Consider the following 65,585-nt stretch of genomic DNA (forward strand, 5'->3'; position numbering starts at 1 on the left):
GGAGAGGCTGGTCGGGGTATGGGCTGCTCTGCCCATTTGCTTGTGGAGTGTGCTGTAAAGCCTCCAATAACTCCCCAAACCTGTTCAATTGGGAACTTACCAGTTCACACCACTGGTTTTGTAGTTGGGAGTTTCCTCGGTCCTGGCTTTCCCATTTGAGGGCCTGGTTTCTAACTGCAATGAATGTTATTGCTGGTTCCTCCTCCACCAGTCTCAGCAGTTCCCTACGTAGTGCAGAGTCGTTCAGCCCGTGGACGAATTGATCCCTCAACCTTGCCTCGCTGAAGCACTCAACTCTCTCCCGCCTTTGTTGGCTTACCGCCACCGAGTGTTCGCAGAAGAGCCGGTGTGAGAAGTCTCGAAGGGACTCTGCTATCTGTTGACGTGATCTCAGGAAGACCACCTCAGCTTCTCGCACTGGCATAGTATGGGCAAACGCCTCAAGGAGGGTTTCCAACAAGGCTTCTGGGTCACTCTTTGTCTTTGAGGTCTGCAAATTGAGCTCCTTCCTGGCGGGGCCGCTGACATTGCTCATAATGACTGCCACCTTTTCCTGTGCAGAATAAGGCCTGAGCTCCCATGCCTCTCTTATTTCCCTTGCAAAGTCCTCAGCCGTTGGCTCATCGGCAGTGCCCCTACCACTGAACTGCCGCACCCGCTTTGTCTGTTCCGAGATTATGAGAGGCCGTTGGCAGGCCAGTTTCAGGGCCTCTAACTGAGCCCGGAGGGCAGCGACTTCAGTTTGGTCCACTCCTGCTCCTCCTTCTGGCTCTCCTTCGCTGCCCAAAGGACCGACCTCACCCCAATCCACTGCATTGTGTTTTGTCCTGTTCTCCATTGGCTGCAGGTTTTTGTTTAATACAATTATACTCTAACTTAATACAATTATATACTTTAAATAATAACTACCTAAACTACCCTGAAAGAAAAAAACAACAACCGGAATATCTCAAATGGTACAATATAATAAAAAAAGTACTTGTTCAGCTTCTGACTTGATTGCAAGGTTCCGAAGGCTCCACTTATCGTCTGAAAGGGAGGTCTGGTAGACTCTTTCTTCGGATCCCACTTCTGACACCAAAAGATTCTGTGGTGGGTTCGACACAGAATTATAACAACCAAAATGACGAAGCAAGTCAGGAGGCTTATTATAAGTTTAATGTACACAAAAAACCTGCAGCCTTGGTCAAAACAATGAACTTAGGACAAACACAGCAGGATCAGACAAGGTGGTATTGGAGTAGGTGCGTAGCAGCAAGTTTCAATCGAGGATGCCAGCAGGAAAAGGAATTCAAATCTCAGCTACCGGGGCAGAGGTCAACTTGACCCTTTGCTGACCGGTGCTTGGTCAAGTTGAGCCGACCCGTATATTATGTCCTCCCCACTACATATCTATCTATCTATCTACCCTTACTAGCCTATCTATCTTCTACCATTCATAAACTTTAAAAAAATCTCTTGGAGCTCAACCAATAAGTTTACTTAGTGCACACACATTATTAACAAACTGGGATAAGAGGACCAAGTTAATTAGCACATAACTTTATCGTATATTTGTTTTAAAATATATGTAATTTTTTTTTAGACTAGGACCTCAGGCATTCTGTAGTGCAGATTATGTAACGAGATTCTGTTAATGCTTTTAACTACCTACTACTAAAATACTTCACCTGGTATTATTAATCTTTATGTTGCTGTTGTTTTTTTATTCATATTGGCGGGCTGGATTTGGCACGCGGAACGTAATTTGTCCAACACTAGCTGTATTGAGAATTAAATTAGGTTACGGTTCCAAACTATTTGTTACAACTACCCTACGAATAGATTGTGTTTATGATTGCTTCAATACTGATCTACTTCAGAACCGTCTTGCGAGCTGCCGTCGGAACTGAACGGCTTATGGTACGGAAACCGACATTCAAGTGTTTCTATCAAGAATGACGTATTCATTGCAAATAGAATAGTCGAAGAGGACTGCAATTCCACGGAGCCGTGTTCAAATCTAGATAAAAGTCGAGCGATGAGATGCATCTACCAGTCAGATTATAATTTCCTTCTGAGGTAACACAATTGTATATACTTTAAATTCATCTTTATGCATCAATATTGTCACCTTTCACGTCTTTAGGATTCAACTCCCCCCCCCCCTAAAGGAAATCCCCTCGTAGGGGAGGGGGTGGAGTTTTGAGACAGATTTTTTCCTTTGATTTTGTTTATTTTAGGTGACATTTTAATATTAAACCGTCACTTGCCGCAGAGCAGTTAAAGGGAGTTAAAAAAAACCATTAAGGGGGGCTTTGTGGTTAAAACCCCCTTCTTCTATAAAACAAAAAATAATGCTAATGACAATCCCCATATTCCAAGAGCATAGCCAAGGGAAATTTTGAGTTTCAAACCCCATTCGAATTTTTTTATTACAAGACTTAGGACACTTATGCATAAAACACTCACCACATTCTATGAGAGTAGTTTATGTTTAAAATTCCCTCTAGAGGGCTACCAGTATGAGTCCTACCCGAAGGGTCATGAGTTTAAAACCCAACATCCAGAGGGGTTTAAAGATAAAAAACACCACTTCAATATAAAAAGAGCAAACTACAGTCACCAAATGTCATGAGCGTAGCCAAAAGGGGTTTTAAGTTTAAGCCCACCTCCTCCAGAGGGCTTAAGTTTAAAACCCTTCCACATGGTTTTGAATTTAAAATCTCCCTAAAACAGATGGTTTTGATGATAAAACTTCTCTTTTCGATGTAAAATCAAATTCAAAGTCACCCAATTCCAAGAGCGTAGCCAAAAGAGGTTACAAATCTCTACCAATTTTCTAAGTGGCTAAGAATAGCAGATTAGGTTTTTGAACTAAAAGTTTTGAATAGCAGGATAATGGAGTGTAAATACCTCAAACTATGCAATTTTCTGTTTGAAATACCGAAAATAGTGCTTGGCGGCGGGGGGTTCGCACCGAACCGCGCTAGTTGGGGGGGGGGGGGTTCCTCACAGCGCTCCCCAGACCCCCCTGCTGGCAAGAGTGGGGTGTCTACAGTTATTTTACTAACTCAAGGAAGAACATATTCTAGGGTACATTAAAGGAAAGAATAAAATGGTCAGAATATAATAAAGATTCGGTTCTAGTCTTGATTAAAAGAAGTCGTCCACTTCGCGTACTTATGATACAGCACTCAAACAATTTTAGAACGACAGGAAATATGTACTTTAAAACCAACCTTTCACGCAAACATTACATATAAAGTTGGCTATTTACAAATCTTATACCAACTCCGTTCATTATTTTTTTTTGGGGGGAGGGGGGGAATCTTGTACACGTTATTTCATTATTGGATCAAGTTTTCATAGGACTTAGGCTATTTTAATTAATCAAAACACAAGAAAAACAGTGAGATGAAGTGACTATATATGAAGTTTATGACTTTTTGCCAAACCAATTGCTTTCGACTTAATATATAATGAATAATAAAAAACCATTTTTTAAAGCTTGTCCTTAATTCCCTAACTCCACCCAAAAAATAATAAATAAATTTAAAAAAAAAATGTGTGATATAGATCTAAACTTTTTTTTAAAGACAGTTGCATTGAGAATTAGTACTAAAAGCATGCAGAAACATCCACTGACTGATTAGCGTTAAATTATGAAGACGCAAACCAAATTCAATTTTAAGATATTCATTATTATATTTCTAAAAAATTATAATTCCCAGACCCGTGTCTTCTCTATATCGCCAATTTTTTTTCCCCAAAAATATTAATAAACTTTTTAGTAGGAATATCTTTAGAGCAGTTTTTGAGATCCATCTATTTTTTTTTATATATATAACCCAAGAATAATTTGCAAGCTGATTGCAGTGCATTTAAGTACAAATGTTCTTGATACTTACTTGTTTTTTTATATGCATGCTCACCTCAGAATAGACAGGTTGTTGTTTTTTTTGTTCTATTCCCACCAGAACAGAGCATACAGTTGTTGACCTAGTTCCCTATGCCATCTACTCGTGTTTTTACTTCTCGCACATATCGCCTAATAAACTCGTGTTCATCTTTAACCAAAGAGGTAGGGGCATATTAACTCTTTCTCTCCGTAATTATTTACCACATTCTGGTGGAATCAACGTTGGTATTGTTAGTTAGGAGAAAAAGAGTTAAATAAAATCTAAATAATGTACTAAATTTTTTAAAGAAGGCAACAGCCCAGACCAATGGTTGTAGAAGGCCTCAACACTGACCTGCGACGTTATGTCAGTACTGTGACGTGGCTAGGAGCTATTGGTCTAACCTGACCACATGTATCGATGTCTCAGGTCAGTGTTCAGGCCTTCTATAACTATTGGCCTGGCAACAACGCATGAGCTTGACGAGCGTGATGTTCACTCTTTCCTAATTGACGATACCAACGTCGATTTCACGCCATTAAATTATGTAAATTTTTGTTTTTTATAAACTTAAATTCGCATTGTGTAATAAGATCATGCAATCTTCGTTAATTCTAAAACATTTTTTGATTCAAAAGAAAAAAAAAAGTCTTGAAGTTTAATCACAACAAGTAGTGAAATAAAAATGAGCCAAGTGAATAATTCCATTGGAAAGTGGAAAATAATTACTGAGAGAAAGAGTTAAACATTGACAGTATGTAAATGATTGATAAACATTAACAGTCTGCAAGTATTGGCAGCCTAGCACTAAAAGTCAATCCGTTCCTATGGCGACCAAACAACGTACAGTTAATAAAACATTGCTTCTTTCTGTTACACATTTTGAATGTTCCAATGTTCCGTTGTTCTAATGTTCCGATGTTCAAATGTTCCGAAGTTCCAATGTTTCAATGTTGCGATGTTTCAATGTTCCAATGTTCCTTAAGATTTGATCCTAAACCTCAGACAGAATGGCATGGGATGGCGCGGGCGAGGTTCGAACCAGGTACCAACAACGACAGTCCAGTGCTCTTAACACAGGCCTAACTTCTCAGCGTTGTTTCATGTCCAGGATGAAAGCATTTTGAAGTTAACACTTAACTCTTCTCTTTATCCTTCTATACATCCATACGCGTGCTACTCAGATTCATACCCTACTTGACAGACTATCAGCTGAGCTGCTTGCCAGAAGTCAGGGGCGTAGCTATAAATTTCCCATCATTTGGGGACCCCGGGGAGGTCTTGACCACTTTGGGGGCCCTGCATTTTACTTAATATTTAATGTAAAAAACACTCTTTTGGGGGCCCCACTCAAGTGGGGTCCGGGGAGATTTTCAAATTCTCCCCCCACCCTAGCTACGCCACTGCCAGAAGTTTAGCTTTAAAATGTGTCCAAAGCAAGACCAGAATACTGGTTTCAAACAAAAGCACTGCACTTCTTGAGACCATTAAAGGGCAACCACTGGAAATTGTTGACTCTGTTACCTTGGCCACATCATCTCCAACGATTTGCCCCTAGATAAAAACATCCACAACAGAATAGCGAAGGCAATGGGCACCATTCCACGGCTGCAGAAATTAGGTGGGAACATCTTGCTAACAATACCAAAGCCCTAATCTTCCGGACCCGCGTGATGAGGTATCTTCTATACCAGCAGTCCTCAACCTTTTAGTAACGCGACCCCGTAATATAATTTCATAGGCCTACTAGGCGTTGACCGCCAATTGTAATTTTTTTTTCATTTAAAGATAAATTAAAGTGTGCTCATAATTTAAGTAAGACTGGACAGTACTATTTCTATAGCATATTCCCATGTTGCATACTTAAGTGACAATTTGAAAAATATGGCAAAGGATGAAATACACAACAAGAAACTACATTGTTACAGAAATAGTGTATCGACAGAATTTACAAGCACGCCTATGATAGCGCGAAGTGTTGAGCTTGTTTAGTTGCCTCCAGATCAGGATTTCAGTAGCACAATGAATGTCCTAGTCTGCATCAAGTCTGCTTCTGAATTTGACTTAATAACTAACATGCTTGAAACCTTGTTTCTCAAAGATTTGTTCTTGGAAACGGTAGATGGCACAACGCAATCTCAAACAGAACGGTATAGGAAATATTTAGAATACCAAGTACCGTTCAAATAGGCTTGTTACAGGATGTTACAGCACATTAGCATAGACACACAAAAAAAAAAGAACAACAAAAGTAACTTTCAATAATGAATAGACAAAATCCAAATTCCCTGTAGTCTTAGGCGACATCTGGTGGTTTGTCATTCGACCCCAGAAGGGTTCGCGACCAACAGGTTGAGAATCCCTGTACTATACTGTAGTAAAGCATGGTTACTGTTGAGATCACTGTTTAGGTTTATGATAGGTATTAAGGTATTTTAACTAGAAACATGTATTTGGTTATTTTATAGACAATAAACTAAATTGTTTTTTTTATTATTATTAGACATCGATCCAATACTGAAAGTCTACGCAAAACTTATGTTCGCCAAACCAATAATAAAATCAGCGGAAGCTTTGTGCATGGTGAATGGCGCCTACCTGCCTGTCCACGTCAATGTATTAATACGCCAAGGTATTTACATGTTAACCAGTAGGTGTTATAATATCTGTTCATGCTTTGCAATACTATTTGTGCTTTAACGCCCAATACCTCCGTTACATAGATGTAATAAAACGTGACCTCACATCAGTGAACATCAATACTGACAATTGGGAAGACATAGCTCTGGACCGCAACAGGTGGAGAGAGTCATTGACCAAGAAAGCTATGGACAGTGAAAGTACATGGGTCTCAGCCCAGGAAGAAAAACGCACAATCCGAAAAATGGCCAGCTCCTCTACCACCGAAGCAAAAGCCACCTTAACCTGCGCAATCTGTGGACGGGAGTGTCTCTCCAAAATAGGGCTCCACAACCACATGAGGAAGTGTGCTCTGAGATGAACCATAGTCGTTCTACGACTGAAGGAGGCCAATGATGTGCTTTAAAAATATGAGTAGTGTTACATTAAAGGTTGCATGTGGAGAAGATACGTGAGAGAGAGATGACAACTATGTCTTGAAGTTACGATGAGATTGTGTTGATCAAACAATGCTCTTCTGATGTTGTAATCATGTGTGAAATCCTCCTCTAGACCATGTTAGACTTTTCAAACAATATCCTGATGCCAGGGATACAACAATATCCTGATGCCAGGGATACTACTTTAAAGTATAAACTCAAAACTGAAATCTTTCTTTAATTAAAGAAACACAAAATAATCACTCTAATGATATACACACTACACATAGACTTATATATTGTATCTAGACTGGAAACCGGAAATAAATTCTTATCCGCGACTGATCGATAGTGAACATTGTGTAGAAAGTTGGATCAAGGCGTTGTTTTGTCAAGTAGTTCAAAGAAGTCTAGTGGTTTTTTTTTTTTTCAACCCTAACCTATAAAACATATAATTTTATTTTTTTAGATCTAGATCTAGTAATTGATTATCAAAAATACACAAAGAATTACAATTTAGTGTTGCATTCATTCTTTTGATAAAGAGGACTATGTATCTAAAAATTGCAAAATAATAATTATGAGACGAGAGTAGTCTTATTTTATGATGTTCATTAACTAGGTCTAGATCTAAAAATTAAATTATATGTTACATAGGTTAGGGTTGAAAAAAATATCCTCTACTTCTTTTAACTACTTTAAAAAACAATGATCCAACTTTCTAAAACATTTTTCACGACATTTTTTGTAGTGTTATAAAGTCTCCATGTCCAGTCTAGAGTATTATATATAAGTCTATGACACTACATAAATGTTCAATATAATTCAATTTAAATTTCTATCACTCTAGTCGTCGCTCTCCGTCAATCTGAATATATATTTTCTTTAATAAAACCTCTTGCCACCTTTTTAGTAACATTAAAACTATTTTTAAATCATATGGAAAAATGCGTTATCGTTTACATAATAATAAGAAAAAGATGCTGTTATCTTGAAAGGATTTTTTTTACTGAAGGAATAAATCCTAAGAGCGTTGGGGCAGCTTTGTTGCGAAGACCCAGTACCCAAACGAATCCCTACATTTACTTCCTTGTACCACATTGGCCGTGCCATATACCTTCCGTGTCTCTGCCACCTTTGCCAACACAACAAACTGATTACCACCACAATATAAAAGTACTAAACAAGTCTCATGGAGGCGCGGTGGCTTCCAAACCAAGGGATCGCGGGTTGGAATACTGGTGAAGACTGGGATTTTTAATGTCAAGATCTTTAGTGCCTAAATTTTCAAGTTCGTAAATTACCGGGTGCCTGGATTGCGGTGACCAATTTACCGGTGCCTAAAATTCCAGTGCCTTAATTTCCAGATACTGACTATAACACAAGCCCACCCAGCTTTAATGGCTGCCTGACATTAGTTCGGGAAAATAAAAGGCAAGCCATATGACACCCAGGTTAAGCGTTGGCCACATAAAAAGATGGCCTTTAAATCATCTGCCCCATAGATCGCAAGACGGCGAGGTTTGAAAGGGAATTTTTTTACTTAAACGAGTGTCTACATTACCAGTGCTGATGTTTTCTTCAATGTAGGTAGTCAGCACAAAATCTCAGAGGCGTGTCCAAAAGTGATCTTAAAAGGCTACAAATATCAAATGGGTTCCTGCAAATTTGTTTTAAAGTTTAGAGCGGACGACAATTTGTTTGAGGTTGTTACAGATTGCACCGGGGGAAAAGACGATTTGCCATTTTTTTCAGGTAAATATCAAAGATGGCGGAATTAGTTAAAAAATATCGAATAATGGAAGTCACTTGACCAATTGGACATAAAGAGAGAGAGAGAGAGAGAGAGAGAGAGAAAATTAATATGTTAATTATATAATATAATAATTAAATTAACTAATTGGTTAATTCTTTTAAATTGATTCTTGTGTTGTCAGGTAAAAGAAATAATTGTCCAAAATTTCATCTTCATCCGAGATTTGAAGTGGGAGAACTAACGTGTACAAACGTTTGACCAGACAGACAGACAGACAGAGTTGATATAAGCTTTGTAATAATTTACATTTTCAGCTCAGACAAAATCTACTACACATAATGCTATATTTACACGTAGTTCAGTCTCAATTGTCTCCCTTCGTCTTCCGTTCCTTTAATTTCTATGAAGTTTTTATCAACTTGATCTGTCAATCTGTCTGTCTGGTCAAAATCTTCTAGTCTTTATTTCTCATGGTCTAGTAGAAAGTTTGCACAATTATTCATTGCCGGTAACAACACATGAATTCAAAAACACATGAATTCAAAATTTAACCAGTTAGTAATTCAATTAGTCGTAATTGATTGATTTTATACGGAAAATGCCCTAAACTAACAGGTTATAAGCCTTGCACTAATTAGCGACTTAGCACCGATTGAACAGTACTCTCCCCAAAACGTGCAAGACAGCAGACGTGTAATTGTCGCAAGACCTGGGTAGTCATTTACAACATTGTTTAGCAGCGGTTCTCAACCTTTTATTCTCGGCGACCCCTTTTTACAACCCCCCACTCTGCCGCGACCCCCTCCCCCCGACATTCACATACAGCAATAAAAGAGTAAACAAATACAATCCATATTTTCGATGGTCTTAGGCGACCTTTGGCAAATCGTCAATCGACCCCCAAGGGGGTCGCGACCCACAGGTTGAGAACCCCTGGTTTAAGGTCATAATTGATTCTAACTAACTGGTGTAGCTTCAATCAATATAAACGAAGTTATATTAGTTTATATCTAGCTTATGTATAAACTCATAATCCATCAACCCTGATAAATGTTATATTAGACGCCAGGTACACATTTACACATTTCATAACAAATTATTTCTATCTTTATTATAAATTTCAGTGACCAAAAAGGTTATATGCGTTCATAGCTCAGGTGAGAGTAAGGACAATGGTACCAACTTCGTGTTCCTGTATAATGACAATGTGCCAAGAGGGCCGTACACCTATCGCTTTGTCTGCATAGTAAGTGAAGCAATTTTTTAGACGTCATTGTCACATTACGTCACAGATGCATCGCGTGCTCGTGCTGTGTGATGAACCTTGCCGCCACGAGATTCTGGTTCCGGCTGTATAACAGGATGTTTACTCCTTTCCCGCGTTCGAAGCATCTATGACGTAGTGCGTCTCTTATCCCAAAGTTTATAAACGTGTTCACAATGTTTGTGTTTTTGTTTGCTGTCCGTCAGCTAGTCAAATTTTGTTTTGCCGGAGCCAAATGTGAATCCTAAAAATGAGTTACACCAATGATGGTGAGGTGGTCATTATAAGAAAGGTAACAAAAAGCTTTATTTATTTATTTCCGTCATGTGACGGTCCCAAGCTCTGCTGAGAAAGGAGGAGGGCTGGCCGTAGGGCTAGCTACTCTAGCCTGTAGAAAAACCACTAGCTACAGAAACACCAAACAGCAAATCAACAGAAGTCACGGACCTGGGAGAGGATGGACCTCCAGGTGGAAGGAAGGGGACAGTTGGAGAGACTCACCCAGAACCGAGATGCCTGGAGAAAGCGGGTTGGTGGCCTATGCCCCAGAAGGGACCAAAGGCAGAGATGAGATACTACAAAAAATGTTGGCGCTTTGACAACTTGTAAAACAAAAGGAAAATAAATCTAAAGATGCTTCGAAAATGTACGTTTTCAAGTTTTGAAATTCTAAACTTTTAAAGTTTTAAATTGTTAAATTCCTCTTTCACATAAAAACGCATTTTTTTTTACAAAGCTTACATGAACTCAATCTGTCTGTCTGTCTTTCTGTGTGTCTGTCTGGCCAAAGGTTTGCACACGTTATTTCCCAGACACCCAATCTCGGAGCAAGCTGAAATTTTACACAAGAATCAAGTTAGAAAATAATCAATTAGTTAATTAACTATTGGAAATAAATTACATTGTTTGGTATCTCAAAATAGGAAAAGAAATAGTACTTGACTTAATTTGTGGTATAAGATGAATTAGTCCCCCTTTATATTAGGCTGCTGTCTCAGGCTTAGTGAACACAAACATGAAATAGAAACAAGAGAGATAACTCTACAATCTTCCATGTTCATAGACTCTAGCAGAATGGTTACAGCGTTGGCTTGGGAACCCAGAGAAGGCTTTAGCCTACATGTTCGAAGTCGTTCCTGTTTTTTTTATACATTTAAAAAGCGATCACCCAGATACACCGATATTTCTCCCCCTTTCCAACTGGTCTAGACAAGTGATATGATCATAGCTCTAAAATCATGCTCCGAACATCTAGTACAACTAAACCATGTAGGCTTAATAACATTTTGTTTTTAATTGGAAGAAATTTAAAGTGTCAAAACAAAACAGAATATAAATTTTATTTTTAAATGTACACAGGTTCAACTTGAAAGTAGAAATAGAGAAATGATCATTAAAATAATATATGACTCGCCTATATGAAAACACATTTTCTGTATTATGTCTTTCGTCTCTCCAACGTTCATACAAGCCTTGATTTACTTAAATTACGACAGACCACCTCGTGATTTCATCAGAAACTCTCAGACTACACAACCAAAAACATCCGCTCTACTTCCGACTTCTACTCAGTAACAATGAGACGTCAGATTGACACGTCAATATGAGTCTCAAATTATTTTTTTCTGTTTACATTTCTAGCTGTACTCCATCCAAGAGGACACCATTAACATGACAGCCATCCCATTTCTTTGCAGTGACACAGAGACGGAATTTAAAATGCAGACTATATTCGGAAAAGCCATAGGTCAGTGCGTTTGTTTTTTAGTGACGTTAAGAGACCATTTTATTAAATTTAATCATTCGCATTATTATTATTGCAATTATTAAATGTAATCATTCGCATTATTATTATTGCAATTATTAAATGTAATCATTCGCATTACTATTATTATAGCAATTATTAAATGTAATCATTCGCATTATTATTATTGCAATTATTAAATGTGATCATTCGCATTACTATTATTATAGCAATTATTAAATGTAATCATTCGCATTATTATTATTGCAATTATTAAATGTAATCATTCGCATTATTATTATTGCAATTATTAAATGTAATCATTCGCATTATTATTATTGCAATTATTAAATGTAATCATTCGCATTATTATTATTGCAATTATTAAATGTAATCATTCGCATTATTATTATTGCAATCTACTATAGAAAAATATGTTTTAGGACTGGTTATATAAAGTAGAACTTATTGGTGAATAAGTAAAATTGTTTCGTGCCTTAAATAAGGAACGACATAGCTGAAGTTAAGTTGTTCCTTTAATATTACGTCTTTATTGAATTTTAATTCTCTCTCTCTCTCTCTCTCTCTCTCTCTCTCTCTCTCTCTCTCTGTGTGTGTGTATATATATATATATATATATATATATATATATATATATATATATATATATATGTAATCTATTTATTTACAGGGGATACAGAACTAGAAGATGTTCTCAAGGGTAAGTAGAGTATACATTTTAGGTTGCGAATGTCTATATTTATTTTGCTAAGTTAAGCGTTTGACAAAACAATATTTTAAATTCTTATTTATCAGAAAAAAACAAAACAAGTAACCCCCGAAAAAAAAAAGAAATATTTTATCTTGACGCCACCTTTGACACCATTCAAAAAAAATAATACTTTCATGTAGAAACATACTCTCACGTTATGTAAATGTCTAGTTTGGTGATATAGTTCTAGACTTAGAGGTCAATGAAAGTCTATACTTAAAGGTCAATGAAAGTCTAGACTTAGAGGTCAATGAAAGTCTAGACTTAGAGGTCAATGAAAGTCTAGACTTAGAGGTCAATGAAAGTCTAGACTTAGAGGTCAATGAAAGTCTAGACTTAGAGGTCAATGAAAGTCTAGACTTAGAGGTCAATGAAAGTCTAGACTTAGAGGTCAATGAAAGTCTAGACTTAGAGGTCAATGAAAGTCTAGACTAGAATTGTTAAATTTAAGATAAGGTATAGAAGATTTTATGTTGATAGTATAGATCTAGACCAGGGATGGGCAACCTTTTTGCATCGAGGGCCGCATTAATAAAATTTTGGGAATGGGGGACCGCATATATATATGTGTGTACTTATATATATATATATATATATATATATATATATATATATATATGTGTGTACTTACAACTTAGAAAAATACACTAGCTAACTGTATAATGTCTTCTAATTCATATTTATACTGTATTATACATTCACTTTTCATTTTTTTCACACTCCAAATTGAGGTGTTACAAGAGTTAGCAATTTCTGAAACCTATTTAACGATTTATTTTAAAAAAAAATACTTGTTCACAGATGTATGTGTACCCAAATAATGTTAACTCTTTATCTGCCTGGTCGTGCGGTTTGCTCGCAGGACTGTCGTTCGAATTTATCGACGGTCGAGGATTCAAACCCTGCCCGCTCCCATCCCACGTCGTCCTGCGGGAGGTTTGGACTAGGAAGTAAACTATCTTCAACTCTGAACATGAACACCTACTAAAGGCCAGCAATCGATAAATGGAGTCGACTCGGTGTTGAACAATAGTAAACACTTTTAATAGTCAAAGAGGGAACCGTCGGATGTCCTCTAGTACTAGCCGTCTTTAGAATTCTTCGTATTCCTACTGGAAATGAGAAAGTGTCTTGAATCTAGCGTCTCCTAGAGCGTTCTTACTTTTTAAAGATCTATCACGTCATTTGTCACTAAGTAACACTTTCCCCTTATTCCCGAAACAAATACCTAATTCCTAATCATGTCATAACAATATATTTATATATATATGTCTACAGCGCCGGTCCTACAGATTGCGGGGCCTATGCGAAACAGATTGCGCGGGGCCCATTCTGGGTTGCTATAAGGATAATAAGTGAAAATTAAGATTTTTGAATTAGAAAATACATTCGTTACATTTTAGTCATAATTAACTAATTACTAAATCACTGTCAAATTAACTTTACGAGCCATCTACAGTAGATAGTAGTTTTCCAACAAAAAGCCGATAAACATTCAGATCTGCCTTTTAGATTTACCATCGACTGGCAAAATATCGCTTTTTTTAAGAGGTCGAGATAGATTTAGATCTATACTTGTATGCCAGTGACTAATAATAATAATAAAGCTTGTCTTCGAGACCAAAGATTAGTTGGGAATGCAATATTTCCCGTGGCTGCGCAGCCCAGCTGTGACCTACATATTTTGACACATGCAGGGCAAGCATAACCATTGTCCGCAGGTGGTCCATTTAGATTTTCGTTGTCGGACCATGAGAAGTCTCTATACTGTCCATACCAGCAAGACCGCACTATAAACAGCCAGTGACTATTAAAGAAAATTAAGCATTTGAACTTCTTCTTGTTTTGGTTAAAATTCGCCTTATTTTTAGATTTTTATTAAATTGATAGCTGACAATGTCTTTTTTTTTTTGTGTTTAATCGCGAGTAGGAATAACAATCCGTTGTGACAATTTTGTCTATTTGTTAAAGAGATTTGCATCTGTTTTCAGAAGATTTTCACGTCTTTTTCGTATATTTTTCATTTTCAGGAGAATTCCAGGAACCCTTTAATAATAAGTTTAAAATGGTTTAATTTCATAATTTTACACCTAGAACTCGCGCAGGGCCTATGAAAGTGCGGGCTCCACTGCGACCGCGTAGGTTGCAGTGGCCTAAGACCGGACCTGCCTGTCCATTCCTTAGTGTTGCCTTCCATCTCTTCATCTGCGTGGCTTTCCTTCTTTTCCCTGGTATTGTGCCCTGCAGAAACAATCTCTTCGATTCCAAGGAATGTTATAGCTTGGCTGTACATCTGTATAGCATAACTTATGTACAGTATTAGTGGCGTAAATAGGGTGGGGGAAGTAGGGGGAGAATTTGAAAATCCCCCCCGGGCACCCACTTGAGGGGGGCCCCCAAATGATGGAAAATTCCTAGCTACGGCGCTGTATAGTATAAACAGAAATTTGAAAAATTCTTAACAAATTGTTTTCTCAAGCAAAATAAACTTGCTTTTATAGAACAAATTTCAATTTGAATGCAAATTTTGAAAACTCAGATTAATGTACATAATATCAAATTATTTAAACAACATATTATCGATTCATATTCCAAGCACAGATGGCATGTCGGTGGCTCCCCTTTTTTTTTCTTCTCCTTCCTCTAATGTTCTCTCATCTGCATCAATCCTACCCAAAAGTGACATCATACACTAGACTTGACTAGACTTATACACACACACACTCAAACTATCGATAACGTCTATCACAAGGTCACAGTTGTTTATTTAACTTTTTTTTTTGTTGACATTTTTTACTCGTCCAAATTAAAAAAAACAAACAAAAAGAACTAGGGAGTGCTGAAGAGCTCACAACGACGGTGTCTATCACGTATTTAGTAATCACCGCCCTGGTGCTGAACTCCTTCCTCGCCATGTATATGTACAGAAAGGGCCGGAAAGCGGAGCCAGACGAAGACACCTCTGATGATGAAGACGGCGAGGATGATGATTATAATATGAGAGACTCGGTGATGATTTCCAGCACGGATTTGAACGGCTGAGGGAATTATCGATAACAGGTACATGTTTTTAAATCGTTTTATAGCGAGTAAGTTTGGGATTGTATTATCGATAACGGGTAAATGTTTTTAAAATCCTTTTATAGCGAGCCATTTTGGTATTTTGTATAGAAGTGTTGGTCTCTAAGGTACACGCCCCATAGTGAGAAGCGTTGTTTCATTCCCTCTTTTAAGATGAGCAACTGGATGCTATTCTAGTTGTATTTAAACTAGAAAAACGTACCCAATTCTCAAAACCGAAACAAGATGAGTATGAGAGTCTTGGAAAAACGAATCATAACATTTAATCCAGTGAATGTGTAAACAGTCGGATGTCCACATCGTTATAATATGCTAAAAACAAACACAATACAGAAACAAGGTTACAAAGACAGTTTGTGTGGAAACACAAACTTAAAATCGTCCCCCTATGTGGTCCTCCCAGGCAGGCTTCAATATTTTCAGAAAGAACATCCAAATGAAATTATATCAAAGACAAATGAGAGATAAGAATGGAGAAAGAAGGTTGACAGATCTTGTTTAGTGTCCCAACGGTGCAGCAGATCAAAGGATAGGGGCAAGTGAATGCAAAGCTAGATGTGAACCTGGCCTAACTAGTTCCCCTTTCAGACCTTGTGGTCTATAGGGCAGATGATGTAAAGTTCATCTGTTTTTGTGGCCTACGGTTAACGAGGGTGTCATGTAGCCAGCACAACGACCTTTACTTTTCCCCAACTAATGTCAGGTACCCATTAGAGCTGGGTAGACTCAGAGGCGTCCAAGGATTCCGAAGTTGAATATCCCAGTCTTCACCAGGATTCGAACCCGGGACCCTCGGTTCTGAAGACAAGTACTTTACCACTCAGCTACCGCGCCTCTCCCTAACTGAAGAACTGAAGTCTCTTATAAATAATTTATAATTTAATTGTTTTGAAAAGGCTCTATCTCTTATTCGAATCCTTTAAAAAAAAAAAAAAAAAAAAAAAAAAAATTCCGCAAATATGTGCAAAAGAAAATAAAATTTATAAGATTACTATTCGTTTTAAGTTAGGTCTAACTTAAAATGCATACTAATTAGCTTTTTCTCTTTAAAAAAACTGCGTGCATAACTGATTTTAAAAATTAGTATTTTCGCTTTCAGGAAAAAAATAAGTAGCCGTTGCATCAGAACTTTGAATGGTCTAAAATATTGTGATGTCGAATTTTCAATATCTTTTCTAGTTTACGAGATCTAAACTGGACGGACGGACAGACGGACAGACATTTCACACAAAAACTAATAGCGTCTTTTCCCCTTTCGGGGGCCGCTAATAAGCAATAGAAAAAAGAACACTTTAAAAAAAAAACTAAGCTAATTTAAGCGAAGGAACTATACTGCTGTTTATCTTAAAATTACGGGATTTATCACCCTTTCTCTTATATAAAACGAAATTAATTAATTAGTACTAAATGATGAACTAATAGGTTTATTTTTGGATTGATTCGTATATTGTTATCGACTATGAATATTTATGCACAATTTTAACTTGATCCTAGAATTGGAAGTGGAGAAAAAATGTGTTAGAATGTAATAAAGGGACTATTTAAATAAATATCCACATCTCTCTTTAAGTAACATTTATTCACGTCGGGTAATGTCAGGCTAGTATATATCTATATGAACTCCGTGCACCGATGTCTAGTGCCATGACCTTACACTGCATAAATGCAAACTAAAAATAAACTTATGACCCCCCCCCCCACGTCACGTGACATTGTTTAGAAAGAGAGTGCAAAAATGAAGAACGAGATTGTAACATCTTTTTTCTCTACCTCTATTCAAGTCGCACATTCGTTATAGAAGGCCTCAACACTGTAAAAGAACTCCGTGCACCCATGTCTTGTTATCCTCGTCAACTGTCTCGTGCTGATAAAGACATTTTTTAGTTTGTCTTGGCCGCGTGGAAAGTTTTTTCTTTTCTTTTACGTCATACGGAATGAATTCTGTAAAGGAAATGCTATAAGAACTCGGTGCACCAATATCTAGTGACCATCACCAACTCTCTCGTGCTGATAAGAATGTTTTTTAGATATGGCTAAATTTGTTGGGCTTAATAACCTTAAATAACTGTTAACGCAATTTCTCTCTCATGCATTCTTCGATCAAGTTGACACTTTAAACACTTTTTTTTTTGTACCTAACAAATCACAAGTCAAAAAAAATAAATAAAAAAATACTCAATTAGTCAATTAATTTAATTATTGATAATTAATTATTGTGTTTATATCTAATAAGGGCAATAACCTGTACATTATTGGTAGATATAGTTTTAACGACAGAGTTCATCCCCGTTTTTATATTTTGGTTGTTCCTTTCTGAAGGTGTTAGCCTTATTTATCTAGAATATTGACGATGCATTTGGTGCTTATCGCTTTTGTTTTTCTTACAATTTAGATTATTATGTGCACATTGTTTAAATTATTATTCTCATCCACACAGGAGACGACAGACAACAACAAATCCTAATTAATATTCTGTAGAACCTAAAGAGAACAATCAAAGATGGTGAGAAACACTTACTCAAAAGTTGGACATATATTTGTGGGAAAAGTTAGGATATCAAGGCCATGTGACGTAACGACAAGGATAGTTACGTCATTCTAAACATAAGCAGACTCAAGTTCAATTACCAATGTTATTTTGCATAGAGCTTCAGTGGTTCTAAGTGCCAAGAAAGTCCACCGCTTATGAAATTAAAAGCACCTTATAAAAGCCATTGAATGAGAAGAAAATGGCATGAACTATGTACATTCAGTTGAAAAGAAATCGTAGAAAGAAATCTGAAGTTGTTATACCAAGTGTTACAAGTGATATGATTGTTATTTCTATCACAAATACAAAGGTCTATTCTTTTCTTGTCAATGACTTTTTCCTTTTTTTTCACTCCTATTTTGATTTTTCTTGTTTTAGAGAAAAGACTCTGCCATTCCCAAATAGTTTACTTCATGGGCGTAGCCAGAGTGGTGTTTGGGGTTCAACCCCACCCTCCCAGAAATGAAAAGGGGGGGGGGGGGAGAGTCGGAATTAAGCGACTGATTTTTTGCCTTGATTTTTTTTATTTTAGGTGAGATTTTAATACTAAACCATCACTTGTCACAGCCCATCTTCATCAACAACCTTCACAAAAAATCTTTACAACCGATCTTCACAACCCACCTTCACAAGCAATCTTCACAGCTCATCTTCTCAACCCATCTTTACAAACAATCTTTACAACCAATCTTCACAAACAATCTTCACAAACAATCTTCACAGCCCATCTTCTCAACCCATCTTTACAAACCAGCTTCACAAACAATCTTAACAAACAATCTTCATAAACAATCTTCACAAAGAATTTTCACAACCCATCTCACCAAACAATCTTCACAACCCATTTTCACAAACAATCTTTACAACCCATTTTCACAAACCATGTTACATACCTCCCACTTACCATAAGGCACACACAAATTTACCTTTTGGATAAGCCATTATATGATTATAGCCACTGTGACAATTTTAAGACTTTATTTTTCGCTGTACAACCGAGGACTACTTGTAGATCTAGTCGTTATAAAATTGAACTACTCATGATCATTAGCTGCCGTCTTAACATTTGCAAATTGTGTAAGTTTCTTCATACACACAAACACACACGATTTAATACAGATATAACAAGAGAATTGATAATCGCACTGATATAATTAAAATCCTTCACATTCACCCTGACAGTCATCAATACCTAGAGTAGAATTAGATTGAAGACCTACATCTGTAAAGACATAAACATTGAAACATTAAAGACGCACTAAAAAGTGTTAATAAGTGCTTAAAACAGAAGTAATTCTAGTTTTGTACTGAAGACATTCAAATGTTTGCTTTTAAACTATAATGTGGGGATACAATTTTTTTGGTAAATTTAACCCCCTGCGTTTTCGATCTTGAAAATAGCTTAGTAGTCCTAGGCTTTAGTTAAATAAGAACAAATTAAATGTACGCAGGGCCGGTCTTAGGCCACTGCAACCTATGCGGCCGCAGTGGGCCCCGCACTTTCATAGGCCCCGCGCAAATATTGTTCTAAATCTATCTCAACCTCTTAAAAAAAAAACAAAAGCGATATTTTGCTAGTCGATAGTAATCTGAAAAGGCAGATCTGAATGTTTATCGGCTTTTTGTTGGAAAACTACTATCTACTGTAGATGGCTCGTAGAGATAATTTGACAGTGATTTTGTAATTAGTAAAATATGAATAAAATACAATGACGAATTTATTTTCTAATACAAAATCTTAATTTTTCACATATTATCCTTAACCCCGAATAGGCCCCGCGAAATCCGTTTCGCATAGGGCCCCGCAATCTGTAGGACCGGCCCTGAATGAACATATTATTATCGTCCAAAGCAAGTGCTAGAACTAGTGATTTTCACTGAGTCATTCTGGATACAAATGTTTAAGTGTAGAAAAAAGGCAAATCATCTCATTGTATTGGGGCGTAGTATTTGTTTTATTGCTCACTTGCAAAGATAAATAAGGAAATGTTTACATTGTGATGTTTTTGTTTGTATTGATATCAATCTTGAGGAAGAAATGCATACTGGGTGCGAAGATCGTGTCAGGGCGGCCGGTCGAGACTTCATCCCCACTTGTAGGAAAGGGAGCCGCCAACGCTCCAACCTCCAGGTTGACTGTAGCCAACGTTTACACCTGCAGACCATTCTGTTCGATATATTAGATAGATTATTATGATTATTATTATTATAGCTTTTATATAGCGCTACTTTCATGCTTATAGCATGCTCAGAGCGCTTTGGTTCAATCTCATTTGTGGACCAGTGGGGTGGGGGGGGCGGAGGGGCTATCTAGGAATTGGTTTTCCTTTAAGCGCTCAGTAAACGCAACTCGGCCCGAGTCGGGTGTCGAACCTCGAGCCCCCTTCTAGGTAGCCAAGACAAGCCAAGTTCAAGTGCACTTAGCCTCTCGACCACGCTTCCCACCGATTGTGACTTTTTAACACATTAATAGATAGATAGATAGATAGATAGATAGATAGATAGATAGATAGATAGATAGATAGATAGATAGATAGATAGATGGATGGATGGATGGATCGATGGATGGATGGATGGATGGATAGATAGATAGATAGATAGATAGATAGATAGATAGATAGATAGATAGATAGATAGATAGATAGATAGTTAGATAGATAGATAGATAGATAGATAGATAGATAGATAGATAGATAGATAGATAGATAGATAGATAGATAGATAGATAGATAGATAGATAGATAGATAGACAGATAATTTTGATCTACTCACCACCACGTTGAGTCAATCTTTTCCCCTAAAAAGAAATAATGACAAAATTATGTTTAGTTCATATGATCCACTACATCTCTCTAAGGCGAATAGAAGTTTTTTTTATGCTATGAGATAATTTTTAGCAGTTTTTAGAACTGCAGAATTAAAACTCTACTCTAAAATAATATCACTATTGAGTCAGTTAGACGTCAAAGTCACTCTGTGACACAGGCACATCTAAAAACAAAACAAATGAGCTACTATCTGTAATTAACCCTTAAAGTGCTGAGGGTTTTTTTTTACAATGAGTGCAAACAAAATGGAATGGACCTCATTTACCAATCGTAAATAAACAACATTTAGCCACGTGATAATATTGATAAAACAATGAAAATTACGTATCACGTGACAGCCTTTATGGATTGCGTAATTTGTATAGAAGATATAGAGAACCACGTGGCCAAATGTTGTTTGTTGACGATTGGTGCTGGAACAAAATCAATATCTTGCCAATTTATTATCTATTCATTTTAAAATCATGTTTTATTCAATTATTTCTTTGGACCTCATATACTCCCCACGTTTCTCCATATAGTGTTCTCTTCTTTGTTCCAAATAAACGCGAAGAGTTATCTGTGATAAATATTAGAGGAAAATCTGAGACGGACAATATAGCTACTTTGTTGTGGAAGATGTGGCGTGATAAAAAATAAACTTCTGCTATTCTCTTGTCTAACCCGATGATATGGAGTACTAGAGCATAGGAACAGATACGTAAGTGGATGTCAGTAATGTGACTAGACATATATGGGAGTTTGACCAGGAAACCCTACGAAGAAATACCTCGGTAGGTGTCGGTAATGTGACTAGACATATATGGGAGTTTGACCAGGAAACCCTACGAAGAAATACCTCGGTAGGTGTCGGTAATGTGACTAGACATATATGGGAGTTTGACCAGGAAACCCTACGAAGAAATACTACGGTAGGTGTCGGTAATGTGACTAGACATATATGGGAGTTATAAAGCACTACGAGGTATGCCGTTCAGCTCAGAGTCTGACCAGGAAACTCTACGAAGAAATACTACGGTAGGTAAGCGTTATTTCTTGGTTTCGATCTTGCAAAAATAGCTTCGTTGTCCTAGGCTTTAGTTAGTAACAACAGGATGTCACAGCTGAACCTATATAGTTGAGGACTGAGACGAGAGGCCAAGAGACTCTCATGGTACCACAATGAAGACAGCTTTAGCTTGATGCTTTTAGAGAAGATCAGGTGTATAGGCTATGCAAGATTTCAAGGGAAATGTTATTTTAAGATTCGCCAACTTACAAATTTGTGAGAGACGGAAACAGACCACGTGGTTCCGCCGGGACCTTTGCTCACATTACCTGAAAGAGAAAAAAATAAACATAAATTTATAATTATACATTTAATTGTCTCTCAGTCAGAACTTTTACAAAGTTTTATAGACTACAGGTAGTAGGAACAAGATAGGATGATGTAGGAACTATTTTAGAGATTAAAAAAAAACAACACTTTATCAAATGGGAAGAACTTCACAATTACAAGTTTAACTCTCAAAAATTTGAGAAGTTATTTTCCTTCTTTGGTATCAAACAAAATACTTTATTGCCAATAAATAGTTGACTAATTGGATAACTTATTTAATGATTAATTCTTTCTTAGGTACAATAAATATATGTTTAGGGTTTCAACTTGATGCGACATTGGGTGTGGGAGAAATAACCTGTACAATTATCTAAGGGGATGAAACCCTGCTTATATAGCCTAATCTTTGAATACTGGTGGGTTTAATTTCCGGCGTTGGTATCAAACAATATAATGAATTATCAGTAATTAATTGACTAATTGGTTATTTTATTTATTTATTTCATACATTGTCTACACCAATGAATATTACTGCAAAATTTCTATCTCATTATCTCATGACCTTTGACCAAATACTGAGTGAATAACTTCATGGCCATTTGCTTTGGTTTTTGAAGGGTTTTAAGTTTGTACACATATTACAGCATAAATTTATGAAAAACAGGCCCTGTAATAAAATTATTATCAGCCGTTGCACCTAATTCTATCTTGAGCCAAAAAAAAGGCGTCAAGGAAAATGTAATCAGAGTGCCAAACAATGGTGTGTATTGTCACTGCAGTATCGCTGATAACAAGTCAAACTTTATTAATATTATTGTTGATGTAACAATGGTAAGTACGGCATTCAATAAAACTTGTTTACCTTCAAATAAAAGACAATATAAGTAGGTCATTGATTCCTAAACTACGGCATGTGGGCCATATCCGACCTTTCGAAACTCTAGCCCAGTTTTCATACTGTTCAATGTATATCAAACCAGTCCATAACATACCTGTGACTTCCCAACGCTTAGATGGACTTTTTGAATTGCCTAAATCTTCCTTTCTGTAGATGTAAATACCTTCTGAAATGGTTAAAATGCATTGGGTTATTGACGAAATCAAGAGGCCCGAACAAGACACTGGTCCAAAAACAGCCCAATAGAAAGAAAACTATATGGAGAGCTGCCTGATTTAAAAACCATTGCGCAGTTCATCTCGTGTATTGGTCTAGTCATCTGAACGCTCCAACATAACAATGAGAACAAAGAAGAAAAAGAAGATTCCGGATATTTTCTATTTATAGCCATATACGGCGTGCAAGCATAATGATGGGGTCCTGAATCGCAGCTCGTCAACAAACCATAATAAGGGAAAACGCTGAAAACGTTTGTCCGTCTGGTGATAACGAAAGTGTAATCTGTGAGGTGGATATGCAGTAAGGATTGGCCTCTTTAGTCACATGAAAAGCTGCAAAGGGGGATAGCTATCTCTAGAAGAATAAATTCTATAGCGCAGGATCATGCTGAAAGAATTTATTGGTGTGTGTGTGTGGTGGGTTGGGTTGATACGGGTCGGAGACGTGGTGGCTGAATGGTAACGCGCTTGGCTTCCGTACTTAGCGTTCCCGGGTTCGAATCCTGGTTAAGACTTGGGTTTTTCACTTCGCGATTTTTTTTTAGGGCGTCTCTGAGTCCACCCTTCTCTAATGGGTACCTGACATTCGTTGGGTGAAAGTTAAGGCGGTCGGTCGTTGTGCTGGCCACATGACACCCTCGTTAAACGTAGGCCACAGAAACAGACCCCCTATACATCATCTGACCGCAAGGTTTTTGAGGGGTAACGTTACTTTTTTTCATACGAGTTGCCGTTGGGTTGTAGTTCTAGAAAGCTTTTCTAAGTAAACTTCGCGGAGATGTTAATTTCCTACTTTAGAACTTCTGAATAAAGTTTTTAAAAAAATATGTTTTAACAGTTTTAATGTAGATACACAATGATTTAATTTAACAAGATGTCAAATAATTGAAACAAATGTATACTACGTAACAAAACTACTATGAAAATAAAACGTCGATCATATCTTATAAAATACAGACGTTATTTCAAAAAGGAAGATGATTACGTAATACGCGTCATGCAGCTAAGAAGTCTTCGTCCAAATATCTCCTAAAGCAGCAAATATCATTATCGCAATAAATTATAGTAGTATCAAATGATAGGTATAGGGCCTGCAATCAATATTCGACCCTAAAGCAACTTTGAAGACCACAAGTAGATAGTGACTCGTTTAAACAAACTCACCAGCATTCAGAATGCCTCTACTCACGGCGTCAGCTGTGAAACTCGTTGTGGCCATTATTATGTTCGTCATGGTCTCTGTAACAAAAATGTCCTGAACTATAATTATACAAGTTACATTGAAGTCAATTCTTATATAGAGCAAAACAAACGGGAGATTTATAAGTGAAGCAGACAAATAAACAAACAACTAAAGATGAAAGCAGGGTGATCTGGAAACAGCAAAAGACACGAGTTCTTGGCGTAGACTTTCCTACACAGTATCGCACTTAATAGCATTTAACCCTGAGAGGTCATCTAAAAAAAAAAAGCTAATTGACATGCTACTTAAGCTCACGTAATGGGGATTCTTCAATGGAGAAGTTTTCACAGAGGGCGGTCGAGTGCTTAGGCCTTTTTTTTCAATCTTATAGACTAGGAAGCTGAAATTGTTGCTATATCTGCGACTACCTGACATCTATTTCACTAATGTTTAACTATACCTATATTTCATCAAGAAATGAAACAACAATTTCTTATTTTGTATGTGGAATTAAACATTATAAAGAATTAGTTATTGTTTACCATTGTCTGAAAGTGTCATTAATCTGGAGCATTCAGTTAGAATGTAGAGTCCAACACTGACCTTACGCCCTTCTTGCACTAGAGGATCTGGAAAGTAGTTAATATAAAATAGATCTATACATCTACATCAATCTATCTATGTCTATCTATCTATCTATCTATCTATCTATCTATCTATCTATCTATCTATCTATCTATTTATCTATCTATCTATCTATCTATCTATCTATCTATCTATCTATCTATCTATCTATCTATCTATATCTATCTAACTATCTAGTTATCTAGCTTTCAATCTAATACTTTTGTTAAAGAACATAGACCTACCTTCTAGAAAGGTGGACAGAGCAATGGCGTAATTGAACTGTGTTGAGAGTTCTGACAGAAGATTTACAATTTCCTGCAAGTCAACTGACGATGTCAAAGAAGATATTAAAAAATAAATAGCTATCAGATTCGTTAAGACTTAACACTGGGAAATAAAAGAATTTTAAATGTGATTCGATACGTAGATCAGTCAAATATATCAGATAAAGATTATCTGTAGGCATAATTGTTAATTAAAGAGCCTGATAAAGGTTTCGAGTGAATATATTTTACCTTTTGCATCTCTAGCATCCAAATAAGCATCCGCTAATCGTTCTATGCTGTTCATAGCAGTTCTAAGCTCAGCGGCGTCCACACCTGGGATAGAGCAATGAAAACAAAAGCATTACGCCTGGTGCAAAAAAAAGACGTAAATGTTGTAGTCTTTTGTCTCTCTGTCTGTGTGTTTGTCTGTCTGTCTATATCATTCATGATTATCATGCTTTGTTTCGACCTCTAGCTTTCATAAGCATCTCCTTACGCTCTCTTTATATCACTCTCCCACCTGTCTCTCTCCCTCCCTCTTATTGCCCTCATTCCTTCTCTTAAAGTCTTTGCTCTCACACACTTTCTTTCTCACACTTTCTCTCTCAAACTTCCTCTCTCACACTTTCTCTCACACGCTTTCTCTCTCACACTTTCTCTCTCACACTTTCTCTCTCACACTTTATCTCTCACACTTTCTCTCTCACACTTTCTCTCTCACACTTTCTCTCTCACACTTTCTCTCTCACTCGCAGTTTCTCACTCACACTTTCTCTCTCACACTTTCTCTCTCACACTTTCTCTCTCACACTTTCTCTCTCACACTTTATCTCTCACACTTTCTCTCTCACACTTTCTCTCTCACACTTTCTCTCTCACACTTTCTCTCTCACTCGCAGTTTCTCTCTCACACTTTCTCTCTCACACTTTCTCTTTCACACTTTCTCTCTCACTCGCAGTTTCTCACTCACACTTTCTCTCTCACACTTTCTCACTCACACTTTCTCTCTCACAGTTTCTCTCTCACACTTTCTCACTCAAACTTTCTCTCTAACTTTCTCTCTCACACTTTCTCTCTCACACTTTGTCTCTCACACTTTCTCTCTCACTCACACTTTCTCACTCGCAGTTTCTCACTCACACTTTCTCTCTCACACTTTCTCACTCACACTTTCTCTCTCACTCACACTTTCTCACTCACACTTTCTCACTCACAGTTTCTCTCTCACACTTTCTCTCTCACACTTTCTCTCTCACACTTTCTCTCTCACACTTTCTCTCTCACACTTTCTCTCTTACTCACACTTTCTCATTTACACTTTCTCTCACACACTTTCTCTCTCACAGTTTCTCTCACACTTTCTCTCTCACACTTTCTCTCTTACACTTTCTCTCTCACATTTTCTCTCTTACACTTTCTCTCTCACACTTTCTCTCTCACACTTTCTCTCTCACACTTTCCTTCTTAGGATGTCGTGTTTTCCTATTTTCAGGTCTCATTGTCGTCCTCACTTGTTTCAACCTTTCCCACAGTTGTTGGAGAATGTTCTATTCATAGGCTACATTCTAAACTGATATGTCATAGTTTAAACTGAAAGGTTACACTATAAGCTGAAAAGTTGCGTTCTAAACTGAAAGGTTACAATCTAAGCAGAAAGGTTAAAGTCTAGCCTAATGGTTACATTCTAAGCAGAAAGGTTGAATTATTGGCTAAAAGGTGCATTCTAAGCAGAAAGGTTAAATTTTAGACTGAAAGGTTACATTATAAGCCAAAAGGTTAAATTCTAGGCTAAAGGGTTACATTCTTAGTTGAAATGTTAAATTTCAATCTTCGAACGTGACCCACTCTCCTCTCCTCCTGTTGTGTTCACAATTGCCTAATTCTTCCTTATTCCCTAACCATAACAATAAAAAACGCATGTCCCTTTCTTGTCCATTGATATAAATCTATATATATACAGTCGGACAAGTTTCTTTTCAAACAAAACTAAACGTAACTTTTAGTTATAAATATAGCCAGATTCAACTTGAAATTAGATGCAGGTAAAACCTCAAGTGAAATGATCATTAACACAAGACATAACACACTACAAATGCATGTACCTTCTGGCTCACGTCCCTTGCTGTCTTCTCTCTCTTACACTTGCACACCAGACTTTTTTAATTAACTTGAACTATGACAAACTGTCATGCGCAAATGGAGTTGGTTCTTTGCTAGGTGTGTTTCCTTTGTGCAGCACAATAATTGGTGTGCTGTTTCTGAGGACGTGCGGCTTTAAGCGTCATTGCTTCTGTTTGTTCTTAGCCTGGGTAGCGGATTCTTTGCTGGAGCTTTTTTCTTGTTGTTTTCCCCTAGTATTGGGGACTCAGGCTTGGGACTCTGTGAAAGTCAAGCCTGATATGTGTTTTGTATGGACCCTAATTGGGTTTGGGGCATCGCTTGCCCGGAGTGGACTGGTTGCACTGATGCTAAGGTGTGCTTGCCAGTTAACTCTGTTGTATATTTGCACATAACGTAGGCACTCTGTCATAATATTAATTATTATGTATAACCATCATCCATGTCATATTCTATCGTTGAATCATTAAACCTTTGTCATATTAACTCTTGTTGTTAACTAGCATACGTTAACATATTGCCGTTAATCGTTGTGTTATAGTTACTTAATATATTAACCGATAGACTGTCAGGAGTGCCCGGGAAGACGAGCCATAGCCAAAATTACAGCCCCGACACAGGCCAGCTCGTGGTTTCACCGGAAACTCTTCAGCCTACACAACCAAACACATCCGCCCTCCTTACCTCACTGTTACATCATATACACATACAACAACACTATAGCTACCAGTACTCACCCTCTTTTGCCTTTGCCGCTGTCTGGTCAATAAGATTTGCAATGGGAGCTACATCCGGAAGTCCAACTGGTATTGATACTGTCTGTTCCCCTTGGCCAGCCTGAACAATGGTTTGGAATTAGATACTTGCTCTATTACAACTACAAATAATTGTTTTCAGACAATAAAAAGAAGATGCCAGCGTAGACATTTTTCTAGACACAAGACGATAGTGTTACAAGAACTTTTACTGTATTAAAACAGACAAAGCGTTAGGAAGATAACATTAAAAAAGACAGACGGGGTTGGCAGCTTTAGAGATTCTATCAAATGACAAAAAGACAGAGACGAATGGAGACGACAGATCGTGTGTGGTGCCCCAAATGTACAACAGATTAAAGTATAGGCAAAGGTTATGGTGGGGGTGACTACTAATGTTATTTTTTTTTTTAATTTCTAAAGTTACAGTTTTTGAAATGTTTCTTTGTTTCTTTTCGTTTGGAAAAGACAAAAAAAAGTCATTTATATTTAAGCTAGTCTAGATAGGTCTAATATAGAATTACTTTACAATCACTAGCTGTATAACAAATTTCCTTTAACTACCAACTTGGATGCAAAATTAAAAAACAAAATTATAACTACTTATAAAGTTTATCCACTAAGAGACGCAGAAACCTAAGACAAGGACTGATTTATTCATCATTATTGAGCTCTCTTTTCATTATTGATTGTGATTTATTTTTCTTTCCAATAATAAAAAAAAAAAGCAGCATTCCACAAAAGACAACGAGTCAAGTTCATTCAGAGTTACACAGACGTCTAGAAACTATTCATGTTCTCTTGTCTAGGAGCAGCGCTGATACAGTCTGACAGTGTATATTTTTGTACCAAACGGTACTAGCCATGATTTCTTGTTGCTCTCTTATTTGTATTGACTTCAATATGATATTATGAATATTTCTTCATATTGGAAAATGTTTAAAAACACTAGGGCTTGTGTAACTAAAGTATAAATCCAGTTTTTATTATTATTACTACTATTTTTATATTAGAAAGGAACGAGTATTTATTCTCTGGCGCTGCCAGGGTCGAGTTTCGCTAAAGAGAAACAAAATTCATTGTAGTCCATTTTTTCACTGTCCGCTGAGGAATTTTTAAGTGATGAAGCAGTTTTGCAGCAGTGCCGCTCTCTGACGGACAAGGGGATTCTTGTTAGGAATGTTATAGGGCTTGAAGTTGTCAATTAACGCCTAATCTCTAAGCCTAGGTTCCTATCTACCATTATTATTATTATGTTAGAAAAAAATGAGTCTTCCTTCTCCGGCGCTGCCAGGGTCGAGTTTCGTTAAAGGGAAACAAAATTTATCGTAGTCCTTTTATCAGTTTCCACCGAGGAATTTTCAGGTGATGTGGCAGGTCTGCAGAAGTACCGCCCTCTGACAGGCAACGAGAATGTTCCTAGGAATGCCAAGGCCCTTGAAGGTATCTGTGAGGTCAGTTGTTATTATTCCCTCAATTGATATGACAACAATATTGTTGTTTTAAAAAATTTCCATAAACACTTAATCTCCAAGCCAAGGTTCCCATATTTTCGTTGTTTTTCCAGCTCAGTTTTGTTTTTAATTATGAGATAGTAGTATGGCGATGTTAATAATGGTAGCGGTCTTTTCTTTTTTATCGATGAGCAGCAATTCAGGGCGATTAAAATCAATCGTTTTGTCAGTCAAAAATAGGCCTATCCTTATTATTATTATTATACAAACTAACGAGTATTTATTATTATTATTATTATTATTGCTGTTTTAGCCTCGAGCTAACACTTATTTTCTGGCACTATTACTCAGAATCGAGATTCATGACAAGAAAAACTACCACATTATCATTATCTCCCCCTACAAGTGTTCTCATCTGTGTCTACATATCAATTTTCAATGACAAGGCACGGCTCAGCAACACTGCCGCCGCCTTCCTGATCAAAAGAATCTTATGATCATGAAACTATTCAATGAAAGATTCATTGAGTGTAATAATTTTAAAAAGTCAAAACAAGAAAGATGGTTTACCACGACGCCCAAGGCGCAAATTAGGATGTTGTAGAGAAGCGTGCTTGCCATGCTTGTTGTTGATTGCCCACGTCTGCTCTTGCAAAAGATAATGTTTATAGGAGCAAAGTCCTGGAACTTATATACAGGTAGAGGTGAGAACCAATTTAGTACATTGTTGATGTCATGCTTGTATCTGCTTATCATGACTGGAGGAAAAAGTCAATATATCCTGTTGTCTATCTTCTTCTAACCTTGTGTGACATTATTTGCGTTCATCCAGACTGGGAAACATGTCCAGCTGCTGATTGACTGGGGAGTGTCCAATGCGGAAGAAGGGCCGTCTTCAGCACCACTTACAAACCTACCCTAACCCCGATGAGAATAAATAGATGTCTGCTTTTAAAAAGACCATAAATTTGTTATCCCAATCTATTTCTAGAAAGACATTTAGAATCCAACTTTAAAAGTAGGATTATATGAAGTAAGCTGTATTTCCTCTAAGCCCTCTAAATCATCTTCCAAATATTAGATTCGAATCATATTCATAACTAGTCGAATATGAACCGCGGCCCGCGGGCCTTAGTTTGTGTATCACTGATATAGTGCATTTTGGATTTAGATCTATGTAAAACATGGCAAGATGTTCCATTAAAACGTTTTGAATTTCACGCGAATATGAAAGTAGACTATGAATATGGGGTTTACCCGTTTAGCTGACCTTCATAGGTAATATAAAATACTGTGAAAATGGGTTTGCCCAATTAATAAAAAAGTTTCGTTATTTAAAAGAAATAAATATGGCGACTTTTATTTTCATTTTTAGAACCTTCCTGCTGTAGGAGGGACATTAAAGATACACAAAGGTTTCTGTCATGATCTAAGGAATATTTATGCAAAGGTTTTTCAAGATAGGTCAAACAGTTTTGAATTTATTCGGGACACACAACCATAATTATACAAACCTTACAATGAATTCTATATATATTTATATATATATATATATATATATATATATATATATATATATATATATATATATATATATATATATATATATATATATTAGATTATTAGATAGGAGAGAATGAGGTTTTCATAAAACCAGTTTATTAAGAAAAGATAATAGCAGCGAAATAGAGAAATATACAGATCAGTTTTTACTCAAAGTCAGGAAAAATTATACATATCACGACAGGTTCATCGAATATTGTTTGGCCTCCATACAGTAAGTATAGTGGCCCTTTCAGACTTTGTGATCTATGATGTAAAGTCAGCTGTTTTACGTGGTCCATGGTTAACAAGGGTGTCATGTGGCCAGTACAGCGATCATCAACCTTTACTTCTCCATGACTATTATTAGGTACCTATTAGAGCTGGGTGAACTCAGAGGCAACAAACAAAAATATCCCGAAATTAAAAATCCCAGTCTTTACCAGGGGCCCCGCTTTGGAAGCCAATCGCTTTACCACTCAGCCTCCGCTCCGTATAGTGACCTCCATACAGGAATCAACAAAATAAGTTAAAGTACGTATGTAAGCTGAAAACTTGTAGTGGTTACAGATTCCCATGTGGAGTTTCACCCTAGAATACTAAGAACATCTTCTGAAGCTGCATACTTGCTCAAGATCTCCTGCCCCCATGGAACAGAATAAAAATGGTTTGCAGAACTGCGTGATTTATAAACTACTTTGATCTCAGATAATGGACTGGTTATCTGATCCCCCTCCCCTATCTTGATAATGAGAAAGCCGAAGAAGAATGAAAAAAAAAACGAGACGCCAGGGGTAAAACGAGTTTCATGCAGACTACGCCCCTGGGTAGATACAGGCCTGACATCCGCCAGATATTTTTAGTCGTTTCAAGACGGAGTATCGTGAATGAAGGATGAGCTCGCTGAAGTTTTTGACGCATCTGGCAACATTTGGAGCTGTCACCATCCTCTCATTCACAAGCTCTGATTGCACTCACACACACACATACACACACACATACACACACATACACACACACAGCCAAAGTGTGACCCAGTCGATTAACTCATTATAGAACATTGATATTTTTTGCCTTGAGTTGATATTTATGTAGGTAAGCTGGCTAGTAAAGTAGTTGAAACAATGCCTATATAAATATGTGTAACTCATATGAAGTCATGTCCAAGTCAAGTGAAGTCATGTTCGAGTTAAGAGAAGCCATGCCGAAGTGAAGTGAAGTCAATGCAGGTCAAGTGACGTCATGTTTAAAGTCAAGTTCAGTTGTAAACAAGTCAAGTGAAGTTATATGCAAGTCAAGTGAAGTCACGAGCAAGTCAGATTTAAAACGTACGCAAGTCAAATAAAGTTATTAGCAAGTCAAGTGAAGTCATATTCAAGTTTTAAAAAGTGATTTTGATTATCTTGAGGCCAAAATATAGTTTCGACAAACACATTTAAACCAAAACTAGCATAATAACTGTACATTATACAAAACAAAGAGAACCTTTTTTAAAATGCACAATTTATTATATTTAATTTTCCGTTTCTAATAAATTGATTACATCACATCACACATTATTCAGTAAATGTGAAATTTTGAATTATCCCATGTTTTACTAACATTTAGTTTCGAAGAATAAAATTTGTATGGCTTGCCATGTGTTGGAATAAGCAGAAGTAGCCTAACCCCAGCTGTAACCCAAGGAGAGTCCACCGTGCCAGTCTCCAGCACCGTATCCGATATCTAGACCAGCCGACCACTCTAAGGAGGAGATGTAACCAGTTTGCAAGATTGCACGGAGAGAAGAGTGCAAGAAATGTACTTTAAAATCATTGACGAGACACTTCGTAAAGGAGCTACGCCCAACAGTCCCATCAGTTGTGTTTCGCATGATCTATATTTCCAAAAGCCATGTTGGTATGGAGTAAAGATATTATGTTTGTCTAAGTAGTTTATGAAGTTGCTACATATTATGTGTTCTAGAATTACACATGTGATGCTGGTCTGTAGTTTCTTAGGTCAGATTTTTCTCCTTTTTAAATAAGGGTGGTTAAGAGAAGCATGGAAAAGTATTTTTGAAACTGGTGCTAGCTCATTGCTTAGCTCTTGAGTAGTCTAGCTGGAATACCATCAGGTCCAGATGCTTTATTCGTTTCAGTGTTGGCTAATAGTTTTTGAATCCCATTTTCTTGTACTTCTATGCTTCCTATGTTGTCTACTTGGTTACTTGACAGACAAACAGATAGACAGAAAGATTGACAGACAGGCAGACAGACAGAGTGAGTTTATATAAGCTTTGTAATAAGTTTGATATCTGTAGTGAGGCTTAAGGTGACTGTTGATGTGACTAAGAAGTGACTAAGGTGTAACTGAGGGATGACTACAAGTTGGATTAAATGACTAGGAGGTGACTAACTTGATTTAAAAGGTGACTAAGTAATGAATAAGAAGAGACTAAAATCTGCTAATCAGTGACTACTGGGTAAGGATTAACTGAAACATATTTTAGGGAACAATTAGAAATGATAAGGATAATTCAAAACTATTTCTTCCATTGCGAAACGAAATAAAGAAATAGTACCTCCTTTATTGTATAGTAGTTCCACCTCCCACATCCCCCTTTAAAAACGGAATACTAATCAACTCTGTTTATGCGTATGCTTATTAACATAGTGTACTTTTGAATGTAAATTTCTACTGATGGATTCACTGCAAACTGTGGGAAGAAATCACGATTGTGACGACTTGTCGCCCTTGGTATTGTCACCCCCGGGTACGCTGTTCTGCCTCATCGTGGCACCTTGGTGAAAACGGCTACTTGAGGGGGTAGCTAGGCTAAATGAATGGCGAAACATAATTCCCGTGGGGATGCCCATGGGTAGACGAGAGTCCACCTCTTGCACGGGCGGGGTTGTAAAAAAGTCCCCACAAACCTGTCACACATCCATGCGCTGTTCCTCAAAGGGACCGTTACATAAATGGCGAGTCCCCCACGGTTAGCTTGGTATAACGAAGGAAAATGGCGGAGGCTCCCGATGTCCTCGGCCTTCGGCCATGTGCAGCCAAGCATGAGTCCGGGGCCAAAGGCATTGGAAACAGCAATGCTTTACATTGACTCGGGTCTCCTCTCAAACAGAACTGTGTTCACACAGGTTTTTTTTTTTTTACTGTTTGGCGTCCAAACAGGTTTTTTTTCAAACTTAGGGCTCGAAGAGCCTTCGGCTCAGCCCTTGGACATCAACAAGGTGTTGTCACCTAATAGAAGTAGGGTACATAGTTAAACCAGCTTGTTTTGGACTGAACAGATCAAGATCTTGATGGCGATATAAGAACGTGAAAACACGGCATTGCGAAAGTCCTGCTCTCTCATATTTAAGTGAGTCAATATCGATTTACAGCAATAAAAAAAAAGGGAGAGCATTCCGCATCTTCTGGTATCATGTTTCATTCTCTTACATGATGTATTGTCTGCGCTTGACTTTTTATTCAAACTAGAGCATATGAAAGTTAATCCTCACTCTATTCAACCAATACAAGCATATAGAAAACAGCTGTCATATTTTTTATCTGCAAGAGAACTGGTGTGATTAGCACGGTTTCAAAAATATAAGATTACAAATAGAGTTTGTGTTTTTACATAAACTTAGATGACGCCTTCATAAGTCCTCCCATCAGTCAATGTTTTGGTATGTAATGCAGATAAAAAGATGAATTTCGATACTGTCAGCATGTATATCAGATGTTATACGCCAAAAAAAAAAAAAAACATCGAACAAACGCAATGCTAACATTCTCTATATAGAAAGAAGGTTAGGAGTGAATCTCACAAGACTTGAATTCCAAAAGCACGTAACCATAATAACGCATGCTTGGTTAGTTTGACCAGAATCTTATATTATTTGTATCTTATATTATTAGCGGATCCTCAAAAGGGGAAAAGACGCTATTAGTTTTGTATGGTCTGTCCGTCCGTCCGTCCCTTTTAAATCTCTTAAGCTAGAAAACACATTAAAAATCCGACATCATTAGACCATTCAAAATTCTGATGCAACGGAGAAAAAATCTAATTTTTAAAATCAATTATGCTAGCTTTTTTTTTTCATAAAAATACACCATTTTTACAACTATTCACTATCAATAGTAACAAACACGGGAGGCTATTTAGTAAAGGAGATGACCATTTACCATTTTTTTAATACATCTAAGCAAACGGTTTTAGATTTTTTGTCAAAATGTAAGTTCTGTTATACTAACTACTACATTTACAAAACAAGATTACAAAGACAGTTTGTGTGATTTTTTGTCAAAATTTTTTTTTACCATTTTATTGCTACCCTTACTAAAAATAAGTTCTGTTATACTAACTATAACATTTACAAAGAGCATATTTTCTTTCTTTTTTTTTAAAGATAAAAAATGTATTTAGTATGCATAAAAGTGGAACACAATTTTAAACAACAATTAATAAGTAATTTTTCATATTTTCGTATGATCAGCAGTGCCACACCTTTTGATTGCATATATTAAACATTTATCAACTAAAGGCATTTTATTTTACAGATATGTTTTTCCTGGAGGCTTTGAAAAAGTTTGAATGAGAAATTGACCCTTTACAAAACAATTACATCAATTAGGTAATCATTATAAGACATCAGTTAGGCCAGGCTCACATCTGACTTCACATTCACTTTCACCTATTCCTTGGGTCTTCTGGACCGTTTTGGGCAACCTTCTTTCTCCATTCTTCTCTGTCAATTGCCTATGATAGAATTTCATTCTGATTAATTTTTTTTTCTGAAAATAATAAAACCTGCATTTTTACCTGCCTGGGTGGACCACTTCTGACAGAATTTCATTCTGATATTCTTTCTGAAAATAATGAAACCTGCCTTTTTACCAACCTGAGTGGATCACTTCGGGGGCCGATTTTGAGTTTATGTTTCTAGACAAACTGTCTTTGTAACCTTATTATTATTATGTTACAAACGAACGAGTTTTCTTTTTTTGGCGCTGCCAGGGTCGAGTTGCGTTAAAGAGAAACAAAATTCATCGTAGGTCCTTTAACAGTTTCCACTGAGGAATTTTCTGGTGATGTGACAGTACCGCCCTCTGACAGGCAACGAGGATGTTCCTAGGAATGTTATGGGTGTTAACGGTATCCGTGAGGTCAGTTGTTATTATCCCATCAGTTGATATAACAATGGAGTATATTGTTATTTTGGACAATTTCCATATACGCTTAATCTCCAAGCATAGGTTCTCATATTTTCTTTGTTTTTCTATCTCAGTTTTTCTTAAATTATGAGACAGTGGTACGGCGATGTCGATAATGGTAGCATTATTTTCTTATTTGTCAAGAAGAGAAGATCAAGGCGATTAAAATCTACCGTTTTGTTGGTCAGAATAGGCCTATCCCAGCACAGCAAATGTTCAGTAGACTCGAGAACCTCTTGTGGCGAGTATTTATAATAAGGAGGAGTGTCCTTACCGATCAAATTGTGTGTCAAAGCCAAGTGCGGGTACATTAACTTTGAAACTTGATTATGGCGACCTAAGTAGGCGGATTCTGATAGGGCTGGACATCCTGTCATATTGTGTTTAACGGACTCACCCACATTTTCATATTTTCGGCTTTGGTCGTCAACATTGAGTTTCAGGATATGTCGCTCGTAATGTTTTGTCCTAATTACCCTCCCCTGACTTCTGTATTGCTGTAACAAAGCCCTCAGTTTCAAGATAGAGATGACCTGCTTTAAGCCATGTTAAGGAAGTAGCCTTGTCAATGTTATCCCCATCTTATAAAGCCTGGAAATTTCCGTGGGGTGTTTTTTTTTTTCCGAATATTGAATCTCACGCCCTAGTCAAAACCGACATTAAGATCAGAATTGTTTAGGTTCAGAGGGGTTGCTTCGGAGTCGTATCTGCGAAGGAAGGAAACTAGTTCTTTTCTGGAGGCGTGCAGATTTGATCGTATTTTTTAAAACTTGCATCTAGAAGATGTTATGCAATCCACAATCTCCATCTTTCCTGGGAAGGTATAATCTTTTGGTTTCATAGTTTGTTTAATAGTTAATAGTTCAACATATGATGGCGTTATTTACAGTCATATTTTTATTTCCGATTGCTTTATTAAATATATATATACTGTTATATATATATATATATATATATATATAATTATATATATATATATATATATATATATATATATATAATTATATATATATATATATATATAATTATATATATATATATATATATAATTATATATATATATATATATATATATATATATATATATATATATATATATACAGAGAGAGAGAGAGAGAGAGAGAGAAAGAGAGAGAGAGATGTATATATATATATATCCTGGGTGTTCTTTGAATTGTTGAAATACATACGTTAATGCGTCCATGTCAAAGCCATGACATCGTATACTTTAGCATCATCCAATAAAAATCCTTCCTTCCTAACCACGAACTTTTAGGACGCCCTACTCTCTTTTTGCATCCCTCAATGGAAAGAGCAGTAAAACACAGTTTCTATAAAGAAAACCCTTTTTGAACCACCCGTTACATCTTGGCATATAATAATGTCCCCACTCTACACGCATTGTTTTACTCGTAAATTATAATCCAAGTGCATCATATAAATTATTGAAGCTTTGCTCTTCCGGTGAAACTCTTTGAAAGAAGAAACATAACTAATCGCAGCTAAGTGCATTCTTTACACATGTTTTTTTTTTTTTTTTTCCAGTCTTAGATCTAAATCTATAGACGAAGCTTATATTAGAAATAAACATCTCCACAATACGTATTATACACCCCCGCCCCCCTAAGTCACACACACACACTTTTAATACGCCCGTATATTCACTGTGACATTTTTTTTATATTGTAATAACTGAAGGGAGGCGACTCAACGAGACAGAGGTGTTTATTCACATTGAGACATGACAAACACATAGGACATCTGCCTTGAGCACAGCATCTTCATCTCGGTTCTAGACTTGGGCGGAAATTGTTCTTCTTTCTCCTGTAAATATCCTTCCTAGTCTGGTTTCTAGAAGTGCGAACCTTCTGCACTAACCTGGATGGCGGTGCGCATGGCAGAGTTATAACAATATTTAATTTTTGATTCAGAATAGAGGCCTGCTTGTACATCTAGATCTAGACGTAGTCGTTTTAAATGTGTGCTACATATTGTCATTACCAACAGTCTTTACATTTTAAACATCCAATAAAAATCCCTCCTTCCTAACCACGAACTTCTAGGACGCCCTACTTTCTCTTTTTACATCCCTCATTTTCTCCAGACACACCCACACGCTTTCATTCAGATGTTTTCGTGTTTTGTTAGAAACGCGTTTGGTAATCACACTCATCTAAGAATTATCCCTTATATGAAACATTTATCCCGTGGCCAGGATAAATTAAAAGTCTCTTTACCGATCCCTCTGACGGCCACCCCCGCCCCCAACTAGATGATCAATTAATCACACGTTTGTCACGTGGGTCACGGTCCCTTGAGCCAAGGCAATGGGTTCCTCCAACCCCATGCTCAGAGGCAAGCCCAGAAGCTGCTTGGGATGAAATAATTATAATAATTTGAATCTTTTTAAACATATGACTCCTATGGATTCTTTTAAGGGCCATGATTTCAAATAAAAGATATTTTACAAACTCTACTGTCTAGTTATAACGACAGTTTTTTTTTTTGGTAATAATGAGCTTACTAATGCATGAGTCCATGAGTATCACTTAATTCTGATAAACTCTAATCCTTTACACACACTAAGCGTTTATGTGCTAATATTAGAAGATATTACGTCATTGTTTGTTGTTTATGTTTTATGCGAAAGCAAAGAATCGGACGGAAATAAAAGTTAGTTATATATGTCTACCTTGATAAAGAAGTCTCGTTATTATCATTATTAATTAGTAACGTCTACAGTAATTTATTATTAATCTGTGACTACAGAACATGGTGTCAGATTTGGTTTCAGATCTTGTGTCAGATCTGGTGTTAGATTAGGTGTCAAATCTAGTGTCACATTGCTTTAAAGTGCTGGTAACAGGTAGATCTCTAGATCTAGTGGTTTCTAAATTGCTAAAAGTACATTTTATTTGTGGTGTCGTTAGTTCATGTTGTTAGATCTAAATCTAGACATAGAATCTAGAATCTGTACGAATAATGGAATTATTCGATCCTCCTAAACCGTTGTCACTAGACGGTAATCTATCTGAAAGATGGAAAAAATGGAGACAAAGTTTTGAACTGTTTATGGTTGCCACTGAAAAAAATACGAAGCCCGAGCCAGTGAAGAAAGCTTTATTGTTACACCTGATCGGTGAACCCGCTCGAGACATCTACAATACTTTTCAAGTATGTGAAGATGAGACTGTAGACAAAGTAATTGAAAGGTTTCAGAATTATTTTTTGCCTAAGTCCAACACTGTGTATGACAGATTTAAATTCTTTTCAAGAAAGCAGAAAGACGGAGAAACGTTTGAACAGTATTATACTGAGTTAAAGAATTTGGCAAAAGAATGCAAGTTTGACAACCTTCGAGATGAACTCATCAGAGATCGATTGGTATGTGGCATACAGTCGGATTGAGTGAGAGAGAGACTTCTGAGAGATGTAGACTTAACTTTAGAGAAAGCAGCAAGCTTAATTCGTGCTGACGAGCATACCCAGAACCAAATGATAGATATGAAAGGACTACATGTAGATGCTGCTAATAAATTAAAGAAGACAGAAGATAGAAAGCCAGACAAAACCTCACAGGAAAATATGGCAAAGAATCATGTAACAAGTTTCATTAGAGATTGCATATCTTGTGGTGGATCTCATGGAAAATACAATTGCCCAGCATTCGGACAGACATGCCGAAAATGTAAAAAGAGAAATCATTTCGCTGTAAAATGTCGTTCGAAACACTTCAAAGCTGTTGATTCACTGGAAGATGAAAGTCAGTCAAGCCAAGTAAATGAGTTGTGGTTTGAGGCAATTGGTACTGACAACAATGTCAAAGTTTGGATGGTTGATGTCAATATTATGGGAAAAGTAGTCAAAATGAAGATTGACACAGGAGCACAAGCTAATGTGATATCAGAGTCAACGTGGAACAATTTAGAAACTGATACTCAGTTAAAGAATTCAAATACTACCCTACGAGCATTGGGGGATGAAGCATTAGAACTGAAGGGAGTTGCATCGGTCGGCGATGTAGAAGTTAAAGATGATCTGTACGTGATCAAGAAAAGTATAAATCCTATACTAGGTCTGAAGACATCTATTGCTTTAAAACTATTTGAGGCAAAGAGAAATGTCGAAGTACACGATGTCAAGCAACAAAATGAAGTTCCACAAGTGTTGATGAAAAAATATAATCAAGTATTCGAAGGACTCGGTACATACAAAATGAAGTATCACATTAAACTGACGTCAGATGCAAAACCAGTTATTCAATGTGCGCGCAGAGTTGCACCATCACTCTATGAAGAATTAAAAAGAAAACTCACACAAATGCAACAAGATGGAGTGATCACAGAAGTTGATGAACCAACAGAATGGGTTCATAACGTGGTTATAGCAAAGAAGAAAGATAATTCTTTGAGGTTGTGTTTAGATCCCCGAGAACTGAACAAATATATAATGAGAGAACATTTCACTATACCAACATTTGATCAAATCAATAGTTCACTGGGAGCAGCAAAAGTGTTTAGTATACTTGATCAAAAGTATGCATATTGGCAAGTTGAGTTGGACGAACCAAGCTCTTATTTATGTACATTCAATACTCCGTATGGAAAATACAGATTCTTGAGAATGCCTTTTGGTATATCCTCAGCTAGTGAAGTATTACAGAAACGTGCTTATCAAGTATTCGGAGACAACCAGAAGTGGTCGAGTTGTCAAAATTCCTTGTAAATATAAGTATTAAGAACTTTAAAAGGAAGGATGTGATTATAGCTTCAAAAGGAAGGATGTGCTAATATTAGAAGATATTACGTCATTGTTTGTTGTTTATGTTTTATGCGAAAGCAAAGAATCGGACGGAAATAAAAGTTAGTTATATATGTCTACCTTGATAAAGAAGTCTCGTTATTATCATTATTAATTAGTAACGTCTACAGTAATTTATTATTAATCTGTGACTACAGAACAGTTTACCAAACAAGGGCCGTACGATTCACACTATTGTGGATATACTACGATTAATCCAAACGAGGACTTGAACATATAAATATTTATGAGAATGGTTTACCTAAAAGGTGTTTGGTAAAGCGAGTTAAGGATCGAATGCGGCTAAACACACTCTCTCTCTCTCTCTCTCTCAATTGCGGAATATCTGGTTTCTATAGGTGACTATTCTCTATTTATGTTGAACACACATGATGTAATGTCCCTTTACATTACAAAATTATGTAGATGCGTCCATTGAGAGATGGAATGTCTAATAATTGTCTGGTAACTTAAGATTCGAGTCCTCATAAAAAGTGTCTTTAATTCTATCTATAGTCTCTTTCAGTTCTGCTTAAAATTGAACTCTACTCTATTGATATTTCTTCATTGGTTTTAACAATGTAGATCTAAGTGCCATATTGGTGGGTATGAAGCATCGGTAAAAGTTTCAAATTCCTAAAATGCGTCAGGTTTATGTTTTTCGTCTTAGGTTCTTGATGTCAAATATTCTTTCAATGATATTTCTTCTGGCTTTGAAGATTTTAACAATACTTCCTTGTGGCGTAAAAGATTTGAACGGTAATTTCTTGTAGCTTTAAAGATTTTAACAATACTTCCTTGTGGCGTAAAAGATTTGAACGGTAATTTCTTGTGGCTTTAAAGATTTTAACAATCCTTGTGGCGTAAAAGATTTGAACGGTAATTTCTTGTAGATTTAAAGATTTTAACAATACATTCTTGTGGCGTAAAAGATTTGAACGGTAATTTCTTGTAGATTTTAAGATTTTAACAATACATTCTTGTGGCGTAAAAGATTTGAACGGTAATTTCTTGTGGCTTTAAAGATTTGAACGATACTTTATGTGGCTTTAAAGAAGGATCAATAAAGCAGTCTTAGTCTTAGTCTCAAATTAGCATTATGATTAAAAATGGCAAAGGGGATTTAAATAAACAAGGATATCTTTCTGGACATTTATGAAAACTCTCGTTCTCTCCTGTACGATAGAGAAGATAATTGTGCATAGGGTATATACAGGGCTGGACTTAAGCCACTGCAACCTATGGGGTCGCAGTGGGCCCCGCACTTTCAAAGTTAATTTTACTTTTCTGAACCAATTATCGAAATTAAGTTACATTGTGTGTTGAAAGTGTTTCTTCAATATATTTATGATATGTATTACAACAAAAGATGTATTATATTTTAGAAAGAGAAACTGTGTAATCTCTTAATCTAAGAAAACATCCCCGGCATGCATTGGACATAAGTTCACCACACTTAAATTGTGAATACACTAAGTTGTATTAACCACCCAATTTCATCGCAACAATAATAGAAACAATATTTTGAGCCAGTATCATTTAATTACATTTTCTGAATAAAAATAATTGAATACACCTAAAGCATGGCATGACAATGTTTTTATACATGAATATCTAGTTCGGAAAAAAAAAACAATTTATTAAAAAAAAACTTTAATGTAGTAGATAAAGGGTTTCACTTAAACCTGTAGATCAATGAGGCTCCAGCGCTGAATCCACCATTGCCATAGCCAAAGGATGCCCCGACGTCTAAGTTATTTTTGCTGTAACCCAAGAAACCTTGAGCGTTGGCACCACCGTTGTTAAAGCCCAATTTGGCTCCAGCGTTGAAACCATTATTGCTGTAACCTAAGGAGCCTCCAGCGCTAAAACCATCTTTGCCGTAACCCAAGGTGGCTCCGGCGTTAATGTTACCTTTGCTGTAGCCAAAGGAAGCTTCAGTGTTGAAGTTACCATTATTGTAGCCAACGCCCAGACCTGCTGAATACTCTGTTGAGATAGATTAGATAGATAGATAGATAGATAGATAGATAGATAGATAGATAGATAGATAGATAGAAATAGATAGATAGATAGATAGATAGATAGATAGATAGATAGATAGATAGATAGATAGATAGATAGATAGATAGATACACAAACATACATACTTGCATACATACATATTACATACAGACAAACAAACAGACAAACAGACATACAGACAAATAGACAGACATTTGCTCAATGGCACGGAGTATGTGTGTGTGTGTGTGTTTCCGATGTAACAATGAGTGTTAGTCTAGCTGAACATGTGTTAATACTAAAGAGAACCAAGGAAAGCTGCTTATATTATATTATAATAACTCACGTCGCTTATACTCCATTGCACGACCCTGTGGGAAATTTTAAAAAAAAGCTGTACAACGTACATAACAGCAATATACATTTGTTAAATTTTTTTTTTTTATTAAAATCAACGTAAGATTTTTATTTTTACTGACGTAGAATATAGGTCTACTCTGTAATACATTTTTTTTTGTGGTATATTAAACTTAAAACTTACAAATACTGGCAATATTGTTTCTCCAAAGGTTCCTTGGAAATAAAAATATGTATGTGTTATTAGCATTTATTAATCTTCTTATAGTATAAAGTAGAAAGTGAGGCGTAGGTATGTCCCGCATAGAAATCAGAAATCGCTAGATCAATATGGATAAAACTTGGTATAAATGTTCCTTGGGTACTAACTAAAACCGTAATGTAGGTATTGTAGCTCTAAGACAAACTTAAGATCCTCAATAAAATATTTCTCAACTCTATGAAAGTATTAGTATTTCATGAATCTAGGCAATGTTTACAATGTTTACATGAGAGAAGATCGAAAGGATCTAAATCTAGATCACATTTTTAAAACTACACTTTGCACAGATAGTTTTTTACTTTGACACATTAAAATATAAAATGCAGTGTATTGATTTCATTATTTAATAAAAATAACCTTCAAATTTGTGTTTCAAAAGCATTTTTACATAAATTCGTTCCATATATCTACCACTTTTTTCCCGGACGGAGGACACGACCCCTAAAAGGAGGACATGATTTGACGTCTGGTAACTCTTTGTAGGTGTCCTCATTGCAGCTGCCGAACAATAAGTAGCGCCTGCACATTTTGCTCACATCGGCGTTCAGCAGAAAATAATTAATTATTATAGTAAAACATATATTAGAATTAGATCATTAATTTCATTCAATATGGCTCGCAATTTGTTATTACTTATGAATGAAATCTTCTCCTTCACCTTCAGCTATCCCTAAGTCTGATGAGCCGTTGGGGCACCACACAAGATCTCCCAACCGTCTTTCTCAATTCCTTTCTGTCCTTTTCCTTAGATTGAATTTCATTCACTGAAAGGCCTGTCGATTCTTTGATGTTGTCTTCCCATCACTTTCTCTGTCTTCTTCTTCTTCCTGTTACTGTTCCCAAAAGGAAGATGTTTACGAGCCCTGCGGACCTTTGCCTTAGATTGAATTTCATTCACTGAAAGGCCTGTCGATTCTTTGATGTTGTCTTCCCATCGCTTTCTCTGTCTTCTTCTTCTTCTTCTTCCTGTTACTGTTCCCAAAAGGAAGATGTTTACGAGCCCTGCGGACCTTTGCCTTAGATTGAATTTCATTCACTGAAAGGCCTGTCGATTCTTTGATGTTGTCTTCCCATCGCTTTCTCTGTCTTCTTCTTCTTCTTCTTCCTGGTACTGTTCCCAAAAAGGAAGATGTTTACGAGCCCTGCGGACCTTGTGATGTGGACGTACGTCTCCCGTTCTACAATCATGATACTAATTTTGGCATTCGCTAGTTCTAAGGTAAACATTTTTTTTATACCCGTACCTGTGACATCCCAACTTTTCTTTGAACCGTAAGAGTAGTTTGGGTTATCCTTATTGTAGATGTAGATCACTTCTGAAATTAGGTAAACATATACAATTATGAGTAGTACAGATAGCTTTATTACAGTATCTTTGTTTCATGTATATGACACAGGATTTATGACAAGTTGGATTTTGTTAGTGATAGTCTTTGATTATGTTTATACCAGATTGAAACGAGCTTATTAAACATGTACATAGTGGGAAGCGTGGTCGAGAGGCTAAGTACGCTTGAACTTGAGCTTGGCTTTGCTACACATGAAGGGGGCTCGAGGTTCGATACCCGACTCGAGCAGAGTTGTTTTTACCTTCTCCTAGATACCCCCCCTCCCCCCACTGGTCCACAACTGAGATTTAATTTAATTTAAAAAAAAAAAGATTCTTCCAAATTTTTTATTAAATTTTAATAACGCCAAATGATTGCTTAAAATCTATCTTCTAATATATATATAACAATTATTTTCTTGATTAAAAAGTCGCAAAAGCTCATTATCAATTAATCCGGATATTTTATGAACACAATTTTAACTCATAATAAATGTTTAAAAAACACATTTCTAACTTATACTACATACTTGCTAAATTGTCACAAAAATCTCATTATCGTTAATATATCGTTAAGATTTTTGAGAAGAAACTATTTCATAACACTAATGGATTGTATAAAGATATCTCAACTTTGTTATGGTATATTTAATTGTTATGCCAGAACATTAAAAAAAAATAACTATCGGATAGGATTATTCCGGGATTCTTAATATATATATATATACTTGTATACTATAAAGTAGAAAGTAAGGCGTATGCATGTATGTCCCCCATAGAAATCAAAAGCGTTAGACCAATCTTGATAAAACGTGACATAAATGTGTCTTGGGTACTAACTGGAACCGTAACGTATGTATAATAGCCTTAAACCCCCCCCCCCCCCCCAAAAAAAAAAAAAAAAAAAAAAAAAAAGTTGCCCAACTCTATGAATGTATTACTATTTCAAGTAGGTCATGTTTACTGAGACAAGAACGAAATGATCTAGATCTAGATCTAATTTTAAGAACTACACTTTGCACAGATAGTTTTTTACTTTGACATACCAGAATTTAAAATATAGTCTGGTGATTTCATTATTTAATGAAGTTAACCTTCAAATTTGTGTTTCAAAAGCATTTTCACATAAATTCATAATTCGTTCCTTATATCTGCGAATTTATACTTCCTGACGTAGGCTACTTTATAATCCCCTTCAATTTACTAATCGGGTAAACCCGTTTTAATTGTACTTTTTATCCCATTTATCTCGCGCTACTTTCATTTTAATTGCTAAAACTATCTCTATTCGCTTTTAACAAATTGGATAGATCTTTTTCCATAGTATTTTATATTTGATATGAATGTAAACTCATTTTCGCAAATCTAGGCCACTTTTAAATTTATGTCGAGAAAAACGTGAAAGGAACACAAACTAGAGCCCGCAGGCCGCGGATAATGTCCGGCTAGTATATATATATATATATATATATATATATATATATATATATATATATATATATACTTCTATGATTCTGTTTTTAGATAGATAGATAGATAGATAGATAGATAAATAGTTAGATAGATAGATAGATATAGATATAGATAAAGATAAGTGTACTAGCTGGATATAACCCGTTGGCCTTAGTTTGCATAACACTGATCTATCGCCCTGTTGTCTTACATAATTAATATAAAATTAAAAAATGGGTTTACCAGACTTGTTAAAAGTTTTTTTTATTTTTTTTTTATTTTAGGGCCTTCTTGTTTTAGGAGATTTATTTAACGTATACTGCAGTCTAAGTCTATATACATTCGCTTTACCAGGATTCTTTCTCTTTGGGGTAGGGGGTGAGGGAGTGGTAAAAAAATGTTTTTAACATAACATTCATTAGTTATAAAAAGAAAAAATTACCGCTCTGTAAGGTGTTGTCATTTAAAAAAAAAGAAGTAATTATTTATGTGTTTTTGTTTGTTTATATTTTGCTTCTTCTACCAATGTAGATAGAACATCTTATAAGGGAGACTTCAACTTTACCAGCAGTGATGACGATTCCTTGCAGAGCATCAGCTGTGTATCTAACCGCTGCCACTTGAGTGTTGATCAACGTCTCTGTAGACACATCGACATGTAATACAGGTTAAATGGATGTGTTTTAAATATATCTAACATTTGACTTTTGTTAAGCCTGTTTACTGCCGCTAAACGTCTATGGTTCATCTCGTTGTGCATTGCGTCATTATGCCATGGAGCCCTGTTTTGAAGATTCTTTCGTCTAATCATACATCGGTTGTTACATGATCGACCGCCTAGTTGTCACAGGAGCCAGCTGATATGACGGTTACCACGTTATCTATATAATAATTTTTTTACAACTACTCTATTCAGCTTGCAAAGCCATGGTACTGGAATCTTGGTGAAAACATTTCTCAAAAAAAAAAAAACGGATTTTCCTAGAGATTAGAATGTTGATGTATATCTTTAGGAAAGGAACGAATAGCTAACTGGCCACAATGGGCAAAAACTCTAGTTTGACATTCTAATATTATAAAACTATTATCTTCTAAAATAAGATTTGGTCTTCAAAACAGCATGTAGGCATTTTTACCTGGGGGGTGTGGGAAGAATAGGGGCGGTCTAAAACTGTTCCATTTTCAATAATGTGTTATTCATACGTTATTAAGAGCTAAATAATCGTTGTTACAAAGACTGATCAGCTGTGAAGAGTGAACAACTGTCAAGCGCAAAGGTTTCATTGGTAATATATATTGTACTCTTGAAGTACAGGCTTTTTCTTTAGTCATTGGTGATGATTAGTTGAATCTATCAAAAGTATATGAATTAATACACGATTTTTGTCTTCTATAGTATACTTTTTCTCTAAAAGAACATTCTATCACAATTCAGGTTTGTGAGTTCAGGTCTACGTTGAGAGCTATTCACAATGTTTGGAGTCTTACTGTATTTCCGTGCACGAAAAACTGACCCATATGGAGTACGAAAGTTTGTGAGATACTGGTCAGCAAGATGTTAAGTCTTTTGTTGACACGGACGGATGGATGGATGGGTGGGTGGATGGATGAGTGAATGGATGGATGGGTGGATGTATGGATGGATGGATGGGTGGATGGATGGATGGGTGGGTGGATGGATGGATAGATGGATGGATGGGTGGGTGGATGGATGGATAGATAGATGGATGGATGGGTGGATGGATGGATAGATAGATGGATGGATGGATGGGTGAATGGATGGATGGATGGATGGATGGATGGATGGATAGATAGATGGGTGGATGGATGGATGGTTGGATGGATAGATGGGTGGATGGATGGATGGATGGATGGGTAGATGGATGGATAGATAGATGGATGGATGGATAGATGGATGGATGGAAGAATGGATGGATGGATGGATAGATGGATGGATGGATGGATGGATGGATGGATGGATGGATGGATAAAGAGATAGACATATTTTTTTCAAGAGGAGTTCTTTAAAAATATAAATAGCTTTGAAAAGGTCCAAAGTTCACATTTATTAAATACGTTCAGCTATCCATGAGAGCAATGTGCCTCAATAGTAAATAGTAAAAGATGTTATCTTGTAGCGGCTGTTGGCAATTGATTTGTCTAGTGAATGCCAGTCTACCAGCAATCGAATCCCTATCCTCGCATGCAGTCCAGCCCAGAGCAATTCTTCTTTTTTTTTTCTCATTTTTCATGTCCTAAGGTTCATATCTGTAATCCTATATTTGAGATGAACCGCGCTGTGTTTTCCAAATCAGGCAGATCCTTATAGTTTTTCCTCTATAGGAGAGTTTTCGATCTAGAGTTTTGTTCAGGCCTCTTGATATACATCTTTGAAAGACATGCTGATGGTCCACAAGCAGCCCAGAGCAATAACATATAGGGTTTGTGATATCTACTACTCGTGGTAACGGATATAAACAATCCACTACCGAAAAATGATTCCCTAGGCATGCGTCTCAATAAGCCAGAGCCAGTGACTACCAATACAACTACTTGCCTTCACGTGTTGCTCAGATATTGAGTCCGGCGGAACAGTTTTTTGCTTTTGCTGTTCCTTTGGATACATCAGCTGCGTGGATAGGGGTAACTGATGTGTGGGCGACATCGTTCCGACCATAGCTAATGCCCAGGCTTTCATCCCATTTCTGCGAGATTATCCATTGTTGTTTTTCGACTGAAGGTGGTCATAGCATAGCATATCTACTTTAAATAAAATTTTCTTTGGCTACAAACTGGGTTAATTGCTATATTCTACAATATAATAAACATTATCTAGAAGTCATTTAAAGGTCAAACGTAATTGGAGAAACCTTATTTTAACAACAGTTCGAAAATCTTACCATTGTCTTCTTCTTTTATTCTTCTGGACAGTTCGATCAGAGTATACAACCCAGCGGTAACCTTTCGACCTTCTTGTACCAGGGAATCTGGAAAAAAAAGTAATTGGAGTTGGACAATGTTAGCAGAAATATCACTGTCATATGAAATTTTAAAAGAAATCCAAAAGTACGTTAAAATGGCATATACAATCAATCAAAAGTTTATAGTTTAAGGACAGTTTTGGTTCATAAGTTTAAAAAATTGTATTATTAGAAGATAAGACCTTTCTTTTATAATATTAATATTTCAAATGAGAGATTGGATGTACACTAGGAAACGAAGAATATTCAGCTTTATGTTCACCAAATAGGAGATTGTTCAAGCTTTGTGTACACAGAGAATGACATTGCCCCAGCTACGCCGCATACTCTAAAATCTTCCTCTTTTTTTAAAAAAAAAAAGTATAGTACTATTTTTGGAGCTTGAGATTTATAGGGCAGATAATATAATGTTCCTCTGATTCTTTGGCGGGCGGTTAACGAGAGTGTCATGTGGCCATCACAGTGATCAACCGCTATTACTTTCCTCAAATAATATCTAGTGGATTCAAGGGCGTCCTAAAAATCCTGAAGTTTAAATCTCAGTCTTTCTGGGATTCAAACCAGTGACCCCTTGATTCGTAAGCTACGCGCTTTTGAATTTAGCCTACAAAGACCCCCTTTTTTTCTTTAAATACGTGCTAAAATTAGTTTACAAACTTTAACGTTCAACTTAGAACATTGTTTACCTTCCAGGAAAGTGGATACAATGATTCCCTGATTGTACTGTGATGTGACCTCATCTACTAAATCCACAATTTCTTGACTATCAACTGGAGAGAAGAAAATGTATTTTGATATTATTTTATAGAACAGCTAGCATTCTCACTCTCTCTCTCTCTCTCTCTCTCTCTCTCTCTCTCTCTCTCTCTCTCTCTCTCTCCGTCTTTGTTTTATTCTTTACTAAAAGGAAGTATAAATAAAAAATATACAATATGAAAAAAATGAAAATAAATTTGCTTTTAGAATTAGGAATTATTGTGCTATTTCTATTAATGCTTTTTGGGCAATACTGATAAAAAAATATAAAGGTTTAATTGCAACCTTAGGGTTGTTGTTTTTTTTCACGAATCTCCAGCATTCAGTGTGCGAATCCGTTAAAACCGTGTCTTAGCGAGCACTTAAGAGGTAAAATGAAACTGTGTAAGAAATTTTATGCGAATACGTAGGCGGCTTAGTAATTTTTTAGGCTAATACATATATAGGTCAATGAGTCAGTTTCCTTTTTTTTAAAATACATTTATAAATTGATCACCCAGATACTCTGTTCTTTCTCCCCCTACCCCTTTTCCAGACAACTGATAGGATCATAGCGCATTGAGAAAGCTAAAAGCAGGAAATCGCGCTAAACAAAAACAATTGGTAAAAAAATATTTCTAGTCACACAAATTTATTACTGTTAGTCTAGAGTCTAGATCTAGTACTAATTGAATTACAAGGCTGACCAAAACTAACTGATACAATTAATACAAGCTTTGTTTTTTTTTTAAGTATTTTTTTTTTAATTTTGTTTGTTTCTAATATAGAAACACTTTAAAATCATTAATGAAACACTACACTGATATACCTTAATAAACATTCAACATGTAAATTTGGATTTCAAACTTTTTGTAAATATAAATGAAAATAAAAGAAAATTTTTGTTTCTAATTTTGTCATTAAGTTTCTTTCCCTTTTCATTACATTCTTAAAACAGCGAAAGAGTCGTGGAAGCTTACGTCAGCATTCAACCACCAGAGGCGTAGCTAGGGTGATGAGAGAGGGGGGAAAATTGAAAATCCCCCTGGCCCCAACTTGAGGGGGCCCCCAAATGAGTGTGTTTTACACTAAATATTAAATTTTGCGCGAAATGCAGGGGCCCCAAAAGAGGCCAAGACCCCTCCTCTGGGCCCCGAAATGATGGCAAATTTTTACATACGCCACTGTCCGCCATATTATCAACTGGCTAACGGGGATGCAAATGGAAACTATTTTCTTGCAAAATTTTTTTGTCAAAAAAAGTACTATTGCATTTTTTTTAGCTTACCTTGGGCACTTTTTTCATTCAAGTATTCATCCGCCTTGTTTTTAATGTCCTCCATTGCTGCCTCAAGATCTGAAGCTCTAATACCTGTGGGGTTATCGGACAAAACAAATGTTACGATGTACTTCTTTCATCTGTGAATTATTTACTTCTTTCCTAATGATAAATTAACTTTTTGCTAGGAATACCTAGAAAATTATATTTTTTACCAATCAGAACGGCAGTGCAATAAAAAAATTGAATCTAAATTTTAGGAAATTTTCTCTGTACATAATATCTCAAAATATAATTAATAATTTTTTTTAAAAAAGGAACAAATAAATTTATAATATAAAAATACAGGTAAATAAATGTAAAAAAAATATTTTAGTAATTGAGACTAATTGTCGCAACTATTGAATTGGTTGCTTAGCGCCGCGTTCATCACTAGTCGATGACGTCATTTGCGCTAAGTTTTTGTGCAGTAGAATGATCTCCCCTTGTTGCTTGTCATTATTTCTTGTGACGTAGAGTGAGTGCGCGTACGACTTTCGTCATAGATCGTCTGTTTCATTATCTCCATCTTGTGCTGTAGAGACAGATTGTGTTTTGGGGAGCTCTTGAATTTCTCCTGGTGGTTATGTTACTGGATAGCCTTAGCATTTGCCTTGGATATATTCTAAAGGATTATCTTGACCCCTGTTTAGGGTGTGTTGTACTTTCTTATTATATAGTTGTTTGTAATTGTATTCGATCGTATTTGTATTTTTTTATAATTAGACTGGAAGATTAGAAGAATTTGTTTCTTATGTTTTTCTATAGGGTCTCAGTGTCAAGTCTCAGTGTCAAGTCTCATTTTCAAATCTCAGTGTCAAGTCTCAGTGTCAGTCTCAGTTCCAGTCTTAGTTTCAAGTCTGAGCGTCGGACTCAGTGTCAAGTCTCAGTGTTAGACTCAGTGTCAAGTCTTAGTGTCAAGACTCAGTTTCAAGTCTCAGTGTTAGACTCAGTGTCAAGTCTCAGTGTTAGACTCAGTGTCAAGTCTCAGTGTTAGACTCAGTGTCAGTCTCAGTGTTAGACTCAGTGTCAAGTCTCAGTTTTCAGTCTCAGTTTTCAATATTAAGATTTCAGCTTTAGTCTACAGGACTGAGGTCTTCATCTCAGGTAGTCTGTCTGACGTTCAAGTTTGTTTTCACAGGTCTGAGGTTCCAGATTCCAGACTACGGGTTGCTGTGTCCAGACCTTGAGTTATAGTGTGAACTATGAACTTTTTATAAATGTTAGTCGGTGAACAGTATCTGAGCCAGAAGCTAGATCTACGGGGATTACCAGTTGTTGTCTTGAAGGTTTATGTGGACAATTGTACTGAACCTTACATTTAAGGTGAATTATTCTTGTTTATATTTAAATACTTAAGTATTTACTAAATTATTACTATACGTATTTAATGTTCATATTATATTATATGCACTTATATTTGCTTATCATTTCATAGATCAAATGTCATTATCATTTGTAAATATATCATTAGATTAAATTCATAATTTTATTTAAATCATCATACACCTCGTTTATTAATTTATGTACAACAGAGTGTGTATGGTGTGACTGTCGGGCTGAACTTGGGCCTAAAATGTTACAGGTTTTAATATAAAACACACATTTGCAATTCAAAATTACTGTAATACGTAGACATATTAATACATAATAATAATTCAGTAATTTCATTCAACAAAGACCTGACAGATATGATAAGTGCAAACTTGTTTGTACATGATCCCCAAAGTACCCTTTTTAGTTATCGAGTAAAAGATAGTAAATATCCCATTCACCAAGTTAAATTTTGTTCTGAATTCTCATGATGATACCTACCCTCCATGGCTTTAGAAGTCGTTACGTTAATTGTTTGATAGATTGACTCCAAGTATTCAGTGCCTTTTGAAGCTGAGAGAACATCTTGTCCCCTAATTTCCTAGAAGAGATATTTAATAATAATAAGGCTTGTCTTCGAGTCTGAAGAATAATGACGAATACAGTATTTCCCGTGGCTACGCAGACCCAGCTTGACCTACATATTCTGCTACTTCTAGCGCAGGAATAACCATTAAATTTTCGTTTCGCCGTCTACGTCTGTTCTCAGCAGCGGATTTTTTGGTATCAAATGTGTATCCCGCGGACTTTGTAAGTCACCCAGCTGTCTCATTCTGAAGCCGCATGCAACCAGGTGCTCTCTTCTATGTCAGTTAAAGCGAGTTGGCGCCTTAGCTGGTCTTTAACCGTTTCGGCGGGGCACCTTGTTACGTCGATCTCCTTCTTAGGGTCCGACAATTACACTAGGCAGGGCACGTTTCCCGTATGAGGGACGAATGGATGCGAGAGTAGATCTTTTTTTGGTCAGAGATTAAGAGGATAGAAATAGGTTGAAATAGTGTTAGCATTTGAACTCTGGCGTAAATCAATGACATTGATAAGGTATATTGAAACTGCTATTTACCTATTATTAGTATAAAATGAAAAAAAAAAGTCGCATCCTAAGACCCCAACTCCGAAGTTGTTTGATTAGATAAATGATGTCCAGATTAACAGGCCGACTTTACAAATTTCGGGGCACAATTTAATGGATGCTTAAGAGGCAATATGCGCCAAATGGTTAATTAGAGTTACGATTATCGTACGATATAATAAATACGTTAACCTTTAAGTTCTACATCTTTAAAAGCTTGTGACAATAGCCATGAATACTGATACGCGAAGAGTAAATGTAAGTTTCTAATTGGGCCTTTGATTCATTGGGCAGAACTGTTTGTTTTTATTCGGAGATGGGGCTTTGAATTATTGCTAGATTGCTATTTGTAATGTGGTAGATATAAATGTGGCTTATTATGTTAATATTAATACCCAGTATAATCTTTGAATAATGATAATGGTGGTTGCTTTGAGCAAGCATAAAAAGAACATTTTAAAAAAGTAAAAAGCTTTAATAAATCCGCCCATTAAGAATCTGATGTTTTAATGTATGAGCGATTATTTTGCTCTATTGCTCCCTGATCACAACCACACACAAAAATATGTTTACGCCTATTTATATACAATTTTAATCTGGTGATATATAGATCCAGTTTTAATAACATTAAAGGACTAGCCTAGACTAGAATATTGGTTCTAGTTAAATATTTAGTAAAGACATTGTGCACTGATAAATTGTAAAAAAAAAACAAGATCTATAGTAAAAAAATGAGTTTTAAATAAATAAATTACATATAAGTTTCTGCTAAAATTTTAGTGAACATAAAAGCCATTTTTATAAAAGTTAAAATTTAAAAAAAAATATATAAAAAAAGGCTATTTACCACGATTCCAATGGCATAAAGTAAACTACCATAAAAAATAAAGTACGTCATGACTGTGTCACTTCCAACCGAAAGAGATGATCTCTATTGGCCAAAGACAAGGTCTTAAATAGTAACCTGGGTGTGATACATAATTAACTCTTGCTGTTATGTTAATTTTTTCACAGGCACGTTTTCGGAGGGTTCTAAAAATAAACTACAAAATTAGTTTGTTTTGCTCAATTTTTTTTACTATTGGTTCTAAAAATGATTTTCCGTGAAGCAAGGTGTGCTCTGAAAAATAATGTAAACATCTATAATAATTAAAAAAAAAATAACGTATATCTATTTAACCAGCCATCTTTCACGGATTATAAAAAATGTATCACGTGGTAAGAATTTGATTAAAAGCGTTGATAGGCATGTTTTATTTAAAATTGCTTTTGTAAAGTGGATCTTTGTAAATCAGTGCTCACCAATATCTTTAGAAAATTATTCGGAAGAGGGGCTACCTGGGAGAAGGTTTCCGTGCTGCCTTTAGGCAGCTTAGAAAACAAGACTCAGCTTAATTTGAGTTTTGAACTCGAGCCACCTCAATAGCAGTTTACGCTACTCAGCCACACATTACACATGTATTTCGGGATAATTTTATATCATGCTCTGGGTTTTCTGTGCAGTGGCGTAGCAAGAGTGGGGGGAGGAGGGGGAGAATTTTAAAATCACCCCCGGGTCCCCACTTTAATGGGGGTCCCCAAACGAGTGTTTTTTACATTAAATATTAAAGAATTACGCAAAATGCATGGGCCCCCAAGAGGTCAATTCCACAGGGCCACCAAAAGATGGAAAATTCCTAGCTACGCCACTGTTTCTGTGTTTGAACTGAAACGGGGAGAATGGCTTCTGGAGTCAATCATGTAAAACAATTGGGAGCCAGAGACCGTTGGTAAGCTTGAAGTTGACTTCAACACTGACCTGCGACGTCACAACCTGTGGGCAGTGGAAACTAATAGCTCTTTGCCACGTCGTAAAGACCTGTGATCCTTACAGGTTGCAAAGTTGAAGGTCAGTGTTCAGACCTTCTTTGACGATTGGTTTCGGTATATAAAGGGCAAAATAATTTTTATAAACATCAAATGCTTATGATACTTGTATCCGTATATACGTATTTGATAAGCTGAATATGTAAAGAATAGAATATAATTACCTAAATGGATATAGATACATTGCAAATCACCCATGATATTATGACATTTTTTTATATCAACTCACTCAGTCTATTTGTCTGTGTGTCTGTCTGGCCAAAAGTTTGTATACGCTATTTCTATGACACCTAATATCGGATTAAGCTAAATTTTGCAGAATTATATCTTTTACCTGACAACACAAAAATCAAAAAAAATAATTAATTAATTAATTAACTAATGGTAATTAAATACTTTGTTTGGCTATGTCAAACAAGGGAAATAAATAGTACTTGGTTTAAGTAATGGTATAAGCTGATTAAGTCCTCTTTATATTAGAATGCCGTCTTAGCCTTAGTGAACAAAAACATGAAATAGTTTGCCAGTAGAGTAGTTTAAAACGATGGCTTGAGAGTCCTGACAAGACTGGAGCCATGAATTCAATTTCATTTCCTCTTTTCTTATTTTTATCAATGTTTTTTTTTTATTGTTTGTCTAGATCTATTACAAGTGTAATCACTTGGCTGATCCGAATTAATTGATACACGTTTTATATATATATATATATATATTTACATCCTGCAGTGCTGGCGCGTAATCGATTCATAAGCAACAGTGAAACGGATACTGGCATTGTGACACAGTAGATATACACATGTTTGTCGAACTATGAAGTGGGGATTAATGATATAAAACAAGTAAACAGGAAATTGTTTCTTTTTTCACTGTATTTTTTTTTTCTTGTCATTGAATAGAGAATGTTTGAATTGATTTAAACCAGTGATGCCCAAAATACGGCCCGCGGGCCACATTCGGCCCGCGACATGATTCCATCCGGCCCGACGACACGTCGACACAAACAAAGTTTTAAAAAAATCTTTCCTTACGTTAGGATAAATGGATTGGGACTGATAATAAGCAAACATATTTGTTTTAGAAAGAATGAGTGGCTCTTTGTAAAGAACATAGCATTAGACAGCTTTATGAAACCAAACATAAAAAATAAGGCTGCATTATTGGTTTGAGTCGCAACTATTAGATTACACTTATAGTGGAGGACTGCTGAGAATATTTACAAAAAAAACAAACAATAAAATGAGCCATAGGGAAGAGAAATGTTCCCCGCCAAGAGCCATGTCTGACAGCGATATTCAAAACATAAATTGCGGAAAATATGTTTGGGAATTTCAAAGTGAAAGAGCGTCTTTTAAACAGAGTGTACTTGTATATGGTAAAAAAAAAATCCTTTAGATCTCATTACCACGATCCAGATTTGTGTATTGTCATAATATTCCCTACCCTCTGTGGTCTTTCAAGTCGTAGCATCAATGTCTTGCCAGATAGATGCCAAATCTGGAGCTACGTCTGTACTTACAGGAGCATCTTGTCCGTAACTTTTCTGAAAAAAAATTGAAAGCTCAAGAAAAATTAACATTGTGGTTGCGTTATGATTTAACTGGAAGAAACTCCTAAGACATAGAAGCGTAAGACTGTGACAGATTATGGCATTGACACCATAAACAATGAGAGAGTCGCCAGTTGAAAGAGAAAGTCGATCAAATTGATTTGAGAAACAGCTTAAAAAATTGACTGAAAACTGAACCAAATATTATTGGCGAGTTTCACGTTGAATCGAGCAATGCCGAGAACGCTAAGTTACCAACTGAATAAAAGTTTTTTTAAAAAAAGGAAGAGTTATACCAATATGTTTCTGCAGAACTGACAGATCATTGTCAATCACGTATTATACTATAAGAACATACTAGTACTGTTATAAAATTAATCTCCCCGAGATCATTTAGAAACAGTCAATATCGGCTGTAGTGTCAACCAAATGGTATGAGTCGGAATAACCAAAAGAGGCATGAAGCCCCCCAAATAAGAAGCGTAAGCTCCCCCCCCCCCTAAAATATTTATCAACACATCTTTTATTGTGTACACCGGAAATATATTAAAACGCTTGCTATTAGTAGGATTATCACCGTGTTCAAATATCTTCAAAATGTCGCATTAATGAGTTCAATAATCAGTACTATTGCAATTTATAGATCGGCCTCGATAAATAAAGGCTCCTAATAAATCTATTATTAACAGACCCCCAAGTGCAGCGGGGAACATTTCTCTTCCCTATGACACCCGACATAGTTCGTATAAATAATTATGAGTGATTTCCAACCTACGGCCTGCGGCTCTTCTCTCTTCCATAACCCGTTGCTTCCCGGAACCCTTGAAAATTATACCCAAAGTGCATAATAAAGCCACTGACTTAAAGAAAGAAAACTTCCAATTATATTTAATCTTAGAATATCCTAAAATATGTTATTGCTTAACAGTTGCCAAAAAATTTTAAGATTTAAAACGTTAAGAAATAGTTTTTAATTACGTATTTCTCCACAAGTAGTCTATATTATTATTTCTAAAGCCATTCGCTATATTTAATAGAGCATTGTGATGTTTCGTAGAGACATCAGTACACAGTATATTGTTTTAAACTGATGTATTTCTTTATTCCTAAACATTATTTCATAATAATCTGAATGGTCTGAAATAAATAGAAGATATAAATATATTAATAACATTTTATTTTATTAAAGAGCATTTTTAACTAATTTAGATTTTGACACTACAAAGATAAAGCTGGGAATTTACCGCAATTCTAAAGTCACAAACCAAAAGGCCAGATAAGATTGAGTTCGTCATGGTTACCGTCCCTTGTTAGACTTTTCAGAAGGAGATAACTGTCGATTGGACAATGACAATGTTTTAAATAATAACTTAGGTGTTACACCTAATTAAGCCTTGGTGTTAAAATGTTTTAGACGTTCTTGTTTTTCAAATTGTTTCAACAGGAAAACTTTAAAAAATAGTTTTTTTGTTTTTTTTTTAATCTATTAATGAATATTGGTTCTCAAAATGATATTCTAAGAAAAGAAATGTACCCTGATAAATACTCAGCAATTTTTTTTTAAAATCTCAGTAACATTTAAATAACATTTTCAAATTGGGGTCTAATAAATAGTATTTTAAATATATCGGAAGTTTCATAATCATCATTTGTCCCTTGATTTTGTCATGAGCAGGGCCGGATTAAAGCATGTGGAGGCCTCGGTCAGGATTTCTGTGGAGGCCCCTACACTTTTTTAAAAAGATTTAATAAAAATCCACTTATTGATAATAATACTTATATCTAAAAGCATGCCTAATTTTAGAAGAAAGAAACAGAGTACTTCTAAAAGTTTATCTTCATTTTATTCTTTTAAAAAAAAATATTTAATATCCATATTTTAGTTTTTTAAAACTGTTTATTTTTAGTTCGTGGTTAGTATTAGGACCTTGGTAAACGAACTCGCGTAAATTCGGAGCTGCATTGACATATTGGAATTCTGCTAAAAGTGAACACTTTTTTAATCACGTCATTGTTGCCAGCAGACGTGAGATTTCAATATAATAAAAAATGTTGAAAAATAAAGACGTATCTCACCCGTTAGAATTTGGATACATTTTGATCTCTTATGTGGAGGCGCCCTTTCTCGCAAAGTCCCCCGGGGCAGTAGCCCCAACTCCCCCTCCTTAAATAGGGCCCTTGTCATGTGGGATACTGTGACAATTCGTGTGATCCAATTCCAGCATTTTTCACGTTCAGCAGCTGTTCTTAGTAGGATACGAAGAGAGAGGCAGGTCAATTCTTTTCCATTGCCCAGCCAGCATTTCTTTGGACGACCCTTTCTTCATGCTCCTGCCATTGGAAGTTTGTAAACAGAAATATAATAATCAGCTAATGAAAAGTTAACTAAAATAAACTAAACCTTTTCAGAGCTCTAAAAGTGGGGAATCAAAATGCATTTTTGAACCACAAGAGAAGCTGACGTGGTTAACAGGTATAGGTTAATGTTAAGGCTATCTTGGATGAGTTTTGTACTTTGATGGTGACCTTATGGTCCAATACACAAGCGATTGTGAGTCAGGGTGACCTGTGTTTGCTAAACGCCTATAAAACAACGGAAACCCTCTACCCTCAATAAAAGAGATTGGACCACAGCGCACTGAGTATATTCTTAGCCTGAACGAGGCGCTATAAAAAAGCAACTGAAAAAAAAGCCATTTTAGTCGAAAATTCATTTTTATTACAAAGCTTATCTTATCTTATATAATACAGACGTTACTTCAAAAAAGAAGATGATTACGTCCTACGCGTCATGCATTTAGTCATGCATATCAACTAATAACCCAAATTCTGCTAAGTCACTGGTTCTCCTGGCTAGCTCAGGCAACCCATTCCATGCTCTAATAGCACTAGGGAAGAAGGAGTATTTGCAAAAATGTGTCCTAACATATGGAACTAGGAATGTGCCTTTATCTTTGAGTTAGTGTTTTTATGTATCATTGCTACTTAACTTTTGAGTCTTCTATCCTGAAGGCTTTCTAAATTTAGTGATTTTACTAAAGGTGTTACTCTAGTCAAATGTGAATATTCGTTTGTTATGAATCGCACTGCTCTATTTTGTGTCTGTTCCAGTTTCTTAATGCTTGTTCTTGAGTTGAGGGGTCCCAAACAGATGATGCATATTCTATTATTGGCCGACCCAAGGTTAAGCTTATATCAACTCTGTCTGTCTTTCTTGTACATTTTTATTTCGTACATTATTTCCTTGTATCAAGCTAAATGTTACTCAATAATTCATTGTATCTAACAAAGCATGAATGAATAAAACAATTTACCAATTAACTAAATTAATAAGTGAAAATTTTGTTTGATATAAAAAGGGGGGGGGGGAGGATATACAGTGTTGAGATCAATGGCTGTAAATGTGACATTCTTCTTCTTAGATTATCATTTTCATTATCATAAGTATTTTCTATATTTTGCCTGTTTGTTGCTTGCTTTTTGTCAAATTAGCGTATTGTTTGTTTATGTTATTTTTGAAACAATAAGCCAGTGAGTGATATGAAGAAAAAAAAAAGAAATACAAGAGTTATTAGTATTTATAAAATTAAATTTATTATAATTGCTCATTATCCTTAACCTCAAAAAGAGAACTTGTACCACTACAAATTTAATCAACAAAGTAATATTAATGGCGATTGGGCCCTTATGTGACCTGCTAAACACTGTCAAACTGAAATTTTATGGCTTCCTCTGGGATCTTCTTTTTTAAAGACAATTCCTGAAGGGAACAGTACAAGGACAAAGGAGAGGCAGACGATGGGAAGTCTAAAGAAAAGAATGGACAGGCTTGTCGTTGAAGGAGATTCTATCCACAACAGAAGACTGAATGGAATGAAAAAAAAAACGCTCGACAGATCCTGTGTGATGGCTTAATCAGAAATAAGAGAAAAATAAGATGTACACTTATTGGTGACGCTAACAGTTACTTGGCCACATGACAACTTCCTTAAGCGTTGACCAAAGTAACAGTTGCCCTTCTGATCGCAAGGTCGAATCGAGGAACTTTTAAAACTTTTTATGATATGACTTACAAGCAGGGCCGCCGCTACCTATTGTGCATGGCACGCAAGCGGCCGAATTTAGGGGGCGGCCAAATCATTATTCCAAGGCTAACTTTTTTAAAATTATAGTTAAAAAAAAACAACTATTAGTTAAATATTTTATATGAATCCTAATTCTTATTTTAAAACCTTAAAAAAAAACGACATTCGCACTAAAGAAGCTTTTTTTGAAACTTTATTTAAAAAAAAAAATAGAGCGGCTCGCGAGGGATTCCCATTGTTGTTGTTTTTTTAAAGGCGCCCACTTATTTCTGGCCTTGAATTTTCGCGATTTGTTTGTAGTATTTGTTTTGAATGACAAGTTTACAGAAGCAGATCAGTCTACACATTTTTTTTCCTTCTTAGTATCTACTTACTACATATAAATATTTTTTTTTTTTTTTTTGTGTTTAGTCGAATAGCCCACTCAGTAAGTAGATAAGTCATTAAAAAGTCAATGTTTTAAACATTTTCACTTTATTTTAAATGGCTGTTAATTAAGCAAGTAAAATGTGTGTACCCGGTATATTGTAATAACAGTTCTATTGAGGTTTTGTTCACAAGAGACTTTTGTTCAAGTTATTTAATGTTCATTTATTAAAAATAGAAAACGCCCATATCGATTCAGTTGTACTAGCTATTTAAAGCTACAAGTTTACTACCATCCAACAAGAAGTAAAAAAAAAAATGTTTATTTTCATTGTAGTTATTAATCCATATCTGAATATTATTAAATTTACATAATTATCAATGTTTTAAAAATTAAAATATCTTAAGTAAGAGACGTCGTTTCATCTTCTAAAAAGACCTTGTCAAATGTTGACCACTTTCGTTTTGAAGAAAAAACGTCTCCGCTAATATGATTCTTCCGGAATTTCTTGTCTCAGAATGGTCGAATTTCTTCCGACTAATGCACTTTATTATAGTGACGACTTTTGTGTGGAAAATTGAGGTCCGCGACAAAGATGTAGTTTAAAAATTCACTGACCTCACTGTGTAAGCTTATTACGCTCCTATAGATCCCCAGCTTCTAATGAGGAAGGGCTTTAAACGAAAATTTTGTCATGTTAGGGTGAGGTCGCATCGGGAAATTTGTGAGAAACCCTGCCTTACTGTGTTTTATTTCAAGTAATTGTATAAATGACTTGTACTTATGATTATTTATTTTGTATTAATTCAAGAAAAATGTTCAGCGCTAAGTTTCTTCGTTTTGTCCTAGTGGTGTTTGTAGGCACCTTCGAATCCGCGTATGGCAGATGATTTTTTTATTTATTTTTGATTTGAGGCACATCGGCACAATTTAGGCCATGTCGTGCCTGCAGTCCCTTAAGGACTACTCTCTCTCTAAACAACTAGGGCCAGATTCTATACAGTCATATCATTAAAATCAAGGTCTATTCACAGTTAAAATAGTAAAGGTAGTAAAAATTTAAATATTTGGTAAAAATCTAATGTAAATAGTGCATGTTCACAAATTCATAAATCAGATCTTCGTAGATAGCCCCACTTCCCGGATAAAGCCCAGTAGGCCTACCTTCCCAGGGTCGACATTATCAAATAGTGTTTTTAAATTAGTGGCTCTAAAATATTTCTCCCTGACATCCTGGTATCTGGGGCAATCAACGAGGATATGTTCCACGGTGAGGCGAGAGTCACAGTACTCACAAAGTGGGGGCTCCTCTCTCTCTTCAGTACAAAAGAGTGCGTGATGTAGGTGTGGCCAATTCTAAGTCTGGACATGGTCGTGCTACCACGCCTTGTTAGACCCTTAGATGTGGGCCGCCACCTGACATCCGCCACAATCTGCCTGAGTTTACTGTGAGTCTCAGCCTCCCATCGGTTCTTCCACTCTCGATAGGTGGCAGAGGCAATACTTTGTCTCAGGTCCGAGCAGGGAATTTGGGTTCCTGACACCGCATGATTTAGGGCTCTCTTTGCTTCTCTGTCTGCGGCTTTGTTTCCCTCAATGCTAACATGGGAGGGGACCCAGATGAAGGTGACATCCCTACGGTCGGCTGTTATTTGGTCCAACAGCTTCAGGCTCTTATGTACCAATGGGATGTCAGTCTTCATCCGCCCCAAAGCTTGCAATGCAGATTTGGAGTCGGAGCAGATTATAAATTTCCTCCTTTCTGATGCTTTAACGTATGGCAGATGATTGTGGAGACAATAATGAGTGTGGAAACAATGCATATCTCTCCAAAATACAATCGTGATAATGATTATCAAAGTTTAGGGAGAGTTTAAAATGTTCCACCACCAATGGCTTTTATATTTCAATCTTTTTATTCTGTAATCTATGTTCCATGTTGGTTGTTTTATACAAAAGGAGTACATGATTAAAGTCATATAAATTTAGAAAAGACATTATAATCTTATCTTATCTTATATAATACAGACGTTACTTCAAAAAAGAAGATGATTACGTCCTACACGTCATGCATTTAGTCATGCATATTAACCAATGACTTAAATTCAGCCAAGTCACTGGTTTTCCTGGCTAGCTCAGGCAACCCATTCCATGCTCTAATAGCACTAGGGAAGAAGGAGTATTTGTACAAATTTGTCCTAGCATATGGGACGAGGAATGTGCCTTTATCTTTGTGTCTTTCAGAGTATTTTATTAAATTTTGTTTTTGTATTTGAAGATTTTGAAGATCATATAAAGGAAATGTAAAAAATTGCTCTTGAAAAGAAAGCAACAAAATATACAAAGCATTCAATTTTGTATGATTTTGAAAAGAAGCCCAAGTCATCCGTTATAGAGCGAATTATTAGTGACAACGTCTCGCTTTTAGAGGATCCACGAATAGTTTCTTTAACAACTAAATAAATAGATTACTTTTATCAAGTAATAGAAAATACAATCTTGAAATTGTGTACACAAATATTTTCACACAAAACACACAAAATGGGATTCTACAGATAGATCTATGACTCATACTGAACTAATCACTATTATTATTGCTCCTATTTCTTATAACGGTACACCTCATGTTGAAATACAAATTTTCTGGTGTTTCGCTCAATTGCTGATACAACCGGAGAAGCAATGGTCTACAAAATGGATTTATGTAGGTCCAGCTCAGTTTTAATAAACTTTTTTTCTTTTCTAGAAAAAAAAAAAGGGGGGGGGGGGGGGAGGGCGGCATTTTAAAATTTCGCCACAACCCTCGCGGCGGCCCCGAAAAAGACAACAGCAAATTTAAAAAAAAAATCATCAAATTGGTTTCAGACATTGCTAACTCTTGTGGTAATCCCTCAATTTGGAGTGTGAAAAAAGGGAAAAGTGAATGTATAATAGAGTATAAATATGAATTAAAAGACATTACCGGTATACAGTTAGTTAGCGTATTTTTCTACGTTTTTAGTACACATATATATATATGCGCCCTCCCCCCCCCAATTCGCAAAATTTTGTTAATGTGGCCTTCGATACAAAAAGTTTGCCCACCCCTGCACTAAATCATATGGAGAAAATCATATAAATCTCAGCTAATAAATGTTCACCAATATTCATGCCAATTGTATATCCCCACAATTAGCGCCATATGAACTGTTTTATTGTTGTTTTTTTGTGTGCATCTGTTAGGCACTTCTGCTTGACGCTGAGGCTGAGTATCGAACAAGTTTCAGAACAATGAAGGGAACGTCGACTTCTATTTCGCTATGTCCCTTAAAAGCCGATCCTTGTTTTACTAATCACACCATTGTCACTAAGTCAAAACTTTCGCTATTCCGAAACAATTCCTAATCATGCCATAGCACATCACACAGGTTAACATTGATTTGTTAATTTATACCTCCGGGTATTTTTAAAAAAAAAAGTGAAGTTCCCCTTTCAGAACTTGTAGTCTATAGGGCAGATGATGTAAAGATCATCTGTTTCTGTGGCCTACGGTTTAAGAGGGTGTCATG

At 36.1% G+C, this 65,585-nt stretch overlaps 3 protein-coding genes across 3 annotated transcripts; 1 reads left to right on the forward strand and 2 right to left on the reverse strand.

Moving 5' to 3' along the window:
- Positions 1–1,846: 1,846 nt before the first annotated feature.
- On the forward strand, positions 1,847–18,411 carry LOC106062164 (uncharacterized). Its single transcript, XM_056039278.1, has 9 exons — positions 1,847–2,061; positions 3,960–4,063; positions 6,385–6,513; positions 8,531–8,695; positions 9,821–9,942; positions 11,602–11,707; positions 12,396–12,425; positions 15,304–15,536; positions 17,995–18,411. The coding sequence occupies exons 1-8, from the start codon at positions 2,021–2,023 to the stop codon at positions 15,516–15,518; spliced, it is 912 nt and encodes a 303-aa protein (XP_055895253.1). The 5' UTR covers positions 1,847–2,020; the 3' UTR covers positions 15,519–15,536; positions 17,995–18,411.
- A 1,607-nt stretch (positions 18,412–20,018) lies between these two features.
- LOC106070463 (uncharacterized) lies at positions 20,019–30,481 on the reverse strand. Its single transcript, XM_056039279.1, has 10 exons — positions 30,324–30,481; positions 28,282–28,381; positions 25,675–25,758; positions 25,402–25,485; positions 25,075–25,161; positions 24,514–24,588; positions 23,226–23,297; positions 22,174–22,232; positions 20,860–20,884; positions 20,019–20,254 (listed from the first exon to the last, which is right to left on the reverse strand). Exons 1-10 carry the CDS (start codon positions 30,372–30,374, stop codon positions 20,172–20,174), a joined length of 720 nt encoding a protein of 239 aa, XP_055895254.1. The 5' UTR covers positions 30,375–30,481; the 3' UTR covers positions 20,019–20,171.
- A 12,338-nt stretch (positions 30,482–42,819) lies between these two features.
- LOC106063371 (uncharacterized) lies at positions 42,820–55,117 on the reverse strand. Its single transcript, XM_056038588.1, has 10 exons — positions 55,021–55,117; positions 53,543–53,642; positions 51,698–51,781; positions 50,361–50,444; positions 49,594–49,680; positions 47,259–47,333; positions 45,159–45,230; positions 43,837–43,868; positions 43,642–43,666; positions 42,820–43,280 (listed from the first exon to the last, which is right to left on the reverse strand). The coding sequence occupies exons 1-10, from the start codon at positions 55,069–55,071 to the stop codon at positions 42,967–42,969; spliced, it is 924 nt and encodes a 307-aa protein (XP_055894563.1). The 5' UTR covers positions 55,072–55,117; the 3' UTR covers positions 42,820–42,966.
- Positions 55,118–65,585: the final 10,468 nt, after the last annotated feature.

Source organism: Biomphalaria glabrata, chromosome 8 (genome assembly GCF_947242115.1).
Source record: "Biomphalaria glabrata chromosome 8, xgBioGlab47.1, whole genome shotgun sequence".
NCBI lineage: Eukaryota > Metazoa > Mollusca > Gastropoda > Planorbidae > Biomphalaria > Biomphalaria glabrata.

Bases quoted from the DNA above. Each gene is read 5' to 3' on its own strand.
- LOC106062164 (XM_056039278.1), top strand. From the start codon at position 2,021: ATGAGATGCATCTACCAGTCAGATTATAATTTCCTTCTGAG. The intron at 9,943-11,601 runs GTAAGTGAAGCA...TTACATTTCTAG, and splicing joins CCTATCGCTTTGTCTGCATA to CTGTACTCCATCCAAGAGGA. The intron at 11,708-12,395 runs GTCAGTGCGTTT...ATTTATTTACAG, and splicing joins TATATTCGGAAAAGCCATAG to GGGATACAGAACTAGAAGAT.
- LOC106070463 (XM_056039279.1), bottom strand. From the start codon at position 30,374: ATGGCAAGCACGCTTCTCTACAACATCCTAATTTGCGCCTTGGGCGTC. The intron at 25,759-28,281 runs GTGAGTACTGGT...GCTCTATCCCAG, and splicing joins AGCGGCAAAGGCAAAAGAGG to GTGTGGACGCCGCTGAGCTT. The intron at 20,885-22,173 runs GTAAGTTGGCGA...ATTTCTTTTTAG, and splicing joins TTTCCGTCTCTCACAAATTT to GGGAAAAGATTGACTCAACG.
- LOC106063371 (XM_056038588.1), bottom strand. From the start codon at position 55,071: ATGACGTACTTTATTTTTTATGGTAGTTTACTTTATGCCATTGGAATC. The intron at 45,231-47,258 runs GTAAAGTTGAAG...ACCTAATTTCAG, and splicing joins AGGAATCGTCATCACTGCTG to AAGTGATCTACATCTACAAT. The intron at 43,869-45,158 runs GTACGGGTATAA...TTTATTTCCAAG, and splicing joins GAAAAGTTGGGATGTCACAG to GAACCTTTGGAGAAACAATA.